Below are 72,089 nucleotides of genomic sequence, written 5' to 3'. Positions count from 1 at the left end.
GGCCAATCTGCAGCTACCGCTAGTGGATATGAATTTCGGATTACTTTTCTCTATTTTCTTTTGTTAATTTCGTTACTCTGCTAATTTCTAAATTTTAGTTATTGTCTTATTTGAATTTTGAACCTTTAATTTTAGTGTTAATAAATTTTATTTTTTTATTTTTTGCAATTTCCAATTGTATTCTCTCTCCCGGATCTAAGAAAATAATGACTTTTCCCTCAATTCCATGTGGATACAACCCATTCTCATCACTTATTGTGTTAGTGGTTGTTTGAGAAACGGTAAAATTATAAATATTTAAACTAGTGTTTCGGAGTGTTTAACGACGCGCTTCCTGACACACCAACCACCGAGCTGGACAGGGTGTACATAGGAGGGTGGACTATGAGTCGCTCCCAAAGCCTAAGGGTTAAGGTGCCGATCTGATAAAAGACCACAGCACTACACAAGACCTAGTTGTCTCCTCGATATGAGCAACATAAGACCCTGTTGCCTCCTCAGCATGGGTAGTTCAAGGCCCAATCACCTCTTTGGCATGGGCGAAATAAAAAATCAGTTCACGTTCAGCCTCACTGGTGTGCAGATAGGTCAAGTACCTACCCTATAGTGTTCGTGCGCTTCGGCTTACATATCGACTTTGAATTATTCCTAGCTATGCCTAGCTCATCAGCTCGGCACCTCAGGTTAATCTACACTTAGAAAAATAATTACGTAATTGCACATAGAGTGGAGAACAAAATGTACTTCATGACTTCATTGCAAGAAGATGGTTCTCGTACATTCGAAAAAAGGGGGGAAAGAAAAGAGAAAACTACTTATCCGAGCATGGAGGCTCGGGACATGATATATGTATGGGGGGGTCCAAGAAAAGAAGCAGAATCAGTCTTCATGGGGCTCTCCATCCTCGCCTTCAGTGTCTCCAACACCTTCCCTCAGCTCTTCCATTGCAGTGACCTCGACAACGCCAACTTCGTCGGTCTTCATGGTGGTTGGGCTAGACAACTTGTCAACAGTTCCCTCGCCGGAGTTGTCATCACTTTCCTCTTTGGAGTCGGGGTCTCCTCCTGGGATTGGAGTGCCATCTCGGTGGTAACCCCGACGGTGGTGATATCCTTGAGGTTGAGCTAAGGGTAGGCATGCCTGATGAGCCAGTGGAACAACTTGAAGCCGTTTCTAAAGGCCTTGGTGGCGACTTCGTCATGGAACTTGTCGTACTCTGGAGAATCTTTGTTAGCATCAATAGCTCGCACTTCGGCATCTTTGATTTCCTGGGCATAAGCTGAAGGGATGAGAGATCCATCATATGGATGGCCAAACCCTGCAGGAAGATTGGGCAAAATTTCAAAAATTTCTTTACTCCCTTCTGGGAATCCTATTCCCAATTTAGAAAACTACATTTTTAAGGTTCGTTCTTGTAACCAAACTGGACCAAATCTGAAACCAAAATTACGGAGGGATATATGGAATCCACGCAAAAAGATCCTCCCAACGTAGGTGTTCATGCCCAAAGAGTGCACCAAATCCTCCCTCCACTGAAGATGACACAACTTAGGATGAGGCAGAATCAACTGGTAGTTCTTCACCAAGAACTTGTGATTCTTCAGCAAGAATCGAATGGGACAGTGACCAAAGCTTCTAAATTATTTCTTTTAGCAAGAAACAATATCAAGATCAAATCTTGATCAAATCCAAGAACTGGAGATCGAATAGGGTAGGGCGGCAAGAGCAAGAAGAAAAAGAACTGAAGGCAAGATTAGTCTAACTGAGTTGTCTTCTCTTTGTATTGAGTGTCTTTTTCAGGTCTGCACTACTCTCTTATTTATAGCCTTAAAGAGACAACTTTCTAATCTCATTAGGGGTTTCCTGATCCAAATCTTTATTTGGATCTGGACTCTTTAAGTGGATAAGGTTAACCCCTTATCTTATTTGTAGATAAAGATCAACCTTCCTAATCAAATTAGGAGTTCCTTGATCCAAATCTTTATTTGGATCTGGACTCTTTAAGTGGATAAGGTTTACCCTCTTATCCTTATCTGCTGATCCAAACCCAGATCCACCCCTATTTAATTAATCGAATTAACCCAGTTCAAAATGGGCTTTAGGTCCCTTAAGCTTTGGGCTCACTTCCTATTTAATGCTGGCTAGCTTGGCTCTCTTTGTATGGCGTGGGACCCTATCATTGATCTACACATTAGCCACATGGGTTCAGCTTAGCCTCTATTACAAGGCCTGGCCGAATTCACTGCTGAATACAGTGAACCCCTGAGTCCATCACTATGGGCTATTAATGGGCCCAACATTTACACTAAATGGTCATTGGGTCCAGCCATCTTATGAAGGCCCAAGGACTGTGGGCAGATGCAAGATTAGCTTATTAAGTATAACCCTCAATAATCTTACACTTAACCTCTCAGCCCATAATGATCAAACACTGTCCGACAAGAGAGGACCTCTCCCTCGGCTGCAAGGTGCAGTGCTGCACTCTCTACCCGGTCTTCTGTAGCTCGGGCCACCTCGGACTTGCAGGGTGCCAATCTCTCTTCCTGGTCTTCTTCAACTAGGCTGACAATTGGGATTCCTTTCCTGGCTGGAGCAGTAGGAGCGGCTGGGGCCTCGGGCTTAGATATTACCTCTTGGGGGACATCATTAGTAGCTTTCCTCTTCTACCCCTTCTTCAATTTTGAAAACAACTTAGTGATCGGTAGATCCATCATGGTGCCTGTAGAAAGTAAGTGGTCAGTCAGCCGAAGTAACAAAGCAAAAAGACTAAGTGTATGCGTACCGAAGCAAAGACCTACCTGGGCTCAACCACGCGTTGACTAGTTTCTTCTCAGCTAGAAAATCCTTCAGACTTCACTTGAGCTTTGCCCAGGACCAGATTTCCTTCTTCGTTTCTTTGTCCAGCCTGACGCCGGGGTCATTGATGGATGTCCTCTAGTATGTTGTGAACAGCCATCCCCCAGCTACAATAACAATGACTTAGTGTCTCTTCCAGGCCGGGACCTTGTTCAGGTAATCGAACAGGACTTTATACCCAAGTCAGGGGGTCAGGTAATAACTACACTTTTCAGACGAAGGGATACTGGCGAGATTCTTCTTGATTGAACAAATCAAGCTAAATATGTCTAATGTTAAAGATCTTCCGTAGTCGTGGAAAAGGGAGATGAGGCCTATAATGGTAAGAACAGAATTTGGGTGGAGCTGGTCTATGGTAATGTTGAAATTTTTGATGATCTCGATGATAAAAGGATAGAGTGGGAAGCACAGTCTGGCAGCCAATTGCTCTTCGAACACCATGATCTCGTCATGATCATGGTCCCAAGGGTACCCCTCTAATGGAATGCTCCAACCATGGTCCTCGGGGAACCTATAGTATGCAGCTAAAACTTGGAGCCTCCCTGCCATCATCATAGAAGGACTGAAGTGATCTGGCCCCGGCTTCTGAGAGTGACGCAAGGTCAAGGCTTCCTTCTCAAAAATCTCGGACTCCTGAGTTGAGGTATCCACCTCGGATGGGCTAGATCCAGAACTGTGCGACGAAGTACTCGCCTCAGTAGAACCAGACACGATCGAGGTACCCACCTCGGCCTTGGTTGACTCACTACTCATGTCAAGTAAACTACCAGTAGTAGGACTAGACATTCTGAACTGAAGAAAAAGCAGGCAAGGAACAAGGACATCTACCTAAAGACTGAAGAAAGGAGACGGTATTGAATGGTCAAGAACATGAACGTGTAATATAAGGCAAAGTGAAAGGAACTTCAAGGCCCCTATTTATAGCCACTATAGCCGATATTGAATGGTCAGGTTCAACGCAATCCAATGGATCTCATGGAAACCAGCTGCTTGCTACCCAAGGTTGAAATTGGTTGAGTGCACGTTTTGAAGTCTGCGTAGTTAAGTAACCCGCATGACTTCTGCGTGCCCCCGAGTCATAATTTGGCTTCCTGGTCGAGCGGGGCGGGTCATTGAGGCCAAACCATTGGACCGATCATCAACCTAGAGGGTGATCAAGCCAAATCCACTTGAGCTCGTCATGAACTCCCCACACCAGGTTGGAACCCCCGGTATGAGGAGTAGGGGGCAATTGATGAGGAGTGATTTGGCCCGATCTAATAGACGAAGAACACATGGGCACGACCTGCCAGGTAGATTGTGACTTAGCACCTTTTGCCACCTCGACAGGTTAGGTAACCTTAGGTGTATTGGTCACCTCGGATAGCACCAAAGACTGGGTACCTCAGATGACCAAGCCTGCTGAAGTGGCACGTTGCAGATCTCTAGAAGCTTGCCAGTTGTATCCGAGCCTTTTGGGATCACACTACACAACTGTAGGTCTTATCCTCATCCCGCCCGAATCGGATAGACACAATGGGTCTTATCAGCTGGCACATTATCCACCTTCCGGAGCGGAATGAACTCCTATGGCTCAGGCCAAAGATCTCAGGAGTGTTTCGTGAGACCCACGATGGCCCCACTATATAAGGGCATCAGCCCCTAAGACCCAGGTATGCACGATATAGTGCATTCTAATTCTCAACTTCACTTACTTTCAACTCACTATTTACTCAATATTGATTTAAACATTGGAGCGGCCTCACCGGGCCCAGGTTCTCTGATCCATCAATCTTGAAGTTCGACCAGTGTACTTCATAACCGACGTCCGAAGTACCTTCCATCCATCAGTTATCATTTAAAATTACCATTACACTCGCACATTTATTAATAATAAAAAAATAAAGAAAAAAAAACTCTACGTTAGATAGAAGTCCGTTGACTTCAATAAACAATGATGTTATTTATTTATTTTGGCTAATGAATCATTTGTCACTTATGTATTTGATGGAGGGTGATTTGGCCCGACCTCATAGCACGGGGACACGTGGACATCACCTAGCATAAGTGACGACTCAGCGTGACAGCGTGGCAGCGTGACCATAACTCGGCGTAACGAACTCGCCGGAGTCCAACCTGGCAACTCGGTGGACGAAACAACTCACCAGGAAGTAACATCCAGCTCGCCCCGACCTCCCACCAAGCGGGGGGGGGGGCCCTTCCTTCCCAAGAAGGGAGCACCCCAATCTGCAGTTCAATATCCTAAAGTGGAAGCACTTTGGGTCAGCCCCATTGGCTCTCCAAATTTGTTCCTAGGGGTTCACCTCGGGCAGAAGTAGCTTGGCACACCACCAGTACCTCGGTATAGGGTAGCTCGACAGAATATAGCTCGGCCCAAGGTAGTCCGATGACTCAGAAAATATCTGTCTGAGAGCCCTACCCCCCGAATCTGGAGGCTACGCCCGCGTCTCTCTTCAGGAGCGTTGTGCCTACCACCTCTGAAAGATGTCTCACATCTGACGGGTCCGTACCTTGCCGCGGCGGCCTGCGCCCGCCACCTCAGCCCTGGCAGTAATGACTGTGGCAGGAAGACAGTGGCGGTTATGCCTGACTTGACAGAGGTCGTTAAGCCAGATTTGACAGAGTTACAGTATAAAAGAGCCCCAATCCCCAAGGGGTAAAGGTAATCTTGATTTCCTGCGCTATCAGCACTCTTAGCACTCTCAATTTTCTCTACTGCTCTCTCAGAGTACTAACTTAAGCATCAGAGTGTTCCCACTGGGTAAGCTTCCCGGGAATCCTTCATCTTCCTCTTCTTCTCAGGTACCGTCCGTCGCCAGCTAGGAGCCATGTTTCTGCTAGCTAGGAGTGTCCGGATTGTGCTACATCATTTGGCGCCGTCTGTGGGAACGCTTCAAAAAGCCTTCCTCCAATCTTACCAACTTTCAAAAAAAACAACCTCACCATTCATGGCTTCTTCCAGCAACGCCGAAAGTAGCACGGAGATGAACATCGCCGGGGAACAACTCCAGATTCCCGTGGTGTGCATTGGGCAGTTCACTGTCCCCCTTTCTGCTGATGGAATCCCCAGCCTGAACGTGCCGCAAACAATGGCACCCGTGATTGTCCCTCTTCCTTTCTCAGTCAGGACAACTTTCATTGAAACTTCTATCATCCCTCCGATGACCAACCAGAACTAGCTCGACGACCTGGTGCAGTGCATGTGGGCCATGCAAGCCTAGATGCAACAATTCCAGCAACTTCAGCTCTACCAGCAGCAAGTGCTGCACCAAGTCTCCCAGTACCACTACCAGCAGCAGTTCCCTCAGCTGCCTCAGGCTCAACAACCTCTCCCTCCTCGGCACTCGGCCTCGCAGCAAGCCAGGCCTCATCGTCAGAACGAGCGTCCTTCTCGCCGGGGAGAGACTTCTCAGACTCAGAACCCTCTTAAGAGTCAAGTCTCCTCCCACGGTAGGAAGGAGAGACCAGCTACCCTGGCCTCGACGCGAACAGTCAGATCGGGAGGGTCCTAACCTACCAGGCCTGCATCACCCCGGCTTTCGGAGTTCGGACCCCCACTTGTGGAGAACCGGTTCGTGGTCCTGGCCGTAGATTCTAGGCAAGACCCCTCCATCTGTAGCCATCACCAGCAGTCCGAGCCGATTCTTGCGAAGACTATCCCTAACAACAAAGAGGCGAGCAGCACTAATGCGGAGCCCGCCAGAAAGCAGAGGAGGCGCCGCCGAGCTCGCCGAACTGCCACTCACAACTTGCCCGAGCTCAAGGGCAAGGAAGAGGTAAGCTCGGGTGAAGTAAAAGCCACTCCGCTCCTCTCAGTTCCATCCCCCCTGTCTCCCGAACTCCTTGCTGTCCCCATGCCCAAGGACTTCAAGCTACCTCCCTTGGACAAGTATGATGGGTCATTCGACCCAAATGACCATGTTGATGACTTTCAGTCCCAGATGCACCTGGCGAGGGCCAATGAATCTTGCATGTATGTGGCTTTCTCCACCACCTTCAAAGGGGTGGCCCGCACATGGTACTAGAACCTTGCACCCGGATCAATAAAAAGCTGGGCGTAGCTCGCGCAAGCCTTTACTTCTCACTTCGTCACCAGCAAGCGGTGCCCACGAACTGAGGAGAGCTTCCTTAGTATAGTCCAGAGGGAAGGGGAGTCTATCCGGAGTTATATCAAGCGGTTCAACGACGCGTGCCTGTAGATACCGCGCTTAGACCCCGCAGTGCGACTTGCAGCCGTCAAGAGGGACGTGACACACAAGGAGTTCAAGTGTCACATGGTTGTTAACCAGCCCGCGACTGTAGTCGAGTTCCTTAAGCTTGTGGACAAGTTTATAGGGACGGAGGAGGAGATCAACCAAAAAGGTGAAGGCGTGCCCGAGAAGAGAAAGAGGGAAGGTGAACCCTCGAACCAAGGGGTCAGCCGAAAGAAGAAAGACTTAGCTCGGGGGGCAAAGACAGGTCAACCATTCTGAGCTCCTACAGCAGATCGGAATGACTACACTCCCCTGAACGCAAAGCGGGCCAAGATCCTGATGGCAATCAAGGACGCCCCATATGTGAAGTGGCCACCCCATCTGAGAGGAAACCCCAACGAAAGAAATAAAAGTTTGTATTGTAGCTTTCATAAAGACCACGGTCATAGTACCGAGAACTGTAAAAACCTCCGCAACGAGATAGAGGAGCTCATCCGTCGCGGATATTTGAGAAATTTTGTACAGAATAATAATACTAATAAAGCAGGTCGGTGGGGGGAGCAGAGTAGAGATGCTCCCGAACCCAGCAGTAGGCCAGCAGAGCAGTCACTGAGGCAGCCCCCGGAAGAGAGACCAGTTCGGGGAATTATCCATGTGATAGTCAAAGGTTTGATTGTGGCGGGCTGCACCTCGGCTGTATCTTGAACATCAGCCCGAGAGGCCGCCAGGGAAGAGCAGAATCCCCCAAAGTGGCCAAGGACAGAAGACCCAATCCTCTTCACAGAGGACGATGCGCGCGGGGTCCACTACCCCCATGATGATGCGCTCGTCGTAAAGGTGAAGATCAACAACTTTGAAGTCAAGTGTGTCCTTGTCGACTCGGGCAGCTCAGCAGATATCCTCTTCAAAGCAGCCTTCGATCAACTTCAGCTCCAAGAAAGCGACCTGAAGCCCGCGAATACTCCCTTGATAGTCTTCAGCGGAGAGGAAGTCAGGCCCTTGGGAAGAGTTACAGTGCTTGTGGAAGTCGGCACCTGGAATTCAGAGGCTGGTATATTGTGTTAGCAAAGTCCTCCATGAGGCTGAGACCAGATAAACAAAAGTAGAGAAAATAGCCTTTGTGATAGTGGTCTCGGCTAGGAAGCTGAGGCATTACTTTCAAGCCCACAACATCTCAGTGTAAAACAACCAGCCCCTTAAGTTGATGCTCTTGAAACTTGAGACCTTAGGTCAGCTAACCAAGTGGATTGTCGAGTTGTCAGAGTTCGACCTACACTATCAACCAAGACCTACAATAAAGGCGCAAGCATTGGAAAACTTCTTGGTTGAATGCACCTTCAACCAAGGACATAACCAAGCACCCAAGAATGAGGAGGAGCTTTGGCCAACCAAGACCTTTGTCATAGATGGATCCTCCAACGCCGAAGGAAATGGAGCCGGCCTCATACTTCTTACCCTGTGTGATAATTAGCTGAAGTATGCACTGCGGTTTAGTTTCCCTACTTCCAACAACAAAGCCAAGTACAAGGCCTTTCTCGCCGACCTTTAGCTTGCAAAAGACCTCAGAACCAAGCACATTGAAGTCTTTAGTGACTCATAATTGGTTATGAACTAAGCGAATGGAGAGTATGAAGACAAGGAGAAAAGTATGGCCAAATACATAGGCAAAGTCCAAGAGTTAACTAGTCACTTTTTGCACTTCACTCTACATCAGGTCCCACGCGCCAAGAATGCATGGGCTGATGCCCTATCAAAACTTGCAAGCTATTCAAGATCAGCCCTCGGCTGCACTATGCACATTGAGAACTTAACACATTGTAGCATTGAAGAAAGGCAAGTGTATCTCAACCCTTACTGGATGCATACCATTCTTGCCTACTTACAAATATAATTGTTCATGGGGCCAGCTCAGGATTGGATTTTGCCAAATTTTGAATGAGGTCCGACCCGAAGCTCGAGCCCAACATAGTGTAAGTTAGGCCCAAAACCCGGCCTATAAATAGGTCTACTTGCAATGTAAGCAGTTGCCATTCAACAAGAATGAGATAAGGAGAGTTTGACGGTAGTTGGCATGATATGCCACACTTAACGACAAGCTATATAGAAGACCCTTCATCGTTCCCTATCTCAAATGCCCCATCGAGAGGAGGGTGAGTATGTGTTAAGAAAAATTCTTGAGGACACCTACAAATATCATCTAGGGGGTAGGGCCCTAGCACAAAAAGCACTCAAACAAGGATATTTTTGGCCGACCATTTAGAAGGATGCTATTGAGTTGGTACAGATGTGTGACCGATGCCAAAGGCACTCCAACATCCTTCGTCGCCCTGTAACGACCCTTTCGGCCCTCAGCAGCCATTGGCCCTTTACAAAATAGGGAATGAACCTCCTTGGACCTTTCTCATCGACTGCGGGGAATAGGAGACACCTCATAATGGTAGTAGACTACTACTTCATTGAATAGGTCAAAGCCGAGGCCTTGGCAACCATTACGACTAAGAGGATTCAAATTTTCTTCTAGAAGAATATCATTTGTTGATTTTTCATCCCATACATGCTCATCACTGACAACGACTGATAGTTTGGTGACTCCAAGTTTTGAAAATGGTGTGGAAGCCTAGGAATAAGGCAGAAGTACAACTTGGTTGTCTACCCTTAAACTAACAGGATAGCATGAGTCACCAATAGGGCAATCCTAGATGGATTGAAAGCAAGGTTAAATAGAGTCAAAGGGCTTTGGCTGGATGAACTATACAATACTCTATGGGCATACCAAGCGACACCTCAGACTTCCATGAGTGAAACTCCCTTCAACTTGACATATGGGATAGAGGTTGTCATCCCATCAGAAATTGACCAACTGACACTTTGAACAAGGCATACCAAGAAGCTGAGAACATTGAAGAGTTGAGGAACAACCTTGACCTATTATAAGGTGTCCGAGAGCAAACACAAATCCAAATTGCGACCTATCAACAAAGAGTTGCAAGATACTATAACTCTCAAGTTAGAGAGCATTACTTCAAGAAAGGTGACATCGTCTTCAGAAAGGTCATGGTTATATGCTCAAACCAGACATCAGCCCCTAGTTTCCTTTCCTCATTTTCTAGCTAAGGTAAGAACTCCCAAGACCTCAACAGCTATTGATAAGTGACCCACAACCCTGACTTCAGCCTCAAAGACCCTAAGAGAAGAGAGTCTTTGTGAAGGCTAAAGAATTGGCATTGGCCATTCAATTAATGAAAATGTGATGAACGACACATTAAGTAAATAACACTTTTCTACTAAGGCAACCACTTTGATCTAGGCCACAAAGCCCCCACAAAATGATGCACTAGGAAAAGGGCATGTTCCTGGCTAAGGCAATCACCTTCCTCTTTTTCTGCTAAGGCAAGAAGTTTTGATACCTCGACAACTGCTATCAAGCAACTTATGATGTCAACCTTGGCCTAAAAGAGTAGGTGGAACATCTTCACGAAGGGCTAATTAAATATCATTTTCACAAAAAAAATATATTTTATTAAGAACTATAAGTTTCTTTACAAAAATGCCTCTTTATGGGGAGGCATCGCCCCTTCGCATGAAAGAAGAAAGAGGATGAGAAGAAGAGCATCTTTTGACAAGAAACTCAAATTCTATCAACTCAAGTGCCTTTACAAAAAAAAAGGCCTCTTATGGTGAAGCGTCGACCCCTTACAAAAAAAGGAAAAAGAAAAAGAAGTTTTAAGGGGCATGCATGCCTAAATAAAGGAAACTCTCTATTGTCTGCCTTCGATATGAGCATCAGCCTTGGTGATCCCCCCAAGAGTAGCACCGGCGGCGGTTCGAGTAGTGGCATTGGAGGTCGGGTCCTCCCCTATCCCTAGTATATCCACTGACTATTGGGCATTAGTGGGGAACAGGTCCATCTAGTCGACGTCGAAGCTTAATAGAATCTTCGACAATTAGACTTTGCAATCATCAAAGCCTTCCAAGTAAACTTGGGAGGCAAAGGAGGCCATGTCCACATCATGCTCCTTCAAGGTCTTGTACTTTTTGACCACCTTGATGGCCAACTCCTCCAGCTACCGCTCCATCGACACTAAGCGGACTTCAACTCCTTCACAAGCCCACTTTTGGTAGCCACCTCGGCCTCAACCCTTTTGTGACATTCATACTCATTGCAAAAGTAGCCCTTGGCCACCTCCCAAACTAGATTAAACCTTGACCGATTGTTGCCTTAGGCGCTTGGACTCCTCTTGCACCTGCTGAAGTTGCTGGATCAACACCTCCACCTTGTTGCAAAGGCCAACCAAGTAGGGAACCTACACACAAAAAGGTAAACTTGTCAGTCATTCTCCCAAGAAGACATGACGACATAACGGACTCAGAGAAGTATGCACATACCTCGACGACCTTGTTCAAGAGTGTGTCTTGGAATGAGGTCACAGTGTTGTTGTGTCTAGGATTAGCAATCATCGGGGAAAACCATGCTGACCATGAGTCACCAGCTGATGTCAGCCATATACAAAGAGTCCCCCTCTTGAACACTCCATTATGGCTGGTAAATGTGATGAGTGATGAGCGGCTCATCGTCCCATGGGCCAAAAGATCGAGGCGCCCTTGGTGTGACCAACTTGAGGTCCCCTTGGGCTAGTGCTGCTCGTGCATCTGAAGTATTTTTACTTCAGGGTCCCAGGCCGCTTCTGCGTCATCATCTTCGCATGGGCGGCCTTGGCCTTGGCTTGTTGTTTGGCAGCCCCCTCCTCTTGTTGACGTTGAGGCGTGTTCTCAGTAGCTCCTTGGCATCTCTCTTGGACACCACATCCTCTAGAAAATTTGTCTTCTTGCTACTCTCCATTTCTTTAAGAAAGAAATCAGAAATAGTTAGAAAATTTCAGCATTTAATAGAAAGCATAAATAGCAAAGAAACGGGAGCATCTGTACCAAGGGGGAATGACAAAGGCCAACCTTCACCAAGGCTTCCTCCCTCACCAAGGGTCTGTCAAATATCATCCCACCCAACCAAAGTTGATTCATAATGGCCTTCTCATCGTCGCTACTACACGGCACGATCCTCTCGGCCAATGTATTCGGGCTTTCCCAATCGGTCCTAAAGGGCCAGCCTTGTGTGCAACTCATGAAGAAGTACTTCTTCTAGTTGTGCACAGATGATGGGTTGTCCACCACTCTGCCCCCTTCGGCCTTGGAAATACCATAACTAATTTTCATTGGGGTGCTTCCTCAATGTGAACAAGCTCTGGAAGATGTTCAATCATCGGAAGGTCTCAAAGATGGGTCATCACCAAGATGGCCACGATCGTCCTCACTACATTCAACACAAGCTGGCTTAGGGTCTTATAGTGATTCAACAACTTTGAGATAAGCAGCTGGAGAGGGAAACGTAGTCAGAATTGAAAATAGTGCTCATGGACATAAGTCTCGCCCTCGGCCTCATGCCACATCCGATCTCTTGGGTAGAGGACTCTAGCCCTATAGTCCCCAATTATGAAGTACTACTCGGCCATTGCCTTGACTTGTTTCCTTGTTTAGGACATTATTGAGGTCTGGGGGAGTGTAGCATTCAATCCTCTCTCCTTCGTCTGCAGCCTCGCCCTCCTCCTCCTTACTGGATCAACCCTCAACCTCCTCTAGGTCTACGACCATAGGAAAGACCAGAGTGTTCCACGGGGTATCGACCGTAGAGGGACCAATAGGGGTGTGTACCAAGGCATCATCCCTCGACCTGGTAGACCCAGTACTCTTAAGGATGGATCTCTTACTCTGGGAGTCATGCTCAGCCCCTTGAGGGGCAGTCCTCTCTCTCATCACCTGGACGGTGTACGTCTGGGAGGAGCTCTTGGTGTCACTATTGTCACTCCCATCTTTACTAGCAGTGCTACTCAAAGCACTCTAGTCGGGATGGTCATAAGCTTCAAGACTAGAATCTGAGGTTGACATGTCAAGGTCAAAAGTTCATTACCTAAAGTTGTTCATGAAAGGAAGTTTAAGGAATTAGTTGTTGAAAGTCGAGATGTCCTCAGTAGCTCCAAGACTAAAGGTTTTGAGCAAAAGGAGAAGTCTCGCTCAACGAACCTCCCTATTTAAAGGAAAATGTATGGCCCAAATCCAATTAATCCAATGGTCACGAACTACTTAACCTGACAGCTCGAACTGGCAGGCTCTACATGGTACTAACCTCGGGAGATGAATGAAGGAGCTATCACCGCACCACTGTTGAGAAAAGCATCCCAGCCAAGGACGACACCTTCACTTGAGTCTATCATACTCTCTTCGGTCAAAGCTGAGGCCTCCACACAACTTGCCAATCGACCTCGGCCACTATGGCCTCGAGAGTGGGGGGGCAAGTAATGTAGGAATATCTGGTTGACCTGCGGATCTTGACATATGGCGTCGTTGGATGCATCCTAGCCATCCATCATCAACTACTATCAATTGCCACCAACTACTCCCAATTGGTCCTCTTTTAAGGCAACTCCAGCTTATAAAAAGGGTCCCCACATTGAGGTAGACACACAAAATTAAGCTCTAAGTTTCCTTACTTGCTTGGTCCAACTCCTCATAGCCCTCGGCTAACTTGATCATTAGCTTTCACCCCTAGGATAAATCCTGGGCCCCTGATGTCTTCTTTGTCTAAACAGGTTGGACCTGTTAGCCTCGAACACTAGAAAGTACATTGTTTCCCTTGGCTCAACATTTGGTAACAACAGGTAGTTTTGAGGTTTTGTTGGTAAAAAATGGTGCTTTACCATTTATGGGTGATCTTAGAGTATTGGAAATGTCCAATATATCAAAAAGTGCATACACAAAATCATCCTGCATATATAAAATTGCATTGTACTTTCTAAGTGAAGTGGTGACGGGTGAGGATAATGGTCTCCTTGAAGGACAGAAGTAGACCAGGGACAAGGGATCAAACGGGAAGCTAAGGCGGAGAGGATAAAGGGATAGCTTGGTAGGAGATTTGATGATAGGGTTAAACAATGACTAGATGAGTGTCCTTCACTGCGGGAATGATCTCTATTTATAGGGAGGATCTCAAGATACTGAAAGGAAGGAAACAAAGGTGCTCATTTTCTACTAGGAAAGGGAATATTGGATTCACTATCAGTCATTAAGGGCACAAATGGGGCTTTGCAACATGTACCTATGGGGATCTATCCAAGGATTGGCTTACCTTTCACTTGGAGATGCTCATAACACGCATGTGCTACTACCTCGTGTGTGCCTCACTTAACTGACTTCTCATTAGACCCACATGGCGCCTTGTCTTGCTTGTCCCCTCAACATTATGTGAGCAAGTGGCATCCAGGTGTAGTTCTCGGCAGACGGTGACATTGTAGCGATTGCAGGTTTGTCGCAGGACCGAGCACAGTTGAACCTTATCACAAGTTCAATTTGGGTCTAGCTCGGCTTGGGTGAAGGATGGGTCCATTGTGTATGTACGGTGAACTGCGAGTTTATCGAAGTCCTACGATGCACTTTATAGGTTCATCACAGAGGATGCAGGTATAAATATATTATATAATTCTATTTTAACTCTCTATAAAGTCTAGATAAGCATCTCTACTTAAGTTTGGAAGTCAAAATCAAAGAACATAATATCAGCTAGTAATTACTAAATATAAAAATACATTAAAACTACAAAACCATCTTAAACATGTTTGTTTATTCTACAATTCTGATAAGAAAATAGATTAATTCCTTTTTTTACTCACATCTTTGGAGCCTCAAAATGAGGAATCCTTTGGGCTAGGATAAAAGGGACCTTGAACAGATGACCTCTCTCCCAAGAATCAAGATACAATGGTGACTGTATTTTAGTCATGGAAGCATTACTTACCAACAACACTATAGACTTTGAATTAGACTCCATAAGCCACTATAAAGTGGGATGTGTTGATTATAAACACTTCTTTATGCTATTATAACTAACATTTCTTTAGACCATAAACACAGTTTTGAGAACATTCATGCAAGAAACTATACTAAAAGGCAACTTTTGTTCATGTGTTGATTTGTATTATATACCAATGGTATCTAATTAAAATAAAATTTCAAATAATTACAAAAGCAAAAAATCAAATAATAGCAAAAGGGAAAAATATATGATTGGTATACACAAACTCACCAAGCACAAGGAATATAGGTATTGATCCTAGACTATTCTTAGTGTAATATCCTACTTTTAAAAAATATATTTCACTTGTGAATTTTGGGGTAAAAATGAAAACTGTCTAATTAATAGATTGATAAAATTAACAGTGAAAAGTTGAACGGTTTGTATTTCTAGAGTAAATATAAACGAGTATAGAAGAATATAGAATGGCTAAAATTGTAAACTTGTCCCTATTCAAACACTTTGTTGTTTATCAATAAAAGAAAGTATCCTGTTTCCCCTAGAAAAAAATAAAGAAAATAAAATTAGAAAAATAAATGTAGAACATAAAATAGATATAGATAGATGTAGAACACAAAACAGATCACAATGTTGTAACCTTTCTATGTTCATATGTTTATAAAATCTTTGTAAGTCTTTTTCTTGCCTTATGTGTAAGGTGAATGGGTGGCGATCTTAGGTTTTTACTAATGTTAAACACTTAGTTGTTTAGATTATATATTAGGCAATTTTACACCAAAAAAAAGTCAGTTAGGTTAAATAATAATGTTATTGAATCTTTTCTAAATGGTTAAAAGACTAGGATGAAATTCTTTGGAAAATTGTCCATCAATTTGATGGTTAGAGGTGGTCCAATTAATCAAGTTGGATTTTGGTCCAATAGATCCTACATTAGATCTACAAATGTACAATGTTCAATTTAGAAATATTTTCCATTAGTTTATTATTTTCATCTAAGCCTTGTCCCAACTATATGAGTCAGCTTCATGGATCCCACTTTGCCATTCCAATTTGTTTAATATCATACCCATTGTTAACTACATTGAAGGGACCTTGTGTTTAAATCATTTTCCACCAGTTTGTCTAAAATAAATTAGGTGCAAAATCACCATGCTTAGAATTCTAAATAGGTACAAAATCACTCTTTGGGGATGATCATCAGACTTCTAACATGATTAGTTTGCCTATTTCTTTGGATACTCCCATGGTCCAAATATGGTTGATCATATTCTCGAATTGGTACTTCCCATTTCAATTTGCAAAAGTTGTAAAAAGTTCTAATCCTTAGCCCCTGATTGATACTCATTGAGACAACCATATAGTTAAAATGGCATCAGCGTTGAACCAAACCACATGTCCATGATACAAACTAGAAGACTCAACAATTTTCAATTCTAATAGCACCTAGACCCACCTTCCATATACCATCAGTGGAGACCAGCTAACACCAAGCCCCAATCTCAAACATATTTAATGGTTGAGAGCTCTTGTTCAAATAGTTGTATTTTTACAAGTTCTTGACAAAAGTTAATCTTATCATTGTTTCTTCAAGTACAATTGACAAATGTGCTTTCATTGAAACAATCAAATTCCTTAGGAAGCTAGTAAAGTATGGTTATACTAATGATCCTTTTCCCCCTAATCAAATAGGATAAGTTTTACTAATATCAAGGATAATGTTCACGATACAAGCATGTAGTCCATGGGAAATTAAATGGTAGAGAGAGACTGACAGAGACTAGATAATAATTTATCCATATACCCTTTTTATACATATCAGATTTCATACTTTTGATGCTTTCTCTTTGTAAGCAAATATCACATTATGGTAAAATTGAAAAGGCAAGACCTATTGCAACTAATCTGTAAGGATAGCATCACTTTCAATTTCATGTTTTAATTAATATCTTCCTTTAAGTTTGACAAAGTGGCTGAAAATCAGAAGTTATAGCCACTGGTTGGTATTTAAGTTTCAAAATTAAAAGTTATATTCCTTATTACTTGCTCGAAGTCACCAGACATCCCCATTGACAACTCACATTGCTCCTCTGCTATTCCAAGTACTTTGCATACCACAATCCTGTAGTTTGATAATGTCTGTCTCACCGCGACATAAACAAGCAATTAGACAAACAAAATTAAAATAACAATAAAGCATTAAAATTGAGTAAAATGCATATTCCAAAATTATTACCCTAAAGTTTTCTAGTGTTGATGTGTAGTCCGGCATTCTTATTATCATTAGGCCTGAAAATTTGAGATTTGGGCAACCAAGCATAACATGTTTTGCAATTTCTACATAAGTTCAACACCAGATTTTGCTGTAGTATAATTTTTCCGATCAATTGATTGATTCACTCATGCATTTTTTATGCAAGTGAGGTAAATAGGGAAAAATAGAATAACCTTCAATGCTTAGAGCCAAAGATTAAAGCCAAAAAAATTGGTTTCCTCAAAATAGAAAACCTAAGGGTTACTGGCAAAAAGAATCAAGGTTGAGGGAGACTCTTATGTGGTCATAGGGCAGATGCTCAAATCTTTCAATGATTCAAGGTAGTTCAGGCACTAGATAAGGGAGGCTAGATCCTAGACCACATAGATGAACAGCTCATTCAGTTGGGTTTCTCAATCGACCAGTTCCTTGTGGACATCCTAGCTTGAGGGAGAGGGTTGAACCCTTTAGAGGCAATAAATGGTTCAGAGATTTCATGAATGGTACCTTCGATCAAGCTCTAAAGAAAACAATTTTCAATTTCATTGATTGATGCCCTAAAGAAGAAGAAGAAGTCTTACCTTTTTCTTCTTTGTCAGAGTTTTTCTCAATGGAATGCACGAAGTAGAAAGAGGCGGGAGTGTTTTTGGCATTTTGCTTTCTCTCTCCCTCCCTCTCTCAAATGCAAGAGGCCAACTTCTTTGTCAGATTTTTATTTTCTTTATTTTAGTTTTCTAGGCAGCGGTCTTTGGAGGAATGCCAGCTCATCTATCTGTATAGTGGTGGTCCTTAAGACCGCTGGTTTAGATAATTTTCTCGTAGTGATTGTAGTCTCTTTTTTTGGGCTTGATTGATATCTTGTGATATATTGTAATCCTGTTTTTTGATTTCTCTCTTATTAATAAAGTTAATTTTCCTTTTTGATCAAAAAATGAAAAGAAAATTAGTAGGATTTTTACTTTAAACTATGCTAAAGACATAAAGGGCTTGTGATGAATTGGATTGGCACCAAAGCCAAAAACATGTTTCTATGTTACTATTGTACATGCTTTAATAAATTATTACCTCTCTATGTGTCAATAGCTTTCTTTATGAATATTCATACATTTTCCTTTTCAAAAAAGCATGATTTTTAAGTTTTTTCATGATTTTGTTTAGGAAAGAGCACACTTTTGAATCACTTATTTGGGACCAACTTTAAAGAAATGAAGGCTGAAATTGGAAGGTGAGATCTTATATTATATTTTATTTTCAACTCTAATAAACTTTCAGCATAAAAATGAATGTTATTTAAATAAAATTTACATCTATTTTCTAGGAATCAAACTACTAAAGGCATTTGGTTGGCAAAATGTACAAATACTGAGCCTTATGCACTTGTTGCGGATTTGGAGGGCAATGATGGAACAGAAAGAGGAGAGGTTATCCCATAACTTTTAAATTACACATAACATATCCATCTCTTTTTGTGAACTTATTCATTTGAAAATTAAATACTTTTTCTTGTTCATAAATTATCTTTCTCCTTTCTACCTTACCTAAGGTCTGTTATATTATTTTATTTTAATTATCATAGAACTTCTTTTAGGCTCAATTTGGGAAAAGTGCAATACAAATATGTCTAGTGGAAAACCATGTATACGGTATTTCTAAACCTTGTATTCGTACTGTATATATTTATATTTGCATTCTTCCAAACTACGCAACAACTAAAATGTAATACAAAATTTTTTTATTTAGTTAACAACTATTATTAAATAATTTTTGGTACTATGATAGTTAATGCTCATCAGGCTTTCAACCTTATTATATTCTTTTCCAGTCACTAAAATATATATCATTTTAAAATAACTACATCTTATAATATGGTACAATATTTTCCTTAATGTAGCAAGTAGTATTTGTGAGTTTCCATATGACATATCCAACATACATGAATTTCACATATTTTTTGGAGAAGAAAAGAAACACAGTGAAGAGGGTAGTAGAAAATTAAAAGAATTTTTTGAAATGAGCAATAATTTTGACAGAAATGATTATTGTACTGATAATATAGTTTACAGAGTGGTAAAACATATTAACATTTATTCATTACTTTCTAAATTTATTAGTACTTATATATGATAATATTTGATATATTATTGTTGATAGATTTTTTTAATCCAAATAATATATAAATAATTATAACCCAAATAAGCAGGTTGGCTAGTGTTCACCTGGGGGGGGGGGTAGTTCGCATAACTATCACACTCCCTATTTAAGCTCATTAAGGGGAAACTAGAGGCTCCTCTTCAGAGAAAATTGTGTCTTAGAGCATTCCACTCTAAGTGTTTCTTAAAAAAAAAAAAGGCAGGATAAAGAGAGAATAAAAGAGAATTTCTCAAGGGAAGATAGAAAATGATAAAAATCTCACTAATACATGTAGGCAAAGGAAAATCCTCTCTGTAAATACTTCCTATATATGTCTTTTGTTATGTATCCTTGTTCCTCTCTCTTTTGTTTCTACTATTAAGAAATGAAATGGAGGGAAAGAAACATAGTGAAAATGAGATTGAGGGTAGATAATGCCAAGGAGCCAAAACCTAAACCTAAGGTATGAAAGGGGAAGGGGGTAAGAGAAGGGGGAAGATGAATGAAGTTTTATTAATGATGTAGAAGGGGATAAGCAATTCAATGCAAGGGGGGTGAGAGAAGAAAGGGAGGCATGTAGGTAGTCAGGGGTTGGGGATAAACATCAATTGAGACCATGCAGATTATTAGTTGGAATGTGAGGGGTTTAGAGAGTGCCACAAAGAGAAGAGTAATCCAGGAAATGTTAAGAAAAGAATCATAATTTAGTGATGATTTAGGTATCCAAAATCTAGGATGTGGATAGCATATGGTTCAAAGGTTTTTTGGGGAGAAAGGAATATTACGTGCTCATGGGGAGCTTTAGAGGGCATCTTAACAATCTGGAGGGATGAAATCGTGTAATGCATCAAAGAATTGGTGGGTAAATACTTAGTGTGTATAAAATCAAGGAACACACAAGATGGGTTTGTATGGGTTCTCACAAATGTATATGGGCCAAACTCTTATAAAGAAAGAACTCTATTTTGAGATGAGTTAGCAAATATTAGAGGACTACAGGATGGATTGTGATGTCTAGGGGGAGATTTTAACATAATCAGGTTTGTGAAAGAATCTGAAGAAGGGCCACCGCAAGCATGGGAAAATTTAATAAGTTCATAAAGGCCTTTGAATAGAAAGATTTCCCTGGGGAGATCAAGATATACATGGTCCAATCTTCAACTTGACAAATTTTTAGTGTCATTAGATTGGAAAGAGCCTTGAACAGATTTGCCAGGAAGAACATTGCCTAGAATTGCTTCTCACCATTGGTCCATATGCTTATTTCGGAGGAGATCTAATGGGGGCCCGATTCCTCCAAGATATGAAAGCATGTGGCTTACCTATCCAGAGTTTAAAGATAGGGTAAATGAGTGATGAACTTATCATATCCAACTTCCAAGATGGGAAGGCCAAAATTTCCCAAAGAAGTTACAAGTGCTTAACGATAAAATAAAAGAGTGGAACAAAATGAAATTTGGGAGATTAAAAGAAAAGAAAGCAAGATTGATCTCTCAAATTGAGAAAATTTAAAAGAAAGAGGTGGATGGTCCCATATCTGATAATGACAAAGACTTGAGGTGGTCTTTGAAGAAGGAGTTAGAGGATATCCCATTAAAAGAGGAAATATGTTAGAAACAAAATTCTGGAGAGAGATGGATCAAGGAAGGAGATGGGAATACAAGATATTTTCATAGCATTATGAATGGCAAGAGAAGGAAGAGCCTAATTACTTCATTATGTGTGGGGGACTCTAAGATCACAGATCAAAATAAGATAGCCAAGACTTTTGCACCATTTTAGAGAAATCTTTCAAAACTACTTAATGAGAGATGGTCAATTGAAGGTCTAGAGTGGGAGGTGTTGGGAGAAGACCAAGTGGAGCTCCTGGAAAAAATGATTTGAGGGGAAATTAAGGAAGCAATTTTCTTGATAGATAGACCTAAAATTAGCTTTTGGATTCAAAGGTGATTTTGTTAGAGTATTCTATGAATCCAATAGCAAGGGTAAAATTAGCTTATGGATGAACTCCACTTTCATACCATTGATCCCTAAGAAAGTGGGTGCTACTCATTCAAGGTATTTCTGACTTATTAGCCTAGTAACTACCATACACAAGATCTTTCAGTTTCAAGGGAACTTTATTCAAGATAAGCAAATTGTGGATCAGATTTTAATTGCTAATGAGTGTGTTGAGGCCTAAAAGAGATTAGGAAAGAAGGGAATTGTGGTTAAGTTGGACTTGGAGAAATCCTACGATCTTGTGGATTGTGAATTTTTAATTAATATTCTCAGAATTTGTAGTTTTGGGGAGTTGTGGTGTAAATGGGTTAGAAGATGCTTGCAATCAAGTCATTATTCAATACTTGTTAATTGTTTAGTGGTATACTTTTTTGAAGGTACTAGAGATCTTAGATTATCACCTTTCCTTTTTGCATTGGTAGATGAGGTTTTGAGCAAATTAATCTATAGAGCGAAAAGGTGACCCATTATCACCCATTATCAGTTGAGAGGGATAGAATTCTGGTTACACACTGGCAATTTGCTGATGATATCCTAGTTTTCTATGATGGGGAATATAGAGATGGGGTGGAAATTTTGAAGTTTCTAGTAAATCTCTTTGAGAGGGTATCCAACCTAAAGATTAATTAGAATAAGAGTTTATTGATAGGCATTAATATTCAAGAAGATATTTTGGGATATATGGTTGATTCCTTGGGGTGAGAGAGATGGGAGTGGCCAATCAAATAATTAGGATTACCTCTAGGTGACAACCCCAAGTTACTCAACTTTTGGAACCAATGGTGGAAAGGTTTGATAAGTGATTAACTGGTTGAAACACAACTATATCCCTTTAGGTGGGAGAGTAACTTTGATTAAATTCACCTTAGTTGACCTTCCTATTTATTAAATGTCAATTTTCAGGATGCCCTAAGTTGTGGTGCAAAAAAATTGAAAAGATTATGAGGGACTTCTTGTTGGAACCTGGGGAAGGAAAGAAAGATCACTTGCTTAATTGGGAAAAGGTAATGAAGTTAAAAGCAAAAGGGGGTTAGGGATTGGAAGCTTGAGATTGAAAAACTAGGCATTGTTAAGTAAATGGCTATGGAGATTTCTGAAAGAGGATCAAAGATTTTCACATAAAGTGGTGGCAAGTGTGCATGGGCTGTGAAACAGTGATTGGGATGTTGGTTGTCTTCATAGAGCTACCATGGCTACTCTTTGAAAATCTATCCATGACTCTCATCCAAACATCTTCAGCCATATCATGTATGACTTGGTCTTAGGTCAGACGATTAGGTTTTGGGAAGATATTTGGCTCGAGGAATCCCCTTTGGAGGAGACTTTTCCCTCTCTTTACACTCTTTCCAATCTCAAAGGTAGACCGGTGTCAAAATTTATTAGTTCGCCTCTCTCCCCTCTTAAGCAGAACTGGAACTAGGGCTTTACTAGAAACCTTAGAGAATTTGAAATTCCTAATGGGTCCACTTTGCTTACATTACTGAATTTTGTGGTTCATAGGGATGGGATGTGGATAATTGGGTGTGGACTCTAAATCATGTTGGGCTCTTCACTTGTAGCCTCCTCTTCTTCCCTTTCTCCCTGTTAATGAAATCTGGTGTTCCCCCATTCCTCCTAGAGTTAGTGCTTTATGTTGGGAAGTATATCACAACTGCATTAACACATGTGTTAACCTCCAAAGGAAGAGACCAAACTAATGTTTATACCTATATTGGTGCTGCACTTCATCTCTTAATCTCCTACCCTTTTGTTGGCTTTATTTGGGATTTATCCGCTACACTTTTTGGTTGCAAATGGCTCCCTCGTACGATCTTGAAAGGATTGTTTAGCCCTTCTAATTGCAATCTTACAAATATAACAGGCGGATTAATGTAGTATACAAGGACAGTAGTGGTTTGGATAGTTTAAGAGGAAAGAAATTTAAGAATATTTGTGGATAAGGATAGGAATAAGGAAGCATTGATTGAGATCATAACCATAAGGGTGGTTCATTGGGTTAAAACATTAGATCTGTTTTTAGACTTTCAAGTTGATGGTTTCTTTAGATCTTAGGTAGCAAATGTTGCTCCCTCTTCTAAAAGGAAGATAACATTAGTGGATTGGTCACCTCCATCAAGTGGTTGGCTGATACTAAATTTTGGTGGGAGTAGTGTGGGCAATCCTGGCCCCTTCAGAATTGGAGGAGGTATTATAGATGAAGGAAATATACGTGTTCTCTTCCCAGGTCCAATTGAGTAAGGTGATGTGGTCTCTGCAGAATTTTGGGCAGCTATTTCTGGAGTTGAGAAAGCCAAGGAATTGAGTATTAAACAATTAATTATTGAAGGCGACTCCAAAATAGTGGTTGAATGGATAAAGAAGGGAGTATCTTGGCATCTAAGGAATTTTCTTAGGCATTTGGCACTCTAGGGACATGTCTGTTCAGGTTAATTGGGTTAGAAGATCTGCCAATAGTTTGGCAGATGGTCTATCTAAGTAAGGGGTTTTAGAAACAGAGTATGTTTTGGGCTCAATTGAAATATGTTTGGAGGTCTAGACACTCGGCATTTGTTGTATTTTCCACAATGTCTTGTTTCTTTGCTTTCTTTTAAAATTATTAAATTCTTCTTATGAGTTATTGATAAAAAAAGGGGGAAAGAAACCAGGTGCTTTTACTTGGTTGATTATTGTCCCTCTATCATTACAAGTTAGGGACTAAACCATCTATGGTCGAATTCCCAAGGGTTGATTATGGCTCCCTTCAAATGAAAATGAAGAACAAAGGGATAAAAACCATCTATAATCAAATATTCAATTTGATCGACTATAATGCCCTTTCTTGTACACAAATTCATCTAATTGACTATAACTAATTGTGAAAAAAGGAGTGAGAAGGAGTTTGTATCAAAAAGAAAAGAAAGAGAGAAATGTATTGTTGTGGAGTTTATCAATTGTACTTTATTTTTCCTCTTCTCATTCTTGTACACTTGATGTAAAAGAGATGCAAATAAAAAGTTCTTCTTAAGAAGTACTCTATTATTCTTTTCTTTTGTTCTATATATTTTTTTCTCTAAGTCAAAATCAAAAGGTGTTCTCTACTTTCTTGTGGAGATGTAATCAAGGGGAACAATATGATTCCTTGAATGGGTCTTACCCATAATAGTAAAAACTCAATCACCTGAGTAACTCAATGGTCAAGTGAGATCATGGTCTTTATAACCATGAGTGCTTGGGTTCAAATCTACACATTCTCAAAAGTATTTCTCCTCCACTAAGAGTAAATTTTGGGGATAAAAAAGAGAATTTATTAAAATTTTCAATAATTATATAGGGAAAAGGTCTTAGGAAAAATTATTTCAAAAGGATAATATAAAATATATGTTGTATCTATACTCATCCCCTTCACATTTAAGCTTATTCTGATGCCAAGTGGATTGACTACCAAAATCATTAGCAATTGACAAAGGGCTTTGTGATATTTCTCAATGATAATAGAATTTCATAGAATTCTTTAAAACAAGCAATTGTAGTTATATCAAGTATTAAATTGGAACTCTATTCTCTAGTAAACACTACTGTTGAGCATTAAATTGGAATTCATATGTTTAAAAATGTGGAGTTCAATTTAAAAAAATGCCTTTAAGTGGTTGCATATATGGCAATAAATCTAATTAATTATGTATAAAGAAAACATGTGGAGTTCAATTTCCCCTTCTTTCATGGTAGAATTTAAAAATGCCTATTCTATGTCCATCTCTGAACACACCAACTATTCTTGAAGGTCCAAGATTACCCATACAACTTCCATCAAAGCTAAGTTTTATGAATCCCCTATCCAGCAAACACTATATTGGATTAGATATTGATCTACTGGATGGTGATTCCGCCACTGCCTTCCATCTCCTGAGAAGATAGACCTAGACAAATTAAAGAATTTACCCATGGATTTTAACCAATGTGCAGTCCTGTAACAACCTTTTCCTTGTCCTAAAACAACCTTGTATTCATTTTTCTTGTACAATCTAGACAATTGCCACCCTTATACATTTCCACATAATCCTACCCCTTTTGTTTGGCCATTCAAAGAATGATGAGATAAATAGGCTTTGAGCGTTATTCAAAAGAGTCCAACTTCACCCAAATAAAGAGAGGAACCATTGCCAAATACAAGTAGTGAAAGAACAAGAAATTAGCAAGTGATAATAGTTCTCACCATTATTGGCCTTACACAAGAAACATCTATGAGGGGATCAACACCACTATGATCTCTTCTTTCGAAGTAAATAACAGGCATTGATCTTTCCATAAACAACTTCCCAATAAAAAGCACTAACCTTGGATGAAATAGACCTATGACCTATCCCAAACCTCCCTAATTTGAAAAGGTTGTGAAGAAGACAAATCAGAAAGGATGAGGCTTGGAGAAATGAAGCACAAGTAAGGGAACCAAAGGGGGAGCAAGCCCAAATTTGGCTATCAAGTTTGGAAGCATTCAGAAAAACAGCATCTAAAAGTTGTAACAAGTTAGAGACATGAGGAGTTTTTGAATCCCTTAAACCCCTAGGGAAACTCAGATCCCAATCAATACCATTAGCATATCTAGAAGGAACAAGGAAATCAGAAACTTTTATTTGACTTATTCTATCTTTCTAAAATGTTCTTTATTCCTAACTTTTGTTTTTCAATCTCTTTAATTTTCTTGAAAAACTCGCTAATTTCCTTCTTCTCAATGGACCAATCTCCCCCACCACTCTTTAACCTGCTTAAAAGCAGGATTTTCCAACCACATATTCTCAAACTTGAAGGGTGATGGGCCTTCAAGAGGAGACTCTTTCTCTATACAAATGAGGCAATGGTTTGAAGTCACTTTGGACACCAAGTAAAATCATCTCTCACAAGGGGGATTTCTTTCAATTCAAGGGAATCAATTAGATCAGTAAATTTTCTGATGTTAGTGGAAATACCCTGATTTGGATTATTTGTTTCCCCTAAAAATCTTATAGCACTGAAATCCCCTTCCAAGAACCAAGGGCCCTCCTAAAGATCTTAATAGCTAATAATTCATCCCAGAAAAGATTTGTATCTCTATATGTTTTGGGTCCATAGACATTTGTTAGTGTCCATTCTCTCCCATTTGAGGATCTTTTGATTTTAATGGAGATTGAAAATTGACCTACCAATTCCTCTACACAATCTAGTTCCTTGTTTCGCCAAATAGTGAGAATTCCCCCTAAAGCTCCCCAAGATGGGGCATAAGTCAAGCTAAGCCCCCTTGATCTCCGAATACTTTTAATCCATTTTCTATCAATTTTAGAGAGTTTGGTCTCTTGAATCATCACCAAGTCAGACTTTTCTAAGAACATTTCTTATTAGCTTATGATATTCATTTAAATGGCTTAAAACTCCCAGGGGAAAATCCTGCACCTAATTGATCTTATTTTCTTATGACCTTTCTCCTACTTTCCTCCTTTTCATGGGCTATTCCATACTTGTGTTTTTCAATCTTACTGTTTCTTACTTTTCAGGAAACATTTGTGTTCCCTTTTTACCTTCAGCTGGTCTCTCTTCTCTTTTCTCCTGCCTTCCTACTTGCTCTAAAGGGTTCTTGTCTAGGATGTGTTTTCTAGCTGAGGGGTAACTTGAACTTGGTCAATAGAATGATATGAAATAACCCACTACTCTCTATACTCTTTCCTACTATCTTGTCTGGCAGGTTTTCTATGATAAGGTTCAAAATTTTCCCCTTCTCTTCCTCTAACTCGATATCAGAACCAACCTCTCTCCCACTCTGAGTGGCAATCGAATTGAAAGCTCTGAGCTGGAAGGTCTTCGCCGGGCTTGAACAAAGAGGGGAGGTAGCAATAGAACAAGAAACAGGAGCAGACAAATTTCGTAAGGGCATAGTGTTAGGGGGCATAAAGGGTAAGAGACTCCCTGTTCCAGGTTGATGCAAGCCAAATAGCCAATCGCTGAGTGCTTCCTTTATTGTAATTTTCCTTGTTCAAAAATACCTAGAATGCATTCGATAGTTGTTCCTCTTGTGCTTTTGTGCTTGGGTCACTGTCGAATCCCAAGTTCCAAGTGCGCACACCCTGACTTTGTTTCTGCATTGGATTTGAATTAATTTCTCTATCAGTCCCAATTAGGCTTTCCTCGAGGATAGGAGTGGTTATTTCCGGTCTCTGAGTGGCGGATCAGAATTTTTGATCAGTGGGGCACACCTCTTAAGCATTTTAAATTCATGAAAAAAGACATTATTAAGTCAAATATTATTTGAGTGGGGGCAATTGTCCCCCACTGGCTTCTACATAGATCTGCCACTGCTAGTATCCCCTTCCAGTTCCAGAAATAGGTTGGATGAATCATCAAATAAGTGTTCTATGCCCAATTCTTCTTCTTCCAAGACTTTTGTAAGCCTTAGAAGAATTGATACTACTAATACTTGAAGGCACATAGTCGTCATTGTTTTCTTCTTGGCGCAGATCTTCCCAGTCACTGTCTGCATCTGAATCATCACGTACTGCCCTGGAAAACTTAGAGTTTGGTCTGTTTGGGATGATAGAATTGTCACTCGAAACTGGATTCCACATAAGGTTAGCAGCAACAGTGTGAAAATCCTCGTCGGAGTTCCTTCTTAGAGCCTGAACCTGGTTCCTTAGGGGTCGGGGGGTTGGTCGATGATAGACCACATTTCCCATCTCCTGACAAACGATGATCAACCTTTGCCTGATCATTGAAAGGGTCACGTGACCTACTGGGTGGCGGTTCCGCTGGGGCCGATTGTGAAGTTGGTCACGACCGGTGGTCTACCCCTTACCGCGGTACCGTCTTTTCAAATGGCTTGAGGGACACCTTTCCTCGACCTGCTACCACTTCAGTGAACGATTTAATTGGGGTCCTTCGATCAAATTTGGATGGCTCAGATTGTTCAGCTTGTCTAGAAGCCTGTTCGCCACGTGTCTTTTCGAGTGCCACGTCATCCTCTTCTTCTACCTCACAATGCCTCCTCCCACAATTGAGCTTCCTGCGACAAGAGAAAGCCAAACGTTGTAGGCGGTATTGTCAATCCTCGACAATCTAGGAATAGCTTCAGACTTAAACCCCCATCAATCTAAGATACGCCATTCTAATTTCCGAAATGTTCGAGTCTTCAAGAGAGCCCCGACAAATGTTTGCAATCTTCTTGAAAGCTTCGACTGACCAAACATTGGAATGGAAGCCCTACGACCTTCACTACCGTGGTTTTTGAGTGCTTTGGACTATTTGCGCTGGGATTCCAACTTCCTATAATCAAGTTCGGTTTGGATTGGCAAAGCATGGATCTCTTCTTTTGTGCTGGCCATTTCGAGTGAGGCTTTTCTATCTTGGAAAGGATTTTTCCGAGAATGGCTTATTTAGAGAACCCAAAATTGGGTGAAATTTGCTCTTGGGGCAATATTTCAAATGAGATTTTCATATGCTAGCCAACCAAAAAGTGGGTCAATGTGATATTGGAGATGTATCTATCCAAAATAAAAAATTTAAATTTGGCAATGTTCGAAGACTATTGGAGATAAAAGAAATGGTTTTCTTATTATTGATGACTTTTCAGAGAAGTCATGGACAAAGAAGATGATGTTGTTAATTACATTCAAGAATGTCTTGAACATATTAACAACAAAATTGAAGCTATTATAACCAGTATATATACTAGTCGATTATGCTGGATAATAATAGAGTGCTAAAGTTTAAATCAAGATAGATGGACAAGAATGGAGGTTTTATGAGAGACAAGCTTTAAGAAAGAAGGAAATAGAGTAGGATGGAGAAAGTGTAATTAGGAATATCAAAGATCAATTTGACATTCATATTCAAGATATATAAATTTTGATGATTATTAATATTACTCATAAAAGTCAACTCAGCTTGAAAATCATATTGACAATTTAAAAATGGAAATATTGGGCAAAAAGGTTAACTTGTAGAGTCCATTCTTGATGGTGATCATTTTATGTTTAAAAGCCTAATAAGGCAAATTCGATTCAAAGAAATTCTCAGAATACAACCATGAAATTACAAACAACTGATATCTAAGGGGGTATTCTGTAGTGTGAATGAGAAATTGGTGGGAGTGGACTAAACCAAACCACACCCTGTAACAGAGACCAATCTACACCACACCATAGTCCATATCTATAGTGGCATTCTGTATTTTTTATTGCATGTATCTCATAAACATTTTATCAATGATATACACAGTTAATCATAAATGTCTAATTTTAAAAAATGCATCAATGAATTAATATTAACCAATAAATATTAATTTTTTATAAAACAATAGTAAAATAATTAAAAAATTTAAAAATATATTTTAAATATTTAAAAATATTATTTTATTGATAAAAATATTAAAAATTTATAAAAATAAAAAATTAAGTAAAATAATTAATATTTTAGATCATACAACCGAAAATGCAACTATAGGAATTTCAAAAATAAAACTGAAGGTGTATTTTTGTGTATCTGTAGTTTGTCTTAGATCACAACCTCTGACCCCTGGTCCTTAAAGCGTGGGTAAAAAATAAACCATGGACGAGACGTGTCCACAAGTTTGCATCCATAAATAGAACATAATACCAAAATCCTTTATTGGATAAAGTCGGGGTAGGTCCCCATACATAAAAAAATACTAACTGAAGAGGGGAAGAAAAAACCGTATTCGAAGACAGTAAACTTAAATGGTGGGCTTTTCCCATCTGACAAGCTTCACACACAAAAGAATGACTAAAAGAACTAGAATAAGGTAAACCGAATTTAGAAATAATGTTTTTCACAACTCTTAAGGAGGCATGACCAAGTTCGTTGATGCCATTATGACAAGGAAGTTTTCTCTCCAACACAAGGTTCCAAGTTTTCTGTCCTCTACTGAACTACTTCAGGAAACTAATAAAGTCCATTTCTACTGGATCCTCTAAGTAAAATTCTCCCTGTATGGTCCTTCAAGACATAAATTTGGATGAAATTTAAAAATTAGATTATTTATCCTTGGTAAATTTACTTACATAAAGCAATTTTTTGGTAAGAGAGGAAACATGAAAAATATTCTTTAGGGTAAACTGATTATCATTGCAAACTTGTAAGTTGTCAACATCTGGCATTATATGATGGGTGGCGCCAGTGTCTGAATACCAAATTGGATCAAATCCAGATCCGACTGTACAACTATTGCAAAGAACACCACTGTGAAAGGTTGCGTGATCTGCTGGATGTGAATTGCTTTCTCCTTGATATGATAAATCAAACCGTTTGTCACACTCCAATGCACCATGGCCTAGTTTGTTACACAATTGACAGACAATGTTATTTTTCTTTGCCATGGCCTTGCCCACGGCCTGAGGGCTAACCTCCATTTCCCCTGCCTCTACCACTATTGCTGCTGCCCTTGTTTTGATTATAGCAATTCTGAGGGGTCTAAAAATTGTTAATAGTATTTTTATTATTCATGGCAATATTCACATTAGGATTTTCATTAGAAAATTTATGTTGTAAAAGTCAGGATTCATGGTTCAAAAGTAATCCAAGAACATCACTAATATTGAGTTGATCTGCATCAGCTTGATTTGTGATGGTTGTAATAAGAGATTCATACTCACTTCCCAAACCAGATAAGTCGTATAGAACCAGATATTCTTTTGCTACTAGTTCTGAAACTGCAGAAAGATTATCTGTGATGGTTTTGGCCTTCTAGACGTAGTCACTGATGGGGAGATTTCCTTTCTTTAGATTTTGAAGTTAGCACCTTAGTTGTAGCACCCTGGATCAAGAATGAGAGGAGAACGATCTTTCTAGAGCACTCCAAACTTTAGTAACAGTGGAAAGAACATTGACTTGTGCTAGAACTCCTTTAGTAAGAGAGGCAACTACTTGGGTGCACTCCAAACTGCACCCAAGTAGTGAAGTCTGGATTCAGAATCCACCTACTGTTGTCATTGGGATCTGATATTTCTGCTAGAGGAGGTTTGGCCGAACTATCAACTAGTCCCATGAGTTTGTGAACTTGAAGTACTAGAAGCAACTGAGCTTTCCAAAGAAGAAAATTATCGCCATTAAGTTTAATGGTGAGATAGTGAGAAATGTTTGGAATCGAACTAAGGTTCATGGATAGAGAAGCATTTTGAAAGAGGGTTGAGTTCGAGCTCATTGCTTTAGAAGCAACAGAGGTATTGTAGGCCATAGGCTCTAATACCAAGTTAAAGTTTAAGAGAAGGGTCAAATTTCACTATGATGAATAATTGTACATGGCTGAATATTTATACAAAAATAATAAAGAATAAATTAGAAACAGTTACAAGAATAGAAACAAAGAAATAAGGAAAGATCTTCAGTAGGAAACTTGCTAAGAAGAGAGTTTCCTTTTTGCTCTAATTGATCTCTCTTTGGTAAGAGTCCTCTATAGCTAGTATTTTTTTTGCCAAGAAGATTAGATCCTTTTTTGATAGGAGATCTAGGGCTCCCTTTGTTAAGAGTACGAGAGCTCTCTTTAGTAGGAAGACTGGAGCTTTCTTTGGTAAGAGTGGAAGAGTTAGGACTGGCCGACCTAGAGTTGGCCAGCTCTTCAATACTGAGCAAGTGGGGGGCCCATCCTTATTACCAAGGGAGGATGGGCAGATTCTAGAGGAGTTAGGCAGATGCACGGGTTTGGAGACTGCAAATTGTGAGCCGACTAGAGAAGAAAGGACTGAGGCTAGGATGACGAACAGTGTTAGGATAGCAAACATGTTAGGACTCTCGTTCCTGAGTGGAGAGTCCTGTGCGAGAGAGGCGTTTCAGTGTTTTCAAGAACAACTTGAGGAAGTAAGAGGATTGGAGCAGGTTAGATCGGATAAAGAGCCAAAGGAGGAATCTGCTTTCTTCTTGTTGATGAAGAGGAGGCTTTCAAGTTGGGGGGTTCCTTGGGAGGAGGAAGTTACGAGTTTTATGTTGACTACGCATTTAAGGTGGACAAAGAGTTGAGAGGGAAAAATCTTGCAGGCAGAGGCAGACGGGGAAGGGGTGGAGCTAGGACGTTGTTTCTCATGGTGGGTAAGGATGGCTTTGAGTTGGGTAGGAAAAGTGAGTAGGAAATCCCAAGTGTTTGAGTTGAATAGGTGTTAGAGAAAAGGTTTTTCTCTCGTTAGTGGGAGTTGGGATAGTGGTAAGTTTTGTATCTTTTAGAGGTCAAAGGTCTTGAGAGTTTTTTGAGCTTCTGTCTGGTTCTAGTATTGGGCTCCCTAGGCTGAAGGAGCGTATAGTTCTTTGTCTGTTTTTTGGGTCCCAATCTCGGGGGCCCAATTGTATCTCCTTCTATTCTCCCTCTTTTCAAATTTTAATAAAATTTTCTTTTCTTACGAAAACAAAAGTACAGAGTTTGGATCTCTTGCCCACAAGAATCCAACCCACCTTTACCCGCAGAGTCGTACATTGTGAATATCTCCCATATTTATGTCTTACCATTCATGGGAAGATGTTCCCAATGTACTGTAGTATCATGTGGGTAAACGTGGTAAGGATTCTTGTGGGCAGAAGATCTGGAGTCATAACTACAGGGGCATAATTGAAGATTCTACAATTGATACATAATTATTGGGTAGGTGCAGAAATATGAAAAATTGCATTAATTAAAAAAACTGTTGAAATTATGAGTTTTGGAAACTGCAATGTGGCTTCCAAAGCCAAGAGTTATGTCATCTGAAATGGTAATGATTTATAGTGTTAAGTTAAATAAAAAAGAAAAGCAAAGAGAGGAGAGAAACAAAAAAGAGAGTCTAGGAACAAAGGTATCAATGAAGAAGGAAGAGTGTGTTGTCTCTTCTTTGGCTAAGTTGCTTACTACTCTATAAAGGCCCATATAGGCCATAATCTTTTCAATATTCATCTCTTGTATTTGTTTCATTCTAAAATATTATAGTGAATTAATATGTTAAATTTGTATGATGTCTTTTCGTAGTCACCATATCTTTACAAATAATTATCTGTCTTATCCTATCTTTCTACTATACATATCTATACCTTATATTGTATACCATGTATAAATGAAAACAAAAGTAATCTCGAAAGATTAATTAGAACATAAGGTTTCTCATCATTATTGTTCAAGATATTTAAACAATCTTATTATTATAGAGTGATACTGCATTTGAGAAGCAAATTGCCCTTTTCGCTCTTGCAATTTCAGATGCCGTGATCGTTAACATGTAAGTTATTTGTTTAGAATTGACGAATCATCTGTAACTATCTTGTTGTTAAAACAAGTGATCTCGTAAAATTTCCAATGATATTAAAATTATACGTCATTATATTTTAGGTGGTGTCATGATGTTGGGCGTATACATGGTGCAAATACGCATCTTCTAACGATTGTATTCCAGGTTTTTCTTTTTATTTCTTTTCTTTTCTTTTGTCTCTATATGAACCCCTTGTCCAAGTGACTACGCTAAATATTTTGATATTGAATTGTTATATTTTTTATGATGGTGTATGAAAATAGGTCATGATGCAGTTGTTTAGTGGAGAACTACATAAACGAACTATATTTTTTATTTTACGTGATAAGACCAAGGTATGTTCCCCAGTTCCTAATAATTTCCTTGAGATTCATGTAGTCTTGGTTATCTAAACTTTTTTTTTGTTTTGTTTTTTTGCACAGACTCCATTGGATATGCTAAAAAAACAAGTGAATGATAATGTAGAAAAGGTAGTTTCTCTTTGTATTTATCAATCTTTATTGTAAGTGAGACCTGCCACCCATTGTCTTTGCCATTTCGCTAAATATGTTTTATCAATACAAATTACTCTAGCTGATCCAAGTTTTAACATATTATTAAAAGTTCTGTTAATATGATATGGAAATTTTGTTTTCTATAAATGGACAGTAGTGTAGTACTAATATTTTCTCCTTTTCCAAGTTCCAATCTAATAGCCACCAGGGCGTTTTAAATGAAAAAAGTTGTAAGAGGGACAAACTCAAATCTCTTTTAAGACTTCAACCTCTCTTTATATTTCTCTTGTAATTATTGAGACTTCCCCTTCTCTATTTAAAATGAACTAAGACCACCGCTATTAGAGTTATATCTAACTGAATTATTCAAAAGTCGTTTTTTTGCCATTACAGATTCTTCAAATTTTCAAAACAAATTTGTCTTACCAAAAATCATGGTGGGCATTTGTCTTATTTTTCCTCATAACCAAATAGTGTAGCATTTCTAAATACTATTAATGCACAATTTATGTTGCTAGATAAGAGAAATCAAAGTGGAGAATAAAAAATGAGTATAGTTGTCTCGATCAAATTCTAGTGGTTACGGTGAAATCCATGCCCACATTAATTGTCTCAGCTCTCTTAGCTACAAGCAAAATTTGTAATGTCCTTAACTTGCTTCATTATCAGATTCCCATGATTTATTTTGACCCTTTTCTTTTTTCTACTATGGATGCCTATCTATGATTTCGTCATCTGTAGAAACATGAAAACAAACATACACTAGGGAAACAAAGAAATGGAGATACATAGAGAAGACAATCCAATAAAAGCCAGTTACAAGGAAAGAAGTGTTTACATAGGTTTTGAAGAAAAAAAATTGGAAAAGTTATATAGGAAGGCCTTCAAGCCATAGCCCCCCACCATTTAAACATATGGCAATCTGTTGGTTGTTCACATTTTCAAACAGACAACCCACTCCTCATATACATAAATTGTTTTTGACTATATTTAAAATTTTTAACTCAGACATGTGGCACTCTAAGTAGGGGTGTCAATTGGACTGGATTTGGTCCAATCTGGTTCAGTCCAATGTGAGTCCATTATAAATGGACCTGGTCCAATCCAGTCCGATGTATATTTTGGACCATTTTGGACAGGTCCAAAGACTATCCAATCTGTTCAAATTCCTGTTAATTTAGATAAGTTTCAACTCAAACCTAGTCCATTGACACCTATGTTCTTATCTTTTATCAATGGACTAGATATTGACTCAACCCAACATAAATTCATTATGGATGGGCTGGGTCCAATCCGAAATGTCATATTGGTCCGTCCAGTCCATCCAAATTCAATATGTCTTATTGGTCCGTCCAATCCGTCTATATGGATTTTGATTTGTACGGACTCCAACCCAAAACTGGTCCATTGACACCCCTAACTCTAAGACAGGTGCCATACATTTAATAATAGCTTTTTTTAGAAATACATGAGAAGTAGGAGGCTCCCATTCTCGTCCATTCCTAAAAAAATGCAGGAAATATAGAAATAGTTATCCACAACCACTTCTACCTACAACCATTAGTTAGTTTTATTTGAATTTCAAATATAAATATAATTATTAGACAATTAGTGAAACTCAAATAAAATAATATTACTGTAAAAAACAAAAACAAAGAGTACAAACCAAAATGATACATATGTGACTGCTCACATAGATAAAATACATTAAGTCTCTTAAATCAAATAAAAATCTATCAAAACAACAAATGAAAAACCTAACCTAAATTTTTAATATAAATAATTTAAAAAGTTGAAATTTTAAAATAGTTGCCTCATACTGAGTACGGGAGTCATGCCTAGTTAAGATAGAAAGTTGTATAAGATTTAAACTTTCTTCAACTCCTCCATTTTGAACAAAGTTCAATCAACCAATGCTCCCCCAATTTCTTTTTCTTGTTCTTTTTATTCATCTTCCTCTGATCCTTTTTTATCACTTTCTCTTCTCCTCTCTCTCTTTCCCTCTCTCCCTTGGTCTCTATTACAATCGTTGAACATGGAACTTGATTGACTAAGGTCACATGTAAATAGATAGCTAGATGAGGGGAGGTCTTTGTCCCATGAATTGCCCAAAAGGGGATGCCTAACTCCATTTTGAAAACACAGAAGGTTTTAATATTAAGGTGAAAGATCAAGGAAAGTTTAAGTCTTTTACCCAATATAAAATCTATAGGCCAATCTCCTAACTCGTCAAGTAATCCAATCAGTTTTAACATACTAAACACTATAGTGATTACACCAACATTAGATTTTCTAACAATTATTACATTGATTAATTACATAATTACTTTGTTTGCAGATTTGGGATTCTATTCAAAAACCAAAACTCCTTGAAGGAACACGATTGAATGAATATTTTGATGTATGACATCTCAAACTTTCTCAATTTATACATAGTTGCTCTTTCTTATTCACTACATAGATCTAGATGCATATGGGTTTTAATGTCAAACTTTATTTATTTATTTATTTTTTTCTGGGGGCAGGTTCAAGTTGATGCCCTATCCAGTTACGAACGTGAAGAAGAGGAATTTAAAATTGAGGTATATTAGATGTTGCATTGGAAAAGTTGCAAGTATGATTGGGATTTTGGGGACATTCATTTCACTAAGGTTCCATTCATTGATAATATTGAAGGTTTCTAGTTTAAAGAATAAAATCTTCCAATCTATAGCCAAGGATGGCTGCCAGTCTCGATATCTTGGGGTTGATGCTGCTACATTTTCAATAAGTGTGGAGCAAATGTGGAAAACTATTAAGGAGAACAAGGAGCTTGACATTCCTGCACACAAGGTGATATTGATGCATAATCTTCTAGTGGAATTAGCCAATAAGAGATGTAGATTGTGCTTTGACATTTATATTGTTTGTCCTTTTAATTGTAGATTATGGTTTCTTCTTTACGTTGTGATCAGATTGTGAATGGAAAGTTTGAGTCTTTAAAGAATCAGGTATGCATGTTCATTATTTAAAACTTGTTTTTGTTTTATAGATTGTTACATAGATTGACAACATGGCATACCAATTAATATTCTTGAAATTATTGTAGGATTGGGTTAAATTGCATAAGAATATAATGAGTCTAGATCCAAGCTTGTTCCGGGAGAAGCTCGTTACAATCCTTAATACAAGCCTATCGCAGTAAGTCATTTTTCAAGTTTATACTATCGGAATCAAATAATTATCCTATTATTCATAATGATGTAATTCAATAGAAACTTAAACTTTTAAGCATGGTTCACATTACGTATAGCATTCATAAATATCTGTTTGCAAATTTTATGGTATAATTATGTTTTGTAATACTAGTGAAATTACTATAAGCTATGAATGTTGCAAACTGAGACTATAAATAAATGTTGTATACCATTTATTCAATATTTATACTTGAAGTATACAGTTTTCCAGGGTGCACATATTAAATGTTCAAGATTTATTGTATTGTAATGCTGTTCTTGATAATTGAAATTTAATTCATTAATCAAAAGGATAGATCAGGTACAATATCCCTAAGAAAGGTGCGAGGTTGTAGCCTTTCTCAAAACAGAAAGGCTGCATTGTAGTGCTTTTGTGATATAGGTATTACAAACCACATTTTTTTTTAAAGTATAATTGCTTATATTTGTCTCATAAACACATATAAGGAGTTTTTCTTCTTTTTTTTTTTTATTTTTTGAAAATAAACCTCAAGCTTAATCTATTTAACAATAAAATAGAGTAATTACATATCGATGGATTCCTCAGATATAAGAGAGTTAATACAATGAGGAGGATATTTAGACCGGCTTACACATCTATTCAAGGATATAAGGAACTTTTAAAAAAGAAAGAATTCACAAAATGCAATTTGTACAATATGCTTAAAATGCAATTAATGTTATATATGTATATTTATAGACAAAACTATAAATATACTTTATTTCCATTCCTTTCTCAAGCAATGTAGAATAAGGAATCTTTCCATACACTTAAGAGTGGGAAGAGAAAAAGTCAAACATGAGAAAGAGAGAAGAGAGATTTTTGAAAATTTGAATCTCCCTCCAACACCCTACCGCCTAGAGATTCCACCATTTCAACAGTGGGGATCACAACTTCTTGGCTTTTCTTCCTTCGAAGTCTCCCTATAACTCATCTTGTCATATCCCTCCAGATCATTGTATTATTTTGGAATTTGTTTCTCTCTGCCCTGTTCTCTTTCTATCCTCCAACACACACAACATTTTTTTTATGTTATCACCAAATATTTCCATGTTTGACTTTCATGCTTTTCCTCAATTCAACTTTAAACCTTTTTCCAGCTAGTCCCACTACACTTTTCCAACTCTGTTTTTTAATGGAGAATGTCATCCCATCCATGGAGCCCTTCAGCCATCCAATCACCTCCTTAATTATGAAAATGGTGGCTCTCTTCTTCTCTGATATTTAACGTCCACTTACCATTGTTTCTACTTTCTTCGAAATAGAACTTCTTAGCTTCGATATCCACTTCTCTCCTCCATTTCACTGTTGATGAGAAACCTTCTTCATCCTCCATTTTCCACACTTGTAATTTTTCATGGATTGGTTCTACCAGTCATCTCAAAAGAAATCAGTACCCTGAAGTCAATCTACCTACTAACCTATACCAACATGTAGTAATACTATATTTTGCTTTATTCAAAATTCATTTACTAGGGGGCATTCCTATTTTGGATTTTGAGAGGGGGGAAAGTTGGTCAATTGGATTTTGGTTCGCATTGGCCAAGAATCTCATGTTCTTTTTTCAGAGTAATTTGGTGACCTGGGAAAGTTTATTTTCCTGGGTACCACTTATCCAGATAAGTGATACCCATCTCCTAAGTGGGTAAATAACTTTTTCACTTGAGGGGAAAGTTTCAAAAACTTGAATGGGACAAAAATAACCATTTTATTAATGAATTTTTATGGTTAAACTAGTCATTTCCTTTTTTACTTGGGAAATAAAAGAATATGGATAAACACATTTATTTGGGTAAGTGTTTCCCAGAAAAAATTTACCCGGATAATTGCATTACCCAGATAAATAACTTACTGAAAAGAGAATGGGCCATTACTGTATTCAAATGGAGCCCAATATCAAACTCAAAGGAATTATTGTTGAAGATGATGTGCTGGTGCGTGTCATAGGTCTGTTGTTCGATTTCTAGAAGCAAAAATGGTGGAGTGTATAGCTTTGATGTGTGGAGGACAATTAGAAGGAGCTTATTGGGGTGAAGGTCACTTTGTGGCTGTTTTGTTAACTGGTGTGAATCAAAAGAGATCCTGAGAAAAGTAGAGATAAGAACTGAGGAGTACTTTGCACTACTTTGTCTGGTTTGCTCCATTGAGGCTAACTTGTAGAAGGAGGCTTGCATTGAGGGAGTTGAGAAGGCTGAAGATGTCTTACATGGTTTATTGAGATTGGATAGTTCAAATGCAAAGGAAAATTATACTAAAAAAGGCCAACGTTTCTTGGGAAACCAAAAAGACTCGGGGCAGGTGGAAGGTCAAAGGAGTAGAGAGCAAGAAAACCCACTAACAAATGGCAGAACTTTTTTCACTGGTTGTTGTAGGTAGAGAGCCAAAAGTGATGTGGATTATAAAGTGGGGGGCACGAAGCAGAGAAGCCAGGTTGGGCGTAGTTGAAGCAATGAGCCCAAGGCCACCTCCAATTTTATTGGTCAAAGGCTGCAAGCCTGCAACTAATTTAACTAATTTGAACTATTCTTTAGGCGGGTTCGATAGAAGCTTAAAGCCCAAAGCTAATGGGCCAGAGGACTTCTTAAAGTGTCATGTTCTCCTTCGAGCATAAAGAGAATTGATCAACAGATAGATGACAACAATGACGGTTTTGAAAGTAAATTTGGGTAATGTGTGTGTATATATATTATTTCCTAGAAACTTAGTACACAATCACAAACACCTTAAACCAACCAATTCAAAGCATTAAAGCCTCTTTAACTAAGGAAGAACCAGCCCTTTAGTCACTTGTCTTGAAAAGGAGTTCTCAACTCCTAGGGCACAAAACAGAAGCGTGAATAGTAACTAACGATTAACGAATTCACAGCTTTGATACCATATTAAAGTTTGTGAATAGAAGAGAAAGAGGAGGAAAAAAGTTGGGAAACCTTTCTTACGTAGTAGAAAGCAAGAAGGTTGGAGGAAGCAGAAAAGTGGATTTCAAGAAAGGAATAGGAACTGTGTACACCTTCCCCTCGACCTGCACTGTAGTTCTATTCATAAAATATGCAAAAGTTACAAAAATGCCCCTGTTAGGTAATTCTTAACAGGAGAATACTATATTAGATAAAAGGACTAAAATGCCCTTTTAGGCAAACATTTCAGCAGAGAACAAATAGCTTGTAAGACCTGTTGTGTGCCCACGAAATAGGAAGGAATAGTGGTACATGTAGATTTGATGGGCACTTCTCTCATGCGAGAGGCAATTGGCTTTTCAGTTCTTCAATTTATTTTGACATTTTTTCGATTTTAAATCTCCGATTTGAGCATGTACTTCCTAGGGCTACAAGTCAGGTCGGGTTAGGTTGGGTTAGATCCAGTTGAGGCCAACCCTAGCCCAATCCTAAACCTAACTAAATTACGTCAACCTTAACCTAACCCAACCCAACCCAAAGTCAATTTCGGGTTGGATTGGGGTCGGGTTGGGCCCAACCCAATCTTCTTCCCATCCCTTTAAACCTCATAGAATTTCTCAATTTTAGGTCTTACTCAATTTTCACTACATATATTAATCGTATGTTTCATTAGTATTTGTTTGTTGACGTTTCTTTTATTCTTTTGATACAAAATTCAAAAAAACAAGTGTTAAAAATGACTATAGTCTATTATGAGTTATGACTTATGGAAAAACATAAAATTTTCAAAAAACATAAAATAATGTTATTAAGGTTTTAGTCTTTTTGAATAAAATTAAGGTGTTGTTTGATTGCATTTTTTAGATGTCTGAATCTGAAAATGCTACTTTTCAGACCTCACCCCTTGTTTGGTTATACCTCTTAAATTGGGTCTGAAATTAATTTTCAGATCTGAAAATCACGGACCTTGGACTAGCTCCTAATGCATTCAAATGTGTTTCAAAGCCGGCCCAATGTCCAAAATATCCTTACATTTTTTCATAAATGACCCAAGTTACCCTTGATACCCCAAACCCAGAAAACCAAAACACTCAACCTCTCTCTCTTTCTCTCTGACTCTCTCTCCACCTTGTCTTCCTGCCAACGACTCTCTCTCTCTCCCATGTCTTCTCTCGCTCTCTCTTGCTCTCTCTCTCTCTCTCCATATCTTCTCTTGCTCTCACTCTCTCTCATTCTCTCTCTCTTTTCCCCCTGTATCCCCGCCACCACCGCTACAAGTTGCAGCAGTGACTTTCTCTCCCCATGTCTCTCTCTCTCTCTCTCGCTTTTGCTCTTGCTCTCTCTCTTGCACTCACTCTCTCTCTTCGCCCCTTGTATTCCAACCACTACCGTTGCTGCTACAGTGGCGGCTCTCTCCCCTCCGTCTTCTCTCGCTCTCCCTCTCTCTCTCTTGCTCTTGCTTTCTCTCTCTCTATCTCGCACTCGCTCTCTCTCTCTCTCCGTCCCTTGTATTCCTGCCACCGCCCCTGCAACTTGCAGTGGTTGCTCTCTCCCCTCCGTCTTCTCTCGCTCTCCCTCTCTCTCTCTCTCCTTCCTTGTCTTCTCTTGCTCACTCTCTCTTTCTCTCTCTTTCTCTCTCCCCTTTATTCCAACTATTGCCACCGCCACTGTCTTTTCTCTCTCTCCTCCTGTCTTCTCTCTCTCACTCTCGCTCTCTCCCCCTATCTTCTCTCTCTCCCTCAATCCCTCTCTCCCTCTCTCTCTCTCTCTCTCTCTCTCCCTCCCCTATCTTCTTCCCACCACCACCACTGCTGCTACAACAAGCACTAGTGGTGGTCCGGTACTTCGGTGAATAATAATAATGTTTTTATTAATTATTAATTATAAAGTGTTTTTATTAATTATTTTAATATTTTTATTAAACATTAATTAATTTTTAATAAATTTACTTATGTTATTTATTATTTATTAATTATATTTATTAACTAATAATTTTTAATTATTTCATTAATTTTTAAAAGTTATTTTAAATTTTAATTGTGTAAATTATTAATTATTAATTATTTTAATATTTTTATAATCATTATTTATCTTTTAATTTTAATTGTTTCATTCATTAATTAGTAATTATTAATTTATTATTTTTTTATTTATATTGTTTCAATATTATTTTGAGGTTGAAAATTATTTTTTATGAGATAATGTAAATTGAATTCAACATTTTCAAATTGTATATTTTAGGGTTAAAATAGTAAAATCAATAAATTTCAGATGGTAAAAGGTTAATCCAACACAAACAAATTCATGGATTTGGATCTTCTAAAAAGTAGAAAAGCAACTATACTTCTTTTCAGATTTCAAACACATTTAATATCTTTTTAACTTTTCAGATCTGAATTTTTAAATTTATCAAACGCCACCTAAGTGAAGTGATCATCTTAAAAGAAATACATGATATTATGTAGTGGGGGCTATACAAATATCATGCATCTAAACAAATCAATATATGTTATATTACATATAGCGTATATTTATATATAACATGTACTATAGAGTCAGGTTCGGATTGGGTCGGGTTGGATAAGAGGTCAACCCTAACCCAACTCGAAGTAAAATTGGATTCATGAATTTCATCCCTAACCCTAACCCAAACATTAACCCAACCCAATCCAACCCAACTTTTTCGGGTTGAATTGGGTTAGGGTTGGATTCGGTCCAACCCAACCCAAGTTGCAGCCTTAGTACTTCCATTGATCAAAAGTGGGGCGCCAAGGTAGTTCTCCTTACCATTAATGATGCCGACTTCCATTAGTTGACGTTTCCAATCTCTTTATTTTTATTTATGAGTTAGAATGGCAAGGCAATCTTTTTTGGAAAGAAAGGAGTGCGCGAGATTGTAGGAGGTTGGCTCTGACCTTCCCCTACTTCTATGTATGTCTGGATTAAGACGTTGTAGAGTTGTAGTGGCATGGATGGGGTCTGTCTTGATATCATGTTTCTTCATATATAGATCCTATGGCTGAGTTTGGAAAGAGTGCAAATGCAAATATGTACTGTGCAACTACATACAAAATAATTAAAACTATAAGCTTTTGCACTCTACATATTTGCATTTATACTCCTTCCAAACTGAGCTATATATGAGTGAGTTGTGCTAAATGAATAATTTTCTGTTGGAGGTAGGCCCTCCTTTTTTTTGGCATGTTTTAAATTTTGTGCAGTTTGAGAGATATCTTGAGCTTTTTCACTCCTGTGCTCACCATTACTTTTTGTTCAGCAAGTTTAGTATAGTTTTATTTCAATTTTCTTACTGTTTATTTGTACAGGCCTTGTAATCTTGAACATTATGAAAGAAATTTGCCTAATAACAGGCTTCAAAAAAGTGTAGTAATATAATTGATCCTCCTCTTAAATTCTATATTACAAATTTTCCATGTAATGTAATATCGCCTTACAATTTTTCCATTTTGGGTTATATTTACTCGTAGAAAGATTGACGGTGTGTTATATAACATTTTATTGACAATGTTCCCAGTGAGCGATACTGAAGTGTCTAGGTTGATTGTTGGATTAACGAGTAGACTATTGTGTTTGTAGGTATGACAACGAAACTATTTATTTTGATGAAAGTGTTAGAGCAGAAAAGCGAGAGAGCTTGAAAGAGAAAGCGCTGCAAGTAAGAAATGTCTCTTTTACTCTTCTATATGATTTAAGGATTGTTTTAGATTGTTTACTAGATAAATAATACTAATACTAATATTGATACTAATTAATACACAAATTTTATTCCACCAAAATATATTTTGTGGTATTGAAAATATTAAAGCACAGTAGTGTTAATGTAGCACATACCTAAAAGATCTTGAATAATTGGAGAGAAAAGCTTACTTGGGCTTGAGCCCTTCATTGTACTTATATAATACAAGAGTTTTGGTTACAATCCAATTGTACACCCAGCAGTGATTAAGTTACAATGATAAGGATAAACAATGGTTATAATCATAATGATAAAGACTAATATAGAATAGGAAACTTAAGAGGATAAGGGGATAAGATTCGATGGCTGGGTTATGCGAGTATGTGTCATGTGGCCTTGGCCCAGTCTCCTCAACAGCCCCCCTCAAACTGAGCTGGTGTTTTACAACATGAAGTTTGAATCATATATCTAAGAATTGAACTATTGGCAATGGTTTGGTGAATATATCAGCCAATTGGTCTTTGGTAGATATGTAGCAAACATCCAGAATTTTGGAGGCAATCTTTCACAAACAAAATGATAATCAATCTTAATATACTTTGTTCGTGCATGAAAAATTGAATTGGCGACTAAGTATGTGACACGAATGTTGTCACACCACTAAATAGGTGATGAATTGGAAGATATATCAAGTTCAAAGAGAAGTGACTGTAGCCAAAGTAATTCAGATGCAACAACAACAATGCTTCTATACTCCGATTCTGTACTAGATTTAGAGACAATAGCTTGCTTCTTTGAGGTCCATGAGATCAGGTTATTACCAAGAAAGACACAGAAACCACCTTGGGAGCACCGATCATCTGGGCAACCAGCCCAATCAGTGCCAGAGAAAGCATGCAGCTGAGTGAATGTAGAAGGGATGATACAAAGGCCATAATTGATTGTAGACTTAAGGTACCTGGGGATCCTTTTGCCTGTTGTCCAATGGATTGTAGTGGGCTTGTGCATAAACTAATAGGCCTTATTGGCTGAGAATGATATGCCAGGCCTTGTAAATATGAGGTATTGAAGTGCACCCACAATAGCCCGATAGGTAGAAATATCAGGTAAAGGATCTCCATCAAATGCTGAAAGTCTTGTACTAGAGGACATAGGAGTTGATGATGGTTTGAAACCTTCCATGTGGGCCCGAGTTAGCAAGTCAGAAATATACTTGCGATGGGAAAGAAAAAGCCCAGATTTAGTTCTGATTGCTTCAATACCTAGGAAGTAACAGAGTGGGCCTAGGTCCAAATTCATTGGCCAAAGAAGATATGAGAGAGTTGATGGTGGAGGGATCTAATGATTATGTCATCAACATATATCAACATGAAGAGTTGAAGCTTGGACGTCTTGAGATCATGGTTTTTGAACCGCTGTTGATCTGGATGGTCGGACCGTTAAGCCTAGTAACCATCCATGCAACCGGTTCTATTTTACCCCAAACCCAGTCCCTGACTAAAAACCATTGAATCAGTCAACGATCAATTGACTCGGACAGTCAAACCGTTGATCTATTGACATGTTCAATGGTTTTTAACCGTTTTTTATTTTTAATTATTTTTTTATTTTCTTATCAAAATTGACAATTCGTTCGAACCAGATGGTCGAACCATCGACCCAGAAACCAGTGGCCGGTTCTTTTTCCGAATCGTTTTTTAAAACCATGATTCCTATTTTGTCATCCACGCTGATTTCTTGTGGATCCAACCACACTACCGTGGTTCCCCAAGACTATGAGAAAAAAATGGATTCTATTTGTCTTGTATCTACCATAGTTCTAGGGAGAATAAAATAAGTAATTTCTTTTCCGTTCTTTCTCTTGCTACAACAGTTCACAACTGGGAACGGTTCTGTGGAGATCCATTGTTTTGCCTTCAAGATATTCGTCCAGCAAAGAACGACAAAACAACCTACAGTTCTTGGCAAACCCTGTTTCATTTTGGTTGGGTAACCTTATTTTGTATTGGGTTTTCCTCTTTCTTAATTTCTTCGTTATTAGTTTATCTTGATCTGTTCGTGAATTGGGAATGTTTCCCTCTTGGACACTGACCGGAACTGTACCATGGCATTTTGAATTCTGCAGCGCACTTTGCTGCCTCTTATAGTCTTATTGTTTTATGTGTCAGGAATGGGGTGGATCAGCTCCATGCAGAGTGAGTGATTTGATATCCTCGGATAGCTGCAGTGTTGGCATCTATTGAGTTTGAGTCCTGTTGTGTTTTCGTCTATATCGTTTGTGTGGTCCCACACCATTTACCTATCACTCATAGAAGACACTACAGATCTGCTATCTACAAATTGTTCCCACATTTCTACCCACTGAGCACCACCACCGTTTTTTGGAACGTTTCCTGTCTCGTGGGTAGAGATGCGGGAAGAGCTCGTGGTAGCATATCCGAACCTGCTGCCTCAGATACCCTTTTATGTGGACAAGTAAAGAAATGTGTGTTATTATTGTTAACCTTATGTGTTTTGATGATAACAAATTTGGTGAAAGTAATAATGTGATTAAAATACAAATATGCAGATTTTTCACATAATCTCTGAATTGAACTAGTATTAATTAAGAAGAAGAAAGGATTCTCTCATAAAGAATATGAAGAAATCAAGTTCAAAGGATCCTCTCATGAAAAATTTAATGAAATCAAGTTCAAGAGCTTAATTGTTTATAGGACTTGATGTAATAGGATACATGTGCACTATAAGGGCTTGTCTCGGAACTACATTGGTTACCACACAACTTTAGAAACCAATGGTTAACCTAGAAAGCACTTTAGGTTTTTCCTAAAGATTAACTTAGGTGAAAAGGTCAAAAAATCAAAATTTGAGAACCTAAGGAGTCAACTCCCTTCCTTTAGAAGTTAACTACTTGGTGATGCTCCCTTATGTTTTTTAATTCATCAGCATATAAACATTTAGTTCTCTTAAAAACTTTATTAATCTTATACCTATTCTTTCTATATTCAGAATTTGAAGGGAAGTCAAGGAGACAAAGAGAAAAAAAAAAAGGAGAGCTATGAAAAAGTATAGATGAAGATAAATTATAAAAGCTAATGGAAGTTAAAAATTAAGCTTCACCAATATATGTGAAAGTAGAAATAAGTGTCAAAGCTTGAAGTCATGTGATGTATGCACACTTCATGATGATTTAGGAATATTGCAAATAAGCTTGAAATCATGTATGTGGTTGAATGTAGGAATCAAGTCTTTTGCAGGAGTACTAGTCTAGATATACATGACATGAACGATGACTATAAAAAACAATGAGTAATCATCTACATGACATGATAAGCATGATAATCTATTGCAAATAAGGTGATTTGAAAATAAAAACATTTCATGAAGATCTGAGGTGATTTTCTTGATGTTTAAGATCACTTAGTAAGGTGATTCAGCTCATATTAGTAATGAATTCAGATTCTTATAAATTTTCACACTACTGGAAAATGCATTTATTGAGGTGGTCATAGTTGTCTCTAAAAGTCCACAAAATGCCTCTAAAACAAATAGGAGGCAATTAGGTGACTGTCTTTAAAAGTCCTGTCTCTATATATTTTAGAAGCGCATAATTGAGAATTAGAGGTGGATAAAAAAAATGTCTCAAAAAATGGGTTTTAGAGGCACATACTATTACCTTTATTGCATTGGAGCTAAAAGCCCTTTATAGAGACAGGTAAGAATGCCTCTAAAAGTCCACTTTAGAGGCAAATGTAATTAACTACTTCCAATTGATTTTGAGGCATTTTATATGTGTTTCTAAAAGTAATATTATAAGATACATGTTTAATTATTGGAGGCACTTTTGGCTGCCTCTAAAGATATTTTATTTAAAAAAAATCTATTTTTCATTATATAAAAAACCTATAATAACCTGTAATTAACATTGAGACAAAATACGTATGAAAAATAACTAAACTACTTCATCCAAAATATGCAACCATAGATTGTGAATATTATTCCATTATAATTAAACAAAAACAATCAAAGAATACTCCATTTGAGTTACATCTTCTTTCTAATAACAAAAATAAACAAAGAAAAAACACTACATTCAACCTTCATTGTCTTTTCTCTTCCTCTCTTAGTAGATGACTTCTTTCTTAACAATCTAAAAGAAAGATAGAGTCAAAAATAAATTCCAAGTAACTTATAAAGACAAAACTACTCCTTTTAGCCCTCATCTAGTCCTTTCTTCCTCTACAACTTGTAAAGAAAAATAACAAAAGAAAAGAAGAAGGAACTAAATTAATAAGCACAATCTTTGAAGACTAGTATTTTCTTGGTTATCTAATTACATTGGCAATATGATATCAATAAAGCATTACATTTACAAAGTCAATGATATCACATTCAAACGAACATTTATTATACTCTTGTCAGCATTTGAAACACACAAAATGGTGTAACCACTAGTTGATACATCCCTTCATTTATTTTTCTACACATTATGCCAACAATGTCACAAAAGGGATAAAATGAACAAGAAAATGAAAAAAATAAGACCTAACCATTCCTCCACAATATAAGTCCCCTAATGCAACTTATTCCAAAGTCCGAATGCAAAGCCACCATCATCAACATATATACTTAGCTATGTCAATGAAATTTTTATAGTTTGCTAAAAAATGCATACTCAATCTGCTTTTGCAAATTATCTTTGAGTTTATAGTATGACTTATTCAATTTTTCCAATCATCTATAATTAATCCACTAAATTCCTAGACAAGTGATGGAAATTGGTCGCATACTTAAACATGATTCATTGGCCAAACCACTCTACTGGTCTTCAATCACTTTTAGTTTTTAAACTATAGTTGAAAACATGGCAAGAAAATATGTATTAGCAAATGGTACACTAACAAACAAAATAGTAGATCTATCTCAAACAGGAAAAAGAACGACAAGGAAAAGCATTTGTTAGCTATCAAATATTCCATTGTTGCCTATGAAAATTAAACCAAAAGCCAAGGCATGACTACAATGGAAGTAGAGAAAGGACTCCAAGGTAATTTATAACCATAATAATTGAACCTGTAAGAAATGAATTGAAATAGAAACCTATTCTGGTAAAGCAAAGATATTGCAAATGCAAATACCACCAAACAATATAAGACCTAAAATGGAAAGTCCCATAATTAATTATCTTTATAGGTATACTAGTGAATGACCCTGTAATAAGTACAGGGAATCAGTAATGTTAAATTTACATTATGGAATCAATACTGTTAAATTTATATTTATTGATATTTTAAATAATTATTAAAATTTTAAGAAATATTTATTTCAAAAAATAGCTTTTCAATAATTATTACAACATGGATAGTTTTCTTTTGTTATGATATGTAAAGGGTTAATGATTAACTAAAATTGATAAAATGTAGATAGAAGTGGTTGTGAATAACTATTTTTGCATTTTCTGCATTATTTTAGGAATTGATTGAAAATGGTGGTAGTGAGTTGTGGGTTTTAGCAGCAACATTTCAGAAAATGCTACACGTCTAGCTTTCTAGAAAAATGAGAAGGCAATGTGTCTGATTGGTGGGAAGCTGTAGCCTGATAGTGGGTTATGGGTTTTAGTCGGAATTTCTCAGAAATTCCCATGTTTTTAGTTTTCTAAAAAATGAGAATGCTACTTGTCTGAATGGTGGTAGTGGGTTGTGGGCTTTAAAAGCAACTTCAGAAAAAATGCTAGGTGTCTATATTTAAAAAAGCCATGTGCCTGAATGGTAGGGACTATACTCTGAAAGCCTTCCTTTACTATATATATATATATATATATATATATATACGTATATGTATATATTAGATCTATGTGAAACCAGAGCTTGGCTGGTTGATCCTTTCTTCTATCTTATTCATTGAGAAAACTCAAATATATATACATGGCTACAACCATCAGTCTCCTAAGTTTATGGCGACTACAACATATCTTTCATATCTGAACTATACATGAAAGGAGATAAGAAGATATACATGGATTCCTAATTTTAGCATAATCCTAACACCCCCCCTCAAGTTGGAGCATGCAGATTTTGAATGCCCAACTTGCGGAGAAAGTACTCAAATTCTCTGCGACCTAGTGCCTTTGTAAAAATGTCAACAAGCTGAACAGTAGTCGACACATAAACAGGACGAATGCAACCATTTTGAATCTCATCACGTACAAAATGGCAATCAACTTCAATATGTTTCGTACGCTCATGAAACACTGGGTTTGTTGCAATATGCAAGGCTGCCTGACTATCACAATATAATCGCATTGGGTTTGGATGCATAACTCCAAGAGCCAATAACAATCCTTTCAGCCATTTTAATTCACACGTGGCAGTGGCCATAGCACGATACTCTGCTTCCGCTGAAGAACGAGCCACAGTGTGTTGTTTCTTTCTTTGCATTTAACCTCACAATGGGGACAACTAGACCTGTTCATGGGCTGGGCCGGGCCGGGCTTGGGTTGGGCTTTGACTCTTTATTAACAGAAAAATGTTAGGCCCGAGCCCGAGCCCGACCCGACCAACATGTCTACAACTTGGGCCTGAGCCCAGCCCTGATAAAAAGCCCGAAGCCCAAGCCCGAGCTTGAAGCCCGACCTAATAAAAGAAATTCAAATTTTACCCTATTCAAATAGACATTATCTATTTTAATTCAGATGTTTTTTTCCCCTATTTAAATGAACAATAGGCCTACAAGTGAATCAACAACCTTCTCAAATCAAAAAATTTATTCAAATGGACATCACATAGAGTTTTTACTTAGGTTTAACTATAGGTCGGGCCGGGCCGGGCTCGAGCCGGGCTATTTTGGCAAAGCCCGAGCCCTGCTCGAATTTTATGTGGGCCGAGCTTTTTGGCCCGAGGTTAATCCCACGGGTCAAAAAGCCTGTTCAAGCCTGTCCGGGGGGTCGGGCCAGGCCGGGCCGGCCCGTCGGGCTACCCTACCCATGAACAGGTCTAGGGACAATGTAAGATTTAAGTGTGGGGGAGGGGATTTAGGTTAGAATTTAGGTTGTGTTTTAAAATTTGATTTAGGTCATGTTTTTCTGCATTTGCTTTTCGAAAAAAAAAAAAAAAAACCTCAACTCTTTTGAAATCAATTGAAACAATGTTCTAGGGAAATACTTCACCATTGCCACAATTGGTAGGATGGAGTAAAAAATGCACCTACCGGTCAAGTAATCCGATGGTAGGATGGAGCATAAAATGCACCTATTAGCCAAGTCATCTGATAGTAGGACGGAGCATAAAATGTACCTACTAGCTTGCAATTCAAACAGTAGGATGAAGCATAAAATGCACCTACTGACCAAATAATCCAAAAGTGAGATGGAGCATAAAATACACTCACTTCTTTAGAGGAGAGAAAAAGAAAATGAAAAGAGAGAGAAGATAAAAATGTTTTCCCTGATTTACTACCTGGTTTGCAGTAGCAAAAATTGGATTGACTAGTGAATGAGTCGTGTATGACTTGGTTGTGTTGATTTAACAGTTCACAATATTTAACCTAGAATATTTGTGGGGAATCAGACTTTGACATAGTGAAGCCCAATTTCAATAAGAATTCAGAGAAATGGTGATACCAGGCACGTGGAGCCTGTTTAAGCCCATATAAGGACTTTTTTAAGTGCCATACATAATCTGGATTCTTAGGGTCTTTGAACCCAATAGGCTGCTCCATAAAAACATCTTCATTGACAGAATCATGTAAAAAGGCATTTTAGACATCCAATTAACGAAGGTCCCAATGATTGGATGTAGCCAAGCTGAGAATGATCCGCACAGTAGTGGGGGCTTTACTACTAGATTGAATGTCTCCCCATAGTCAAGTCCTGGTTGCTGTTGAAATTCTTTTGCAACAAAGCGGGTTTTGAAACGGTCTATGGATCCATAAGCCCTTCGATTGATTTGGTAGACCCATTTGGATCCATCAACATTCATCAAAGGTAATCTTGGCATAAGTGTCCGAGTCCCGTTATGTAGGAGGGCATTAAATTCCTCCTCCATTGCACTCCTTCACGAGGCATGTTTGGATGCTTCTGTGTAACATGGGCTCAGTGATAGATTCAAGAGGATGAGTAGATGCGAAGTAGAACTTAGGTTTTCATATGCTAGTTTTCAGCTGAGTGGTAATGGGATGAGTGTTCAAAGGATTCACGCCTATAGCTAAGTTGCTTTCATCATTTTCATCAACAAGGGCAGACTGCACCATGATATTGGCAGGCTTATCAATTGGTTCAGTGAGGGAACCATCATGTTGCATTTGGTCACTAATAGTGGGCTCAATGGGTGCTGAGGGAGAACTAGATATCTCAAGAGATATAGTAAAAGGCCCATGAGAAGTTCTGTTTGTAATAATAGACAGCCCATGAAGTAAAATATAATTAGAGTTTACATGGGCAGTTGGGCTTGGGCCTTGAGAGAATGGAAATGAATTCTCATAAAAAATAACTTGCCTCGATATGTATAGGCGACTAGAAGCAATGTGAAGACAACGATACCCATGATGTTGTGGGCTATAACCCAAAAATACATAGGGAACGGACCTTGAGTCCAATTTGTCATGATTGTATGGTCTCATGCAAAGAAAGCAAAGGCATCCAAATACCTTTAGAAATGAGTAGTTTGGGGACATATTAAATAAGCATTCCAAAGGACTTTTGTGAACCAGTACAATAAGAGATAACTCAATAGCTTCAATTTGGTAGTGTCTTCTTTCAACCCTACCATTTTTCTCTTAAGTGTGAGGGCAAGCAAAGCAGTGAGAAATTCCCATTGATAGAAGAAAGTCACGAAACTGAGATTTAGTATATTCCCTACCCTATCAGTTTATATGGATTTGATTTTTCTTTCAAATTGGTTTTCAACAAGTTTCTTGAAATGCATGAAAATAGTGGGAGCTTTAGATTTATGAACCGTGGGATAAACTATCTCTAATTCCTATTTATCCTATCCCCCACTTTTTATCTATATCTATCTAAACAAAGTTTCAATTAAAAAACTTCAAAACTAAATTTAAAATATTTATTCAAAACACATAAAATAATAGATTTAATAATATTCATATTATTAATAGCTCAATATTTTTACAAAATTCATCATGAAATTATGTAGTAACAACATAAAGTATAATTTTACGAATTATTCAATTTAAATGTTATTCAAATAATAAAATTTAACACTAAAAAGTAAAATATTATTTAAATTTTTAACAACAAAAAATATTAAAAGTAGCTAAATAATATAACAAAATATTTAATATTACATAATAACATTAAAATAAATAAATTTCAAATAATAAAAATTTTTATCTTTTATATTAAATATTTTTGGTTTGTATCGATTTGGGTCTATTTTCAGTTTAGTTTGTTTGTTCAAAAGATTTAAACTTAAAAATTAACTTTAAATTTCATAAATTACAATCACATTATTAAAAAATTAATTACAAAAGTCGAATCTATGATATAAAATATTTTAGACTAAGAAATATGGGAATTTTCCTACTTTCCCATATTAAAAAATTAAATTTAATGTTTAAGATATTAATATATATTTATTAAACCAAAGCTGGTCTGAAATACTAGAAAACCGACCAACTTGGATTGAGTATGATCTGATTATTTTTTAAAATGTTAAAATATAAAACAATTATATATACTCTTATGTATTTCTATTGTTTAACTTCCGCTTTACAAAGTGCATCGCATGGTCCCCGTCACCATGTGTCTCCTTTCTCCATTATCCCCACCCTACATTCTCTCTAACTTTATCACCTGTCCCCTTCCCATCACTCCTATTAAGCCATGTCACCCAACTACCTAAAAATATTCCTATGACCTCTCTCCTAAGGTATCTCATTTAAACTAATAGGAAAGTATCATGTTGCCCCACTCCTTAATCAACTCCTAAAATGCATCATCCCTAGTCTATATCCACTCTCTCTCATTTAAAATATTTATGTTAATTAATAAATTGTTAAATACAGTTAATATTTAATTCCACTCATATTCAATGAGTATTAAATAGTATTATTACCAAAAGTAAATAAATATGATTAGTAAATTACCAAAAATTAAATATTCATATTAGTACCATTAGTAAATTATTAAAAGTTAATAAATATTGTTATTAATTAACTCATTAATAACATTTTATTGAAATTGAAAAATTTTTAACTAATTTCTATAAATTTGAGAATTATATTTAACAATTATCAAAAAGTATAAAATTTTAGTTATTGCTATTATTATAATTAATAACCAAATACAAATGGGGAAACAAAATATTATAATGTTAGAAAATGAAATTATCAATTAATTTATATTGAAAAATAAAAGATAAAATTAGTGTAATTTTGTTAGTAAACTACCTATTAAAAATATATATTTAATAACAATTAAAAAAATCAATAAATCCCCATAGTTATACACAAATGTAATAAATTTTTCAAAATTTTGATGAAACTACATTTTTGTAAAATAATATTTTTGGAATTAAAAGATATAAAGTATTTGAAAGTTTATTTGAAATGCATTAAATAATTATTGAAAATTATTAGAATATTTTAGAAATTTTAGGAAAATTTATTACTTTCGATAGATTTTGGAAAACCATTGAAAAATTATGTAATTTTTGTTGCAAATTATTGAAAATTATTAATGATAAATGACTATGGGAAATGGAAAAATATAATTTGAACAAATAATTACACATATTGTTAAGATAAATTAATTTAATATTGGAAAAAGGAAATTATTGGTTAGTTTATATTAGAAACTATAAGATAAATTAGTATAATTCTGTAAATAAACCATTTAAAAAGAAATTAAATTATTTAATAAAAATTTAAATAAATTTGAATAAATTTTCAAACTTACACAAGTACAATAAATTTTTCAAATTTTTTATAAAATTATATTTTCAAATATTAAAGACAATTTAGTGTATTTTTTGAAATTTACCATGTTGTTGATACTTAATATATCTTTTTGATCATTTCTATCATCAAATTGAATATTGGGTTGATGGGAACAATGTTTTCAAAACTAGATCAAAATAGATGGTTAAAAAGGAAAAATTGGGAACCGGACACCGTTTCACTTCAAAAACGCTTTTTGTCCAAAATCTATTTATTTGGTTAGCGAACTGCTGACTTGGATTGTTGAACCGTCAACCTAGACAACAATTTTTGGCCTTTTTTTTATTTTTTTATCGAAGTGGGTCATTTGTTCGGACTGTTTGATCCTAGAATAGTTCCCTATCTGGTCCAATTTTAAAACCCTTGGATGGGGAGTGGATGCCTTGCCTTGAGCTTGGCTTGCTGTTTGGCATGGCCTGCCCCAAGGCTTGGCCCATGGACTAGTCCAACCCATGGCACGGCACTGGCCCGTGCGGGCTAGGGCTATGACCTGTGCTGAACCGACCTCCCAAATTATCCTAGAGGAGGGAGGCATGGCCCGGGACATGCGAGTCATGTCATGGCGTCCTAGCATGACCCAATTTACACCTCTACTTGAACCCGTCCAATACTAGGGACAGGGCAGGAAAATTCAAAGATTCTCCATCCTTGATGAGGAGTGGGGTGCCTTGCCCCTGAACTCGCCTGACATTGAGGAATGGTTACCTCACCCTGAACCCGTGTGACATTGGAGACACGGTGGGGATGGGGTAGAGTGTCTTGACTATGGGATAGAGAAATGGATGGGGTGCCCTGCGCTGAACCCACCCTGTTGCCATTCCTATATAATTGTTAATTATTAGTGGAATTAATAAAAATGTTAGTTTTTATAATTATTTTTATTTATTTAAATTTAATCAAAATTTCATTTAAAAATAATAAAAAGAATAAAAATTATTAAAATTACAACAAATTATTAATAAAACTAAATTTATTAAGAAATATTTGTTCATATTCAAATTTTTTATAAATCTACATTAAATGAAAAATAAAATTATTAAATCTTTAGATTTTCCCATGCATTGCACGGGTCCCTACTTGTTGTCTTATAAGATAGCCTAAACCATTGGCTTAATGGAAGAGCTGAGAAGGTGGAATGGAAGAAGGAGAGCGAGTTAAGGAGAAAACAAAAAAGGGGGAAGGGAGAAAGTAGAGCAGGGGTGACGTGGACAAGTTTGTAGCTGGCTCATCGAACTCATTTTTAATTTGTTTAATTCATTCTGATTAATTTCATAAATAAGATATAAGATTTTGGTAATTTTAATTTAATTTATTTTTAACAAAATATCCATATCTCCTCCATGCCCGATCAAAATTTTTTGATCGATGAAATTCAAATTCAACCATTAGAGAGATATGTAGGATTCAAGCTGATCTGATCTTTGTCCGATCAGATTACGCCTTGACAATTATAAACAGTTTCTTAGAGAGATATGTAAGATGGTATAGGTTTCTTAAGTTAAACATTTCATATTTCATATGAGTTTGTAATCTGAAATTTCAATCATTTTAGTTTAGTTTTACGGGACATTTGTAATCCAAGGTTGTCATTATCATTTTCTTAATTCATGATCATTTTATGAATTATATAGAAGGTTGCAAAGATTTAAAAAATGGTTAACCTATGTTCTATTCTCATTATTTATCTTTCACAAATATTTTCAGCTATTCGAAAGTTCTTATCAAGACCTATTGGATCATCAACGGTGTATAACCTTCGGTACTTTTAAGAAAGAATTGGACAATGATCTGAATGGAAGGAAAACTTTTGCTTTATCTGCAAGTGATTGCACCGAGCGTTTCATGGCAAAATTTAATGAAATATGCACAGGTATTCAAATCTTGATATTGCTATTTTCTATTACTCATATGTTAGGGAAAATCTATGATGGGGAAAAAATATGGTATAGGAAGAGTTTTGATTAATCAAAACTCACCCATGAATTTTGATAAATAACATAGTCATATCTTTTTCATATCATAGTTATGATTCCAGTTGATTGGTCGGAAGATTTTCAGATATCATATCTTTTTCATATCATAGTCATACTCACCCTTGTATTAATGCCTAGCTTATATCCTAAGACCTTGCACCGCTTCTATATTTCTGTTTATTGGATACCTTCTCCTTTAGCCTTAAAGTCAAATATTACCTAAAGTATTAATCCTTTAGCATTAAAATCAAAGGAGGGAGGAGAAGAACATGTAAGAAAGGGTTTGCACTCTAGTTGAATTCAAGAGATATAAAAAAATGGTTTAAACTGACCATCTTATGAAAACAAATGGAGAATAAGACACAGTAAGATTGCTCCCCTCTAGTTGAGGCGTTCTTTTATAACTGAATTTTATACATATTTCTTATATTCTCTTCAGCCTTTAGATTCGCCATGGTCGCATATAAATCCACTGCAGCTTGGGGCGTTCAGCTAATCCGTATTGTCTGATTTCTGTACTTCATTTTTGATAGCCCATGCCTCGTCATTATCTTGAAAAATTTTAAATGTTGTCAAATGTTTGTTTCTCAGGACGAAACTCCATTCCTCGTCATTATTTAGAAAATTTTGAAATGTTATCAAATTTTTGTTTCTTAGGCTGAATGTCCACGCCTCATTATTATGTGATTCCAAGTAAAATCATTTGATGTTCATTGATGGTATAGATGCTACTATTCCACAAGCAAACTGGGATTCATCTGTTGTTCGGCTTCAGCTTCAGCAAGATATGGGTGAACACGTTACTTCACTCCGTGAAACCAAACTTGCTGAGTATAATAAGAAATACAAGGTATGATAAAATTAATTATCATTAAGGTCTCTCAAATCCTGTTATCAAGAAATTGTTCAACTTAAAAGGTTTAATTTATTAGTGAGGTCTTGCAATAGTCTTTTATACTTTTCATTGGATTTAAAGCAAGGAAAAGTACAAGTTCACCCATATCTTTTATGGAAATCTAAGTAAATATAATGGAGGAAGTAAAGATTGAACATTAGACCACTTGATCAAAGAGACTAATACCATCTCAATGACCATTCAACTTAAAAGCTTTGTGAATAAAAAACTATCGAAAAATCTCACCTAACAGATTAAGCTTTTACATTAAAGAATTCCTTAATTGAGGCTTAGATATATATGATTTTAATCTTTTATATATGATCTTTATTGGACATATGTCACCATAAGCAACAGCTAGAGTTTACTAAGCATGCTATCTCCGGCTTGTAGAAACAACTAAAAGGGGCATTAACGGGACCTGTGAACGATTGTCTGCAAGAAGCAGACGATAATACCTGCCCAACAATAAAATTGTATCTTGAACGTGAGAGTAAATCAGCTGTCGAAGGGCTAACTGGGGAACTCGATGGCTTTGACATTGATGATAAGAGGAAGGATGAAATGCTTGCACACCTAGAAGACTATGCAAGAGATGTGGTTGAAAAGAAGGCAAAAGAGGAAGCTAGTAGAGTCCTGAAACACATGCATGACAGGTAGAGATTCCCTCCCTCCCTGCATAACTTTTGGTCGATATTATTCCTGATTTTCACCTAACATCACTAAATTTGACAGGTTTCTAATGTTTTTTACCAATGAGTCTAAGAATGTGCCAAGGATTTGGACTGAGAATGATGACGTCAAAGCAATTGCAGAAGTTTCCCGCTTAAAAGCATGAAACAACTCAAACTCAATTAATTTCTCAATCTTCTCCCTTTTAATTTATATACTGGTTCCAAATACCTGAGAACTTTTATTCTTTCCAGTGCCTTAAGCTACTGGCTATTATGGCTGCCATATGTTGGGGTAACACTGCTGGTAATATCGAAGCAACTCTCTACCTCACTCTGGTGAATCCCAATGGTAAGGACGATAGTAGAACGAGAAGCACATCATCAGATCCACTGGCCAAAAGCACATGGGAAGAGGTAAACAATGAAAAGGATTTGATTTTTCTAATTAATATAATAGCTGATGTGTTTGCACTGAAAGAGTTGGTACCATGCCTATTTGTGAATAAGTTCTTGAGAAGGATGCAAGCTCTGAACGGCTGAAAGCGAAGTTGGTTTCGTTACCATACCCTAGGGTAAAAGAGCAAGAAGTCATTTGGTGGGTAGTGTAGCCATCGAGTTAATTTGCTAGTCGAGTGGTGGGGGTTGTCTAATGAACTTTACTTACACATGACAAATTAAATTGGACATTGAAAGGAGTCTTCATATGGTCTTCATTGAAAGGAGTCTTCAAATCAGATTATATCTAAATCGGATAGTTATCTGAATTTGATTCGATTATATAAGATCTTGAATTTAAAATTGAATTTTCAAATGTCGTTAACACCCTTATGTGGAGAAGCTTCAATTCCTTGTAATATTAGTTGTGTGACAATGTTAGTATGTTCATTATAATTGGTTGATACATCTTAACAGGATCCTACAATGAAAACTTTGATTGCTCCTTCCGAATGTAAAACCCTTTGGATTAAATTCCAAACGGATACAGATTACATTGTTAATCATGCCAATTCTGTCATTCAAGCCATTCAAGATCGGAAACATGCTGAGCTCATGGCCAAGCAGGCCCGCGAAGAGGTTGTTGCTGCTATGGAGAAGGCTGAGCAGGCAAGCAAGAAGGTTATTGCTCTCAAAAAAGAAGCCAAGGAAGCTGCAAAAAAGGCTCAAGAAGATGCCCAGATTGCTATAGCCGACGCTAATAAACGTGCCAAGGAGGCTCAACAGGCACAGAAGGCGGCAAATGATGCTGAGAGAGCCTACAAAGTAAGTTTAATATACTTTATCTATTTCTCAATTATTCTACAATATTTTTTTTTTGTTGTCAAGAATTGAATTTTAGAGTTATGATATTTTTTTGGAAGGCCCAGTTTAGGAAGAGTACAAATACAAATATAGGTCTAGAAATACAAAATATATAAAAAAGCTTTGCACTGCACATATTTATATTTACAGTCCTTCCAAACTGAGCCTAAAGGAAAAAATATTTTCAAAAGGAAAATGAATTACAGAACGATCAGCCCCACGCAAAAAGGAAGCTGATATCAACATGTAAAAGCATCCAAATATCAAACTAGCCCCAACAAAATAAAACTCAACAAGACACCCACAACCAATGCCAAAAATTGGATAACACAACACACTAGGGACACTTGATATTTTACAATTTTTTTCCTAGTGCCCAATACTAGGGTTTGATTGTTTATTTATAGTTTGTTTATGTTTATAATTTCAAATTCATTGCATAAATAGGATTAGAGTTATTGAATTTGAATAGGATATGATAGCTTAGTTTGAGTCCTACTAAAATTATTAAATATAACATTTTGACTCTTAGGAGTATTATGAGTTTAGTGTCAATAAATATATATGGACATTTTATGCACCCTGTAAGTGATTCCAAGTATTTTCTCTATTTTTCTATTCCTATTTTCTTTCTTATTCCTTCAAGAAGTCATTACAACTATCAACAACCATAAATTTCTGATCAAAGCTAATGCTTTATTCACCATGTTCTCACAAAGGAGATGATTCACAAGCATTCTTTAATTGAGTTGTTGAACTAGAAGAACATTTTGAGTGGCATGATATATTTGACAAACAAAGGATTAGATTTGCATGCATGAAATTGACGAATCATGATAAAGTGTGGTGGAGAACTCTTGAGCAACAACTAGGAAAGGGATGTGATGATCCTATTAGTACATAGATAGAGATGAAGAGGTGTTTACAATTAAAGTACATCCCACTAGGCTTCCATGATGATCTATATATGGAGTTAACAAATTTCAAGCAAGAGAATAAGTAGCAAGTTATAACAAAGAACTTGAAGTCAATGGGAAGAAGCCACAAAGTTGAAAAGCAAGTAAATGATTCATTGCATGTTGATTCCTATCCTAGAACTGAAGTTGATGATGAAATTAAAGAAGAAAATTTTCAAGCTATAGAAGTTGTAGATACTAAAAATCAAAAGGGTGCAAGCCAAGAAAAAGAAAAAATTGCTAGAATTTTCAGCACCCATGGTTAGTTTGAGGTTAATGATAAAAAAGAGATAGAGATAGAAGTGAAGCAAGATACAATATGCTAATTATAGTAGATCTTAGTAAGGAAGTAAGTGACTTTACCTTACAGTCCAAGTAGAACCAGATCTAGAATTATAACTTGACATGGCACAAGATCCATCAACATCAATGGAAGAAGTCTTAGAATTTATTAAGGAACCAAGGGTAGTAGAACATATAGAGATGGTGATTCTTAAGCTAGAGATTGAAGGAAAAATTCAAAATGTTGCAGCTGAGGTTTTGGTTAAGCAAGAGAAAGATTTATCACAATAGTTGGTTGATGATTTATGTGATCAAGAAGCCAACTTTATTGATGATTTAACAAAAATTGTCATGGAAGGTAGTGTTTCATATTTCTTCCAAGATTCTTTTCTAGTTATGTGTGTAGCCTCTACTCTACAGTCCAAGCATGTAACTGTGGGAAGTCCTACTCCTTTTTTCATTGGAGCATATCAACTTTTCTTCAACTTGATGACTAGTTTTGTTTTTGAGCCAGGGGAGAATGATGCAGGAACAAAAGAGACAAAAACAGAATTTTGTGAAATTTTATGCATTTATGTACTTTTGGACACCAAGGACATTTTTGTTATTTTACAATTTTTCTGTAGGGTTCAATAATAGAGTCTGATTCCCTATTTATAGTTTGTTTATATGTAAAATTTTAGAGTCATACATAAGTAGGATTAGAGTTATTGAGTCTTCTTTGAATTTAATTGGATATGACAACTTAGTTTGAGTCCTATTAGGATATTTGAGTCTAATAGTTTGATTCCTAAGATTATGGACATTTTACGCAAAGACCAATGAAGCTTATTGATTTTTTTTTCAGCTTATGCTAAGTTGCTAACTATGGGGTGAGTGATTCCCCCACCCTAGAGTGATTATCTAGGCATCCCATGAGTGATTTTGTGTATTTTCTCTCTTCTTTCTATTCTTGTTTTCTTTCTTATTCCTTTAAGTAGCCATTACATTCATCAATAATCATAAAATTCTAATAAAAAAACATTGTTCAACATTTTCTAAGGACTAGAATTGAGTTGGCATCAATTTTGCACCTAAGTCCATACTGATTGCACCAAAGGACCTTAGCACAAATCTGGTTGCACCAGGTGTTGCTTGAAGTGTACACAGGAGTTGCGTTGCACTAAACAACACCCAAGATGTAAATACTTGTGCACGCAGGTGCAACTAATGCACCAAAAGCACTCTAAAGGAAGTGTTCCAAACCAAATTGAGACATAGGAGTCATAGGTGTCGAAGGAAGAATGAGTTGGGCGGTTAGGGGCACCATTATTTTTCGTTCTCTAAGCTGCCTCAATTTTTGTGCCATGGTTACAATTTTGTATCCAATTACTTTCATCTTAGTCATCTCTCCCATTTTTACCTATAATAAGAATAAAAAAATGAGAGCTATGGCGATGAAAACATGGTAAACCGAGTTCCAATTGAAGTTCTCTTTGCCACCTTCGCAAAGCCTCCAAGAGTGTGTCCCCCATGTCCTTCAAGGGCATCCAGCACATTATGGTGCCAGAACTTAGACAAATCTGACTCACCCGGCTTTCGAAATGTTCTTTAGTCCAGCTAATATTTGCACTTGGGGCTCTAATAATTGTCCTAGGCTCCTAGCAGCGAATATATAGATAAGACCCATCAGATTTGCCTGTCTTGATCTTTAGAACTACTAATTCTGACTTTATAGCTGATTTGCGAGATTTTGAATATCATCTTGGACATTGGAGTTATTAGGAAAAGACTATTTACCTTTAATGCTTAGGACTTCTTGTAATTGGAAGTCTGATTGGATTAGTATTAGCTACGTGGAAAAGTAAGCCATTTCTTGTCCAATTGTGAAACCAACACAAGATCTCACCTAAATCAATTAACCATTATAGCTATCTCCTTAACCATATAAATCTCTTTCAAATATTTAAAACAGGTAGGGCTAAAACCAGAGAGAGAAGAGGGGGTAGAACCAATAGAGTTCACGAACTTGTATTGGGAACATCTTTCGATGATGTTTTTTCATCTCTCATATTTGTCATCAGGAAATGTTTTCAATATAAGGTTGGGATGTGCTGTGGGACATTGTGGGGCACCTCCTTGTGAGGCGCTGATGTGAACTCGAACCAATATACCTCTAAGTGAAAAAAAAAAAAGCCTGGCCCGTAGAGTCATTTGATGTAGTTTAAAATACACCTTTATCCTGAAGGCATTGAATCGATGAGCGAATGCCCAAACCCCTCTGGTTACAAGGCTTACCAATTTGTTCCCAACTGTGCCAATGATATGCTTGTCGTTGAAGTCAATGTATAGGCAATCTTACCCCTACACATTGAGAGAGGCTGTATTCATGATTTGAACCCTGGTCACTAAAGCTGCAATAATGCAACCCAACTGTTGAGCCAAGGCCCACCCTCAGCTAGGGGTGTCAATGAAAAACCGAAAAACTGAAAAACCAAATTGAACTGAAAAAATTGAACCGCAAAATGCAGTTAATCAAATCAATCTGTTCGGAATTTTTGAAAAGCCGAAGGACCGGTTCAGTTTTCGGTTAACCTATAAAAAAATGACAGTTAACTGAACCGACCGGTATATATATTTATATGTATATTATATATATATTTTTAATATATGTCACATATTTTCTATGTATTATATATAAATATATATTCATTATATATATAAATATATACTTATATTATATTTATAATGGTCTATTCATAAATATATTATATATATTATATATTTTTAAAATATTTATAATATATTATATATCATTTATTATTTAAAATATAATATTACACATATATTTATATATTATATATTATAAATATAAAAACCAAAAAACTGAACCGGTCAAAAACTGAAACTGATGGACCAGTTAACTGATAGTAACGGTTCGGTTTTGGTTTGAAGAACTGAAAAAACCAAAGTAAAACGGTTAACTGTTTATATGTTAGAAAAGTGTTTGCAGGCAATATTATATATAATATATATTAAAACCGATCTGACCAAATTATTTAATTGGGACAAAACCATATAGCCAAAATCGGCATAAAACATTAGGTCAATTTAGACAGTGTTACTCGACTGCCAACATCTACCTGCCATAAATTGCAACCATTCATAGCTATCTTGTAGTGTGAGATGTGCGGCTGCTGGAATAAGCATGGGTAAAGAAAGTGAGTAGTAAATCTGAGCCAGTTCTTTTGTACCATGGCTCCATTGGCCACTTGAAATGGTCTCAATTAACTATGGCATTGTTCTTGGGCTCCATGGGGCCACTTGAGATGACAGTAAAAATGACAATTCACATCTCCACCCCACAGATTCCATGATAATTTGGAGAGATATAATAGATACAATATAAGTGAAATTTTTTCGAATTGTCCATAAGTCATTTTCTGCAAAGTAGATGATCTGTGGGTTATATATGTAAGTAGTGCGTCACTGGGTCGGCTCTTTGTTTGAAGGTGACTGAAGGAAAATGTTCTCTCTAGGCTCTTTGTTTGTAATGCAATTTCATTTGTATTAATATATGTAAATTACATGGCAGTACAAATAAGAAAGTGTAAATTTTAGTTCACTTTTGCTTCGAGTTTTAATTTGAAATTTCTATGGCACTTTACCCAAATTTAAGTTGTTATATGATTTATTTATTTTTATTGATTCACATCTCATAAGGTATATTATCACTGATCCGTCTATGTTTGAGTTGTGTTGTAGCGATTTCCATAAAATTAGGAGTTCTTTTAGAACTTTATTCAATTCATTTGCGCTCCCACTCTTTTTCAGGAAGCGGTAGAGAAGGCCAAACGTGGTTTCTGGGGACACGTTTTGGATTATTTGATTCTCAAGCCTTTGGAATGGATTGTTAACCAATAGAGTCAACAGAATTGATTAGTTGGTATGGTGCATGCATGGAAAACAAGTGCTGTTAAAAGAGGTTTGTTTGGGAGTACAAGACATGGTTTGAAAGTAGTTTCTTACGGAATCCACTCCTCTATCTTTACGTGGGAATAAGAAGCAAAAAAATATATAAAGATATTGTTGTGGACTATTAAATTAGGAGTTTAAAGCATCAATAAGAAAACCGAGTGATCTCCTCATTAAGTAAATAAGGAAATTTAGTTACCAAGTGTCTTTTTAGTAACTTAGTTACGAGTGTTTAACTTTCTTTATTTTAATTTATATTTGTATTGTTCTATTTTTCTGTGTGGATGAAAATCTTTGTTTTTGGTTAATAATGTTATTTTTTATGACATTGGAATCCATTATGTATTAAAAGATCATTACTAATATTATAGGATTTTGGTTTTTAATAAGATAGTAAAAGAAAAGAGGATGTTTAGTGATTGGTATAATATTAATATGGTGCCTATATTTATTATAAAATTGTAATAATTATCAAGGGATTAAATTAATTAGCCATGAAATTTTGGGAGACAATGATTGAATAAATATTATGACTTAAAACAAGTGCACCACCGCTGGATAATGACAATTTTGACATAACTGATAGGGAAACAATTTCTCCAGTTGAATAATGATAAAATCTGGAGGAATTGGTCAAGCCATCACCGCAGGATACATGTTCCAAAATTGGCTGATAAATAAACAATTTTGATACAGTTTCCTGAAACTTGACTCACTGAGATGGTGAGAAGCTGCAGCATAAACTTCCAGCGTCGAGTTGGATATCCACTTGGTGATTTTCATGGAATCTCCAAGAACAATTCTAGATAAATGAGGCGAATTGTCTATTCTTTAAATTAGTCTCATTAGGGGTTGTAAGAGGGAACGACTTGCATGTGACCTGAATGAACCTCACTCATGGGAATTGTACATTACTTCATTTTCGCAAGCCTTAGGCAATTTCATAAAACAAGAATTGATGATACATATTGATGATGCGCAATTCGCCCACCCCTATTTGGACGTGACTGGGCTTTAGCTCGTGAGGGGCGAGAGTTACCTGTGCAAAAAGAGATGAAGGAACCCGGGGCTATTCACCCGGTAAAAATACTCCGATGCTTAAGTTAGTACTCGGTTACGAGTTGAGAGAGAATGAGTATGCAAGAGAGAGAGAGAGAGCTAGAGAGTGGTGAATGCGATACCATCGCCCCTGAGGGGCCAGAGTGCTTATATACTGGTGTCTGACAGGTCTGGTGGGGTTGATCCCAAATCTTTGCTGTGGCAATCCACTACCAGGTAGTGCCTTGGAGTGGCTGACCGTTATTGTCAGGACTGAGAGTAGGTGGGCTATAGTGGCCGTTATTGTCAGGACTGAGAGTATGTGGGCTACAGTGACTGTTGTATGGTACGGTCCCACCAGATAGGAGACAACCCACAAGCACACCGCCGCCAGGTGAAGACGTGGGCATAGTCCTCTGAATTGGCAGGTGCCATGCTGCTAGACAAGGGACGCAAGAGCAGTCTGACGGGTATGGTCTTGTCAGATAAGAAGCTTCTCACGAGATATCAAGCCACCCCATAGCGAGCTGTTCTATAACGAGCTGCCCCGTAGCGAGCTGTTCTATAGCGAGCTGCCTTGTAGTGAGCTGTTCCATAACGAGCTGCCATGTAGCGAGCTGTCTTGTAGCGAGCTGTCTTGTAGCGAGCTGTTCTATAACGAGCTGCCTTGTAGCAAGTTGTTGGTCGAAGTGATCCTATTCCGAACTGCCGAGGTGACGTCCCGAGCTGCCTAGCTTGCGAATTGAGACGAATCCAACTCGGAGCTCCCTCAGCTCGGGGTACTTGTGTTCCCGAGCTCGTACTTGTAGCGGGCTGGTGATTGCTGAGCTATCACTCGTGCCTCATCACATCCACGTGCCGATCTGCTCATGCCAAGTTGTCGCACATGTTGAGTCGCGTACACGTGTCACCCTGTTAAGAGGTCGGGCCAAATCACCCTTCATCAATAGCCCCCACTCCCCGAGCTAGGGGTCCTGACCTGCTGCGAGGAGTTCATGATGTGACAAGTGGATTTGGCTCGGAGTTCTGGCTGCCCTATCAGATCGCGTGTAGTTCACGCGCGGACGTCACACGAACTACAAATCCAGCGGCCAAAAAACGCACTAAACTATTTTCAGTTTCGAGGGCCATGCAGCCGATTTTCTTGTGAGCCGTCAGATTGCTTTGATCTGGTTCGTTCCCTCTTTGGCACAGTGGCTATAAATAGGGGATCCCAACACTCATTTTTCCACGCCTACAACTGACTTGTTCTTGACTATGAGGTCGCACTTTCACTTTGTCAGCTCGGGTCTTCTTAGCTCGCATCGCTTCTTCGGTCTGATTTTCCTTTGGTGAGTCTTCGCCTTCCTTCTATTTCGGTTTAGTACCATGTCTAGTTTTGACAGTCTTCTCGATATGGTTGAGGTGGGTACTTCGGCCCAGGTCGATAGCCAGATTGAAGCTATTTCAGGCTAGGGGACCGTCTATGGCCTTTCCGAAGCACAGGCACCTTGGGAGACACGAGAGGCCTCGGGTAACTTGGCATCCACCTCTCATCAGGGTCGGGTGCCAGATAATTTCAGTCCTTCTCGGATGACCTTAGATCGGCTTCAAGCCTTAGTATACCAGTATAACCTTCCGAGGGAGCTTTCTTACAGTCTCCCCTCGGGTAATTTCCCTTGGGAGCACGATCTGGATGAGACCGTGATCTTTGAAGAGCAGCTCATCGCTGGTCTTCGTCTTCCCTTACATCCCCTGATCGTGGAGGTCCCGAATTCCTTCGACATTACTATAGATCAGTTACACCTGAACTACATTCACAACGTCGTAGGAACCATTTCGCTCTTCCACGAGTATTGCCTGTCTCTTGACCTTGACACCTTTTCCATGATCTTGTCCATTAAGAGGAACACTTCATGTGCTCTTCCCGAGCACAGGACTTACTACCTGTCTCCCTGCCCGAGGTACAAGTTACTACACGAGCTCCCAAATAGGATCCCTGCATGGAAGTGAGATTACTTCATGTTTCATAACCCCGAAGGATGGCCTTTCCCGACCCACTGGAGGCCGACAATTCAGGTTCCCGGTGTTAGGCTAGGACTGAAGATGAGGGAAACGCGCAAGTCTTGGGCTGAGCTCGGTTTTCTTTGCTCAGACTACCTGGCTGAGGACAAGCTCGTGCAGGCCGACTTGAGTTCTAGTAGGTTTTGGACCCTTTTTCTTTTCTTTTTGAAATTTTGACTATCACGTGGCTAATCCTCTTGTTGTTCTTTTGCAGCTACCATGCTAGTCAACACGGAAAGTCTTCTAAGGAGCTATCAAGGGAAGAAGAAGGCCAAGAGGTCGTGCCGAGAGGCTAGCTCATCCCTCAGAGTCAACATCGCAGAGCCGGTTCCCTCCGGTCCTGCTGAAGACACCCAACTTGCCACTCCCAAAGCGGCCCCGGCTGATATGCAGCGGGAGGAAGTTCGCCCTTAGAGGGAGGCGAGCTCATTGGCTCCTGTGGACTTTCGGATGGGTTATCTCTCTAAGGTGAGGACAGCATTATGGACCACACAAAGGCCATGCGCAAGAGTCGCGAGGCCATATTCCAAGATGAGGTCACGAAGTGGACCGAGCTGCCCACGAGTCGCCTCCTGGGTTTGGTTGCTAGTCACAGCATGGTGGTAGGCGCTTTTCTCTTTCCCCTCGCCACTTCTCCCCCTCTCTTCTTTTTTTTTCTTTTTTACTAACCTCGTTTTTCATTTTGGTAGGCTAACTCAGCTGGTCACGCATTGGCCTGTCAAGCGGCTTAACGCTCAAAGGAAGCTTGTGATTCCAAGAGAGAGGCACAACAGCTCCACCACGAGCTGAGTCTGGCTAGGGGGGGAGATACTCAAGGCCAAGAAGGGGGCCAAGGCCTAGAAGCAACTGATCCTGGACAAGGAAGGGCAGATCTCCGCACTGACCGGGGAGAAGGCACGGCTCGAACAAGAGGTCACGAGCTTTGAGGCTTCCCTTGTGGAGGAAAGGGACAAGGTTGTTGAGAGCTTCAATGGGTCCCCAGAGTTTGAGGCCCTCCAGGTCGAATATGGCTCGGGATCTTATCGCTCAGGTTTCAAGCTATGCTGGTATCTGGTCCGCTAGAAATTCCCTGATCTCAACCTTGGCAGCATTACGATGACGGGCCTGGACACCAAGCTAGCCAGGGTGGCCGACGAGGAGCCAGACTCTCCAGGGGAGGACAGCGATGTTGAGGTCGAGGTGGTGGGTCCTTCTTCTTGATGGCTTTTCCTTTGTTTTTTCCAGACTTGTGGTTGTACTTTTTCGGGCTGTCGAGCCTGGTTTTTTGTAGGAAAATCTTTGAAACTTTATTAATGAAATATTTTGGCTCAAATGATTCTTTTTCCAATCTAAATGACACATGTATAGGTTACCTGAGTTGTCAAGCTATCGAGTTGGCAACAGGCGAGGGTAACCGAAGTAGGGATTGTCATTACCAATTGCACGAGTTACCCCATACTATCAGGCTATCGAGCTTGGTAACAAGTAAGGGTAACATCAGTGGAATTTTTCTAAGTTCTTTACCTCGAGTTGTTTGTATACGAGTCATTTGTTCAAACATTGGTCCCCTAATGGACCCGAACTATGATTATTGCCGAGGTGGTATAGACATCGTAGGGCTCGTGCCCGAGCTGTCTACACTTTCGATTCAAGGCAATGAAGTCTTGTGTGGTGTTGGGGTTTCCGTGAGTTCAGCATTTTGGCCCTTAGGCTCTGGGAGCGACTTGTGGTCCACTCCCAAACTTTGCCCATGCCAAAGAGGCGACTGGGGCTTATTTGACCTCGAGGCCTTTGCCAGTTCGACACTTTGGCCCTTAGGTTCTGGGAGCAACTTGGGGTCCACTCTTAAACTTTGCCCATGCCAAAGAGGCAACTAGGGCTTAGGTGCCCATGCCAAGGAAGCGATTGGGGGTTATACAGTGACGAGTTCATCAATTCATAGGCCTTGGGAGCGACTTAGTCCACTCTTAGGCTTTCTGGGAGTCGGTCCGCTCCCCTGTTTCAACGGTTACAGGTAGTATTGCTTTAGATTATTGATGTTCCAAGCCCGAGGTACTTGCTTTCCTTCCAACGTTTCAAGCTCATACGTACCTTCCCCGAGTACCCGCTTTACCCGGTAGAGACCTTTCCAGTTCGGTCTGAGCTTACCTGCACCGGGCTCAGGCACCATTACCTTTCGAAGGACTAGGTTGCCGACACGGAAATGTCACTTCCTAACCCGGCTATTATAGTACCGAGCTACTTTTTGCTGGAAAGATGTGGTCCGGATATACACGAGGTCTCGTACATCTTCTATCAGGTCGAGATTGGTGCGGATCTCGTCATCGTTAGTTTCCTTGTCGTACACTTCTAAACGTAATGTAGGTACCTCGATCTCGGCTGGAATCACTGCCTCTGTGCTGTAGGTGAGGTTAAAGGGGGTTTCACCCGTGGCGGTCTTAGTAGTGGTTCTGTAGGCCCATAGTACACCGGGCAGTTCGTCCACCCATAATCCTTTAGCTCGAGCTAAGCGAGCTTTCAGCCCATGGAGTATAGCTCTATTCCTGACTTCCACTTGCCCACTCGCTTAAGGGTGTGCCACCGAGGTAAAGCTCTACTGTATCCCCATCTCGGCGCACCAGTCATGGAACTTGATGTCTTCAAATTGCTTGCCATTATCGGAAATGAGCACTCGAGGTAATCCAAAGCAGCATACTACGTTTTTCCAGAAGAAGTTCTGCACCGTTCGAGTTGTGATTGTTGCTAGGGGCTCCGCCTCTACCCATTTTGTGAAGTAATCCACTGCCACCACCAAGAATTTCCTCTGTCTTGTTGCTGGTGGGAATGATCCAAGAATGTCAATTCCCCACTGCGCGAAGGGCCATGGGCTGGTGAGGTACTTCAGGTCGGCAGTGGGTTGATGATGGATACCAACGTGCCTCTGGCATTTACCACATTTCTTGACGAGCTTGAGTGCATCTGCTCTCATCGTTGGCCAGTAGTATCCCTACCGCAATGCTTTCTGGGCGAGGGCCCTACCCCCCAAGTGTCTGTCGTACAGCCCTTCATGAATGTCGCGGAGAACGAGCTCAGCCTCTGAGGGGCGTAAGCAATCCAAGTAGGGGAGCATGTAGGATCTTCTGTATAGAAAGCAATCCGTCTATAATGATGTACTTGGCTACCTCTCGCCCTACCCTTTTGGCCGTGTTGTGATATACAGGGAGGGTTCCTCGGCTTTGCTTGCGCAACAAGAGCCACCTCCTCTGCCCCCCCCCCCCGAGAATGCTAGGCCGAGGCAGGTTCTCTATGTACACGGTTCTCATGGTGTTGTCACTAGTGCTGGCTAATCGGGACAGGGCATCGGCCTCAGCGTTCTTGGATCTCGGGATCTGCTCGATGAAGTGTGATCGGAAGTTGAGCAGAGCCTCTCTGGCTTTGGCTAAGTAGGCGACCATGGTCAGCTTGTGAGCTTCATATTCACCAGTGACTTGGTTGACCACGAGCTGGGAGTCGCTACAGATAATGATGTGCTTAGCTTTTACTTCATTTGCTAGGGCTAACCCGACTATCAACGCCTCGTACTTCGCTTGGTCCGTACAGAACGATTCCAGCCCTGTTGCCCTATTGATTTGATGAGCCATCCACATGGAGGATCCAGGGCTCCTCATCCCAAGTCAGGTTCGGTCTAACCAGGAGGGAGGTCGCACTGGTTGGAGCTTCCTCATCATGGTCGGGCTCGTCCAACCTGGGAACACAATGTCAGCTAAGGCTTGGGCCTTAATAGCAGTTCGCGGCTTGTATTGGATATCGTACTCGCTGAGTTCGATGGCCCACTTTGTCAATCTACCAGAGACCTCGAGCTTGAGCAAGACTTGCCTTAGAGGCTCATTGGTGAGGACGACGATCGTGTGAGCTTGGAAGTACGGTCGAAGTTTCCAAGCTACAACAACTAGTGCGTACACCAACTTTTTGATCTCTGGGTACATTGTCTCTGCTCCCTGCAACACTTTGCTAACATAGTAGACGGGTCGTTGGACCCGATCTACTTCTTTCATTAGTACCGAGCTGACTACCTCGTCACTCACAAAGAGGTATAGCTCCAAAATATCTCCCACCTTAGGTCGGGTCAAAACCGGGATGCTAGCAAGGTACCTCTTGAGCTCATCAAAAGCGAGCTAGCACTCTTCGATCCATTTGAAGCCCTTACTTCTTTTAATTGCCTTGAAGAA

The 72,089-nt window shown here is 38.4% G+C and overlaps 1 protein-coding gene across 1 annotated transcript; it reads left to right on the top strand.

Annotated features, from left to right (window-relative positions):
* The first annotated feature begins 14,175 nt into the window (after positions 1 to 14,175).
* On the top strand, positions 14,176 to 65,157 carry LOC148852514 (protein ROOT HAIR DEFECTIVE 3 homolog 1-like). The gene is made up of 20 exons (XM_088945813.1): positions 14,176 to 14,269; positions 18,320 to 18,386; positions 18,480 to 18,582; positions 33,413 to 33,483; positions 33,594 to 33,657; positions 33,777 to 33,848; positions 33,936 to 33,983; positions 36,346 to 36,408; positions 36,533 to 36,589; positions 36,684 to 36,839; positions 36,932 to 36,997; positions 37,096 to 37,187; positions 43,736 to 43,814; positions 56,493 to 56,658; positions 57,487 to 57,611; positions 58,050 to 58,312; positions 58,392 to 58,488; positions 58,583 to 58,744; positions 59,243 to 59,590; positions 64,681 to 65,157. Exons 1-20 carry the CDS (start codon positions 14,176 to 14,178, stop codon positions 64,768 to 64,770), a joined length of 2,283 nt encoding a protein of 760 aa, XP_088801939.1. The 3' UTR covers positions 64,771 to 65,157.
* The last annotated feature ends 6,932 nt before the right edge of the window (positions 65,158 to 72,089 follow it).

Source organism: Nelumbo lutea, chromosome 5 (genome assembly GCF_056320005.1).
Source record: "Nelumbo lutea isolate HS-2025 chromosome 5, American lotus-T2T, whole genome shotgun sequence".
In the NCBI taxonomy this organism is placed as follows: domain Eukaryota; kingdom Viridiplantae; phylum Streptophyta; class Magnoliopsida; order Proteales; family Nelumbonaceae; genus Nelumbo; species Nelumbo lutea.
This window is presented reverse-complemented; position numbering and strand designations above follow the sequence as displayed.

Coding starts and splice junctions, on each gene's coding strand:
- LOC148852514 (XM_088945813.1), top strand. CDS start 14,176: ATGGGGCTTTGCAACATGTACCTATGGGGATCTATCCAAGGATTGGCT. Junction 18,387..18,479: donor ATGAAGGCTGAAATTGGAAG/GTGAGATCTTAT, acceptor TCTATTTTCTAG/GAATCAAACTACTAAAGGCA. Junction 58,313..58,391: donor CTGAAACACATGCATGACAG/GTAGAGATTCCC, acceptor TAAATTTGACAG/GTTTCTAATGTTTTTTACCA.